Source organism: Myotis lucifugus, unplaced genomic scaffold, assembly GCF_000147115.1.
Source record: "Myotis lucifugus unplaced genomic scaffold, Myoluc2.0 scaffold_40, whole genome shotgun sequence".
In the NCBI taxonomy this organism is placed as follows: Eukaryota; Metazoa; Chordata; class Mammalia; order Chiroptera; family Vespertilionidae; genus Myotis; species Myotis lucifugus.
In genome coordinates, this window is record NW_005871088.1 from 5,025,298 (window position 1) to 5,097,386 (window position 72,089).

At 39.4% G+C, this 72,089-nt stretch overlaps 1 pseudogene; it reads right to left on the reverse strand.

The window, feature by feature from the left end:
• Positions 1-24,556: 24,556 nt before the first annotated feature.
• On the reverse strand, positions 24,557-54,798 carry LOC102437572 (annotated as a pseudogene).
• Positions 54,799-72,089: the final 17,291 nt, after the last annotated feature.

A 72,089-nucleotide genomic window follows, 5' to 3' on the forward strand; every position in this document is an offset into this window, starting at 1 on the left:
GTTGATTCTACCAATCAATGAACATGGTGTATTCTTCCATTTGTTAATATCTTCCTCTATATCTTTTTTCAGTGTTCTGTAATTTTCTGAGTACAGGTCTTTTACCTCCTTGGTTAAATTTATTCCTAGGTATCTTAAATTTTATTGTTGCAATAGTAAATGGGATTATCTTTTTAGTTTCTCTTTCTGTGAGTTCATTATCTACACTAATGAAAGAGAAACATGCAAATTGCTGTCACTCTGCTATGCCCACCAGCCAATCGAATGAGTATGCAAATTAACCCAACAAAGATGGCAGTTAATTTGCATACATAGGCACCCAGCAGTCTTGGGTTCCAGGAACATCATCAGCACCCAGGTCACTCCGAGGTAGGCCCCGTGTGGGCCCTGAGAAGCCTAGGAAGGGCCTGAGCCAGGGGGCTCCTGGGCAGGCCTAAAGCCTCTGGCCGAGGGGCGGAGCCAGCAATCGGAGGGAGCTTGGGGTCCCCTGCCTGGGCCAGAGGCTTTAGGCCTGGGCATGGGCCCAGCTGGCGATCGGTGTGAACTACAGAGGAAACACCTTTTCTGACCACTCATTGGCTAAGCTCCCTGTATGCCACTGATAATATTCTTAGTAACTTGGGTAATAAGAATCCAAAAAAGGGTTTTTCCACCACACTCCTGGAGAAAAAAACGAAGGTCCGCTGCTGGAGGGCTGAAAATTTCATATCCTGCTCTAGCTGGTTTGGCTCAGTGAATAATGCCTTGACCTGCCTACCTCAGGGTCTGGGTTCAATTCTGACCAAGGGCATATACCTAGGTTGCAGGCTCATCCCTGGCCGGGGCCCAGGTCAGGGCTCATGCAGGAGGCAACCAATCAAAGTGTTCCTCTCACTTTGATGTTTCTCTCTGTCTTTCCCTTTCTCTTCCACATTCTCTAAAAATCAGTCTTTCCCTTTCTCTTCCACATTCTCTAAAAATCAATGGAAACATATCCTCAGGTGAGGATAAAAAAAAGAAAGATATGTCATATCCTATGAAAGACACATCTTGAAAATGCCTAAAGAAAGTTGTCATTTTCTCATGGTGAAGGGACTGGAGTCCGTGTTGACGAAAACACCTTGGTGGCTGCGGTGACTGGCAGTGGCTTCAGCAGCGGGGTGATGGGGCTGGTGCCTTCCCCTGATCAGCTCGGTCACCTACCACAAAGGGAGGCAAGACTGCGGCTTAGGCCCACTCCCCAAGGGGAGTAGGGAACGGTCCTAAGCCGTCAGTAGTACATCCCCTGAGGGCCCCCAGTATGTGAGAGGGGGCAGGCTGGGCTAAGGGACACCCCCCCCCCAGTGCACGAATTTCGTGCACCGGGCCCCTAGTAGGTGTATAAAAAGCCATAGATTTCTGGGTGTTAATTTTGTATCCTGCTACATTGCTGAATTCATTTATTAAATCTAGTAGTTTTTTGATGGAGTCTTTAGGGTTGGATGCTTTTTATTTCTTCTTCTTGTCTGCTTGCTATGGCTAGCACTTCCAGTACTATGTTGAACAGGAGTGGTGAAAGTGGGCATCCCTGTCTTGTTCCTGTTCTTAGGGGAAACAGTTTTAGTTTTTGCCCATTGAGTATGATGTTGGCTGAAGGTTTTTCATATAAGACTCATTATGTTGAGGTGTGATCCCTCAATTCCCACTTTGCTGAGAGATTTTATCCAGAAAGGGTGTTGAGTTTTTGTCAAATGCCTTTTCTGCATCAATTGATATGATTATGTGATTTTTGTCTCTCAATTTGTTTTTGTGATGTATCACATTTATTGATTTGTGGATATTATGCCATCCTTGCATCCCTGGAATAAATCCCACTTGGTCATGGTGTCTGATCCTTCTAATGTAATGCTGGATCAGATTTGCTAGAATTTTGTTGAGGATTTTAGCATCTATGTTCATCAGGGATATTGGCCCGTGGTTCTCATTCTTTGTGGTGCCTTTTTCTGGTTTTGGAATTATAGAAAGCGCTTGGAAGTTTGCCTTCTTCCTGAATTTTTTTGGAATATTCTGAGAAGGATAGATTTTAGTTCTCTTTTGAATGTTTGGCAGAACTCCCCCTCTGAAGTCATCTGGCCCTGGGCTTTTGTTTGCTGGAAGTTGTTTTTTTGTTTTTTTGTTTGTTTGTTTTTGTTTTGTCTTGTTGGTTTTTTTTGACTCCTTCAATTTTCTCCTTAGTTATCAGCCTGTTGAGATTTTTTTATTCTTCTTGATTGAGTTTTGGAAGGTCATATTTTTATACGAATATATCCATTTCCTATAGGTTGTTTAGTTTGTTGGAATAGAGTTCTTCAAAGTATTTATTTATTTATTATTATTTTTTACATTCCTTTGTATTTCTGTGGGGTCTGTTGTTATTTCGCTTCTTTTATTTCTGATTTTGTTTATTTGGGCCTTCTATCTTTGTTTCTTGATAAGCTGGGCTAGAGGTTCATCAAACTTTTTTATCCTTTCAAAGAACCAGCTCTTGGTTTCATTGATCTTTTGTTTTTGTTGTTGTTGTTGTTTTGTTTTTTGGTTATTTGGTCTCTATGTCATTTACTTCTGCTCTGATTTTTATTATCTACTTCTTTCTGCTCACGCGGCTTTTCTTGTTGCTTTCTTGCTAATTCTTTAAGTTGTAGAGTTAGGTAATTTATTACTATTTTTTCTTGTTTTTTGAAGTAGGCCTGTAGAGCTATGAACTTCCCTCTCATAAATGCTTTCACTGCCCTATAGGTTTTGGATTGTTGTGTTTTCATTATACTTTTATTTTCTTCTTTGATCTCTTTGGTAACCCAATCTTTGTTTCATAGCTGTGAGAAAATGGCTGGACTCTCCATGATGCTAATACTTTACCATCATCAATTCATCCAGGACCCAAGAGCACAATAATAAGTTATCTATGGCATTATAACCAAATAACCAAAATGGAGAGCTATAAAAATTGGGATCACAGCCTATAACAACTTCGCTGTGATGTTTTATTTTCTTATCCATTCAGCTACTATATGTCTCTTGATTGGAGCATTAATACATTTATGTTTAAAGTTATTATTGATAGGTACTTGTTTGTAGTCATTTTTATTTTTTTGTGCCTGTGTTCCTTCTTCTCTTTTTCTTTTCCTTCTATTTACAACAGCCCCTTTAGTATTTCTTGCATTGCAGGCTGGGTAGTGATAAACTCCTTTAGCCTTTTTTTTTCTTTTCATCTGAGAAGCTCCTGATTTCCCCTTCAATTTTGTATGATAGCCTTGCTGGATGGAGTATTATTGGATTCAGTCCCTTGCTTTGTGTTTTGTTTTGTTATATATATATATATTTGATTTTTTTACAGACAGGAAGGGAGAAGGATAGAGAGTTAGAAACATCGATGTGAGAGAAACTTCCATCAGCTGCCTCCTGCACACCCCCTACTGGGGATGTGCCCACAACCAAGGTACATGCTCTTGACCGGAATCGAACCTGGAACCCTTCAGTCTGCAGGCCAATGCTCTATCCACTGAACCAACTGGTTAGGGCCAGTCCCTTGCTTTGTATTACTTTGTATACTTCATTCCATTCCCTTCTGGCCTAATGTGTTTCTGTTGAGAAATCATTTGACAATCTAATCAGAGATTCTTTGTAGGTAGCTCTCTGTCTCTCTCTTGCAGCCCTTAAGATTCTCTCTTTGTTGTTAACATTGTAATTACGACGTGTGTTGGGGTGTGTCTTTTGGAGTTCAACTTGTTTGGGCTCTCTGTACTTTTGTGACTTTTTTCTTCCCCATATCAGGGAAGTTTTCTGTCATTATTTCTTTAAATAGGTTCTCTAATCCTTGTTGCTCTTCTTGTCCTTATGGCACCCCTATTATACGTATGTTACTTTGTTTCATGTTGTCCCAAAGCTCCCTTAGGCTCTCCTCCTGCTTTTGAATTTTTTCTCCAGTTATTATTCAGATTGGGCTTGTTTCTCTACCCTATCAGCTAGTTCAATAATTTGGTCCTCTGCTTCTCTTAGTCTATTGCTGAAACCTTCCAACTTGTGTTTTATTATAGCTGTATCACTTTTGATTTCTTCAAGATTCTTACATAGGTTGTTGATTTTCTCATCCATCCAGTTTATAAACTATATGACCATTATTCTGAATTCTTTTTCTGACATATTGCTTGCCTCTCTTTCACTTAGTTCTTTTTTGGGGGGTGATTTCGCCTTTTCTTTCCTTTGAGGGTTGCTTTTTTGTCTCTCCATTTTTGCTGTCACTGAAGGGTCCAGTTGCTGAGTTGTGTGGGGCTTGAGCTCTGGCAGTGGGCTTGGTGGGAGTGTTGCACACCCCAACAGTTAAGGATGGGCTTGTAGTATTGGGAGGCGCAGCCGCTGCAGGCCGGCTGGAGCTCCACATGCGCCGAGAATTCGGGTCCAGCTCAGGTGCCCAGGAGACAAGGCTGCTGACAGTCAGGGGCTGGCTTGGGTGCCTGTGTGATGCGGCTGGCAGGAGCCATGCATGCAAAGAGTCAGGGGCCACCTCAGTTGCTTGGGATGTGTGGCCAGCAGGAGCCACATGCACCAACAGTTAGGTGTGGCTTGGGATGCATGGTACCTGTGCCGACATGGCAGGTAGGCAGGAGGAGAATGCCCTCCAGGACACATGGGAGCCTGGTGCTGAGGTGGCTTGAGACTCCATGTCCGTGGGTCTACAACTGTGATAGCAGGTTTTTGTCCAGAGTGGCTGTAGGGTCTTGGTTTTCGTCTGAGGCAATTCTGGGTGGTGGTGAGGCTGGGCTCCTATTTACAGTGGTTCTGCCCTTCAAGATGATGTGGTTTCTGTGCAAGTGCCACCTCCGGGAAGTGCTTGCAGTGGTACCTGTGGCTCCCTGTCTACGAGAGCCTGGTCCGCCAGCCCTGGAAAGTCTTGCAGGTTCTAACTGACACACACACACACACACACACACACACACACACACACACCACACACTCCCCTTTTGCTCCCTCACTTTCTCCCTCACTGCCATCCTGCCAGCCACCATCTTTTGTCTTTCAATTAAATAAAAAATTGAACTAATGTCTCCATTACCACCCCTTAATATTTAGTCATAAGCCTAGAAAATTCTAGAGAAGGGAAGGTGAGTTACAATAGGCCTCTGTGCTGTCTTTTCTGAGTCTGATCAGTTGAATAGATCACCACAGATACAAACCTGAGTCCCTGTATATAGTATCCCCCCAAAATAGTCAATTGATTGTGAGATATCAAAAAGGAGGGAAGACACCAAATGAAGAAATCCTACCTGCCGTATGCTTGACTGGATGGTCACAAGTGGACCAGCATATTTCTTCTGCTCTCTGTATGTGTGTACCACTGGGCCTGTGTGGCATTTGTGATTTCCAAGGGTTTTGGGTCTATGCCCTTTTTGAAGCCTTGGGTTTTATGTCCTTCTCTTCCTAGAATAACCCCAGAATGGAAATTAGGTTTTTAGCAAATTTTTTTGATAGACACAGTGTTGTGCTTATATTACACATCACAGCGAAGTTGTTATAGGCTGTGGTCCCAATTTTTATAGCTCTCCATTTGGGTGATTTGGTTATAATGCCATAGATAACTTATTATTGTGCTCTTGGGTCCTGGATGAATTGATGATGGTAAAGTATTAGCATCATGGAGAGTCCAGCCATTTTCTCACAGCTTAGGAGAAGCGATGACTTTTAGAGCTTCAAAGAGGAACAGAATGCTACAATCAACTCGAAATGCAGATACATACCTCTGCCAACTCCCCATTATAATTCTCTGTCTCTCAAATGGAGATTAAATGCAGTGTCAAAATGTATCATCTGGTGTTTCATTTTGTAATGTGGACAAATGCCGACAAAATTCATATGGAGGCTTAAAAATCTATTTATGAATTAAAATTAAACTTTACCGTGGGTAGACGCCTTACTTGCTAAAGCTAGATTCACTGGGCCATTATCAAAACAGCAGCATTTCCTTCCTGAAATCACTAATTAAGAAGGAGAAAGGAGAAATGCCCTTCTTTAAAGTCTATGGTGCATACCAGGCCTTGTGCTAGAGGATTTATGCATGCAATTTCTGTGGGTGCTGCATACAAGAGCTGATAAAAACGGGATGGATGATTTCAGACTGTCTACACTAGAGGCTATTGTTACATTTCACTCAATCTTACAAATACATTCACAATTTTGGCAGACACACATAACATATTTTGTCTGCAAAATGTGTGTGTGCCTCACCATGTTGGCCTAGATCAGTCTGTTTCTCCTGATCCATATAACTCCCCCCTCAAGAACTTTAGACTCTTAACCAGGAAGCAGAAGAAACCAAAATTTGCCTGTGCTCAATATATTTCAAGTTGGACTGTTATCACTATACTGAATAGTATGACAATAACCATTATATATCCCAAATTTCTACTGATTAAACTATCTGATACTCTTGGTTTGTTTTCAGATATAAGTATGAAATTATATCACATATGCATGAATATACAGTAGTTTCAATTAAGTGAATTAAGTACGCTAGTTGTAGTATTCAATTTATTTCACTGTCAATGGCTGTGTCTCTAATGGATCAGCTATATAGACAGCACTACCTCTCCACAGGAAGAATTTGGCTAGATAGACAAAGTAATCACTATTGGAAAGTTGTTTACAGAAAACAGGCTTACAATAACATGAGAAGATTGTAACTTGACATTTGACTTTTTGATCGTGTCCATTAATGCTTTTTAGAACCCTATATATTTTATGAAGCTTTTTCTACTTACCCCCCTCCCAAAGTAAGATATCTCTTCCTTGAATTACTTTGGTACTTTACTTATACAATTCATTTTTTCCACATTAACCTTTTATTAAACGGAATGCCCAGCATTTTGTTACAAGAATTTAGCCCTGCAACTGGTCATGTCAGGTATATTTGGTCAATCCTTGGGAAACACTTGGCACAGAAAAATAATGAAAACTCAAAAGCATCATATATTTCATCATTAGTATTATATCAAATATTGATTGGAGATCTTAATTTCATTTTTTGTGGACTTCCTATGTTCACAATGGCCAATTCCCACATTTTCTCAAGTTGCCAACTCTAGACACCATCCTCTTTTGACAAGCTCACACCCTAATTTACTGACGTGAGCTTCCTCAACTTTCTTCCCATTCATGCTAGAATTAAAGTAAAATCCTAGAATTTTACTCTTTAGAAGCAAGAGTTTCTAAACTTAGGAATAAATAGACAAGCTTCAGAGAGTTCCAGGAAACTTCTGTATGTTTATGCCAAATTGTATGTGCATCTGTGCATTCGTTTGGGTGAAAGAGTCCACAATGTTCATCAGATTTCAAAGACATCCTTGATCCTTCAGAAAATTTTAAAAACTGCTTGAGATTTCTCCTTGGGAAATTTCATCATCTTCCAAGGCTGAAATGATTGCCTTCCAAATCTCAATATGACATTCTTTTTATCTTAAATCCTTTAAATCTAGTTGACTCTTGGTGTTTCCTCCTGTAATATAGTAGTACTAAGCATTAGCAAATATACCATTTGTGAAACCTCAAAACAACCACTCACATCCTACTTCCAGCTCTACTTCTTCTATGAAATATTCTCTAACTATTCCAGTGCTCATTGACCTCACCTTCAAAATCCTGCAGCCCCTATGGTCTGTATCATACTGTTGGCTATAAGCACACCTTGGTATTTGATTCCTGGAGTCATGCCCTAGGACTATGATAATCAAAATGTGGTCCATGGATCAACAGCATGGGTATCACTTGGGAGGTTAGAAATACAGAATTGTATACCCCATCCACGACCAACCAAAAGAAGAATCTGCATTTAAACAAGATCTTCAGATGATTCTCACAAATGATAGATTTGGAGGCACTGCCCTACATTGTTTATTTGTGGTTGTTAAAATATCTTAATTCAAATTCCTGAATGTTCCTTATCTTTCATGACATTTGACTTTCTGATCATGCCTTCTCTGTCCATTAATGTTTTTAAGAATCCTACATATTATACTAGAGGCCTGATGCATGAAATTTGTGCAAGAGTAGGCCTTTCTTCCCCCGGCTGCCGGCACTGGCTTCCCTCTGGCACCCAGGACCCAGGCTTCTCTCCAGCACCTGGGACCTGGGCTTCCCTCGCAGCCCTGGCTTCATCCAGAAGGATGTCCAGTCTAAATAGCATATTATGCTTTTATTATTATAGATGAAGCTTTTTCTAATTACCTCTCCCATAAAAGTAAGATATATTTTCCATGAATTACTTTGGTACTTTACCTATATAACTCATTTTCAACATTTATCTTTCATTAAATGGTATTTTGTGTGCAAAGCTATTAACTCTTCCATTAGATTATAAGCTCTTTGAGGACCAGGAAGGATTTTGCTTATCTATGTGTCCTTGAAAGTTTCTGGAACAGTTTTTGACAACTAGTAATTAATAACAAATGCTTGTTGAATGAAGAAATGAATGGCCTATTTCATAATAAATCCATTTGAATTGTGGAGTTCACTTGAGAAAATGTGATAGACAATTGACCATGTGTCACACTGTTCATAATTGCAATTATTTTTACTTTTTTAAGCCAAATATTAATTACCTAAGCTAGTCATGTTGTTTCTTAATGACTTTTAAACCTGTACGACTACAAATACAAGGCTGTATGAATTTTTAACAATCTCTAAATACTTCATCATTAAATACCAAGTGATTCAACTCTTTGAGTAAATCGATGCCTTTGTTATAGTTTTATTTTCATCCCTGGAAAGACAACCAAGAAATTTTTAAAAAAGCTAACCAAACCACAGCAAAGTCTAAGAATCAAAAAGTACAAAATTGTATCTCACTACCAATTTTGGATATGGATAACTAGTAATGAAAGGGGAAAGTGTCAGTGGCCACTGAAGTTAACCATTACACTGACTCATCTACTCAACAAATTACAGATGAATCAGAGGCCTTGTTGTTTTAAAGTTTATGACTCATGTCTCTCAATCTCTGTGGACCTAATCATAGAAACTAAATGTCGGGGGAAAGCTAAAGGTCCAAATCCAACCTTTTAGCAATATAAGAATCAAAAGAGACTTTTTGAATGTGAAGAAGTCAGTTATCTTCTTTTAGATGCTTAGCAATTTAAAACTTATTACTTCAGTTACAAATGACCAGAACTAACAGAAGATATATCAGTTTGTAACCAGTTTCTGTTGCTGTCATAAACCACACTGAAGTTTCTTTTTGACATCAAAATTATGACACCTTAAGTTAGAAAGTTATTCTATTTATCAAGACTTTTTGAAAGTATTGCTTACTGACTACCACCATTTCACAAGATGATTTATCTGTAAGACTGAATTGTGAGAAGAAAACTAAAATACTTGGTTACAGAAACATAAAAGTCCTCTATATTTTATCCTATACATCTAATGCTCTGGCGTCTCTGTTGCTAATACACTAAGATTCCACGATTAGGCTGGTAATGAGGAAAGCCAATGTAACAAGAAGTATTTTGGGTAAGAACTGGACTTCATGAACTATAGGAAAGCAGTAGGGGAGAGTAACTAAACACCTGGTACTGAAATTAGACTGATATGAATGTAAATCCTGGTTTGCTCCCCTAATGTCTGGGCAACATTGCCTAAGTACCTCATCTGTGAAGTAGAGATGCTAATAATACCTGAAGGCTTAAGTGATGAAATGTGTAAAATGCTAATCAAAGTACCTAACCATGAGTTTTCTGAGAGGTTTCCTATTGATGTAGTAGCTATTTTTAAGGCTGTCTCTGACCCTGCCTTTCCCGTGCTTTCTGTCTGATTGTCATTCTGCCTTATCTATGTGTTCTTCCACCAACCACATCCTTTGGGTGTTCATTTTACTGTTAATTATCTGTACCTCTCTCTAGGATACCTTCTCCCTTCCTTCACTGTTGGCACTGTGTTTGTACCCACAGTTTGTATTGCTCTTGTTCCTTTAGATATCCGCCCCCCCGGCCACCACCCTTCCCAGCTTGGACTATCTTGCTGGTATGTGATCTTCAATATTATCCTAATGCTACTTCAGACATCTACCTAATTTACCTAACCACATTTCTAATCAAAACTCTTAACCTCAGGAAGATAAAGAACAGTATATGGACAGTAGCAAAGGTCATCTAGTGCAATGCTTCCCAAAGTGTGTTCTGAACAACACAAGTCATGCAAATTTTTATGCAAGAAAAGCTAGGTTTTTATGGACAAATAATTGTGGAAAATTTTGCATACCATTTGCTTACTAGAGATTCACAATGCATCTTTGTATTTAGAGACTTGGAAAAACAAAATTAAACAGAAAACTGCTTAACTCTTATCTGGAAGCTATTTTTGCTTACTGGCAACACAAGTGTAGTGGAAAGTGGGATGGTTAAGCAGGCTTGAATTTTAGTCAAGTTTATATTTATTACATTGTGTAGCAGTCAGGATGCCTACAATAACCTACAAACCCCAAATTCTAATAGTTCATACTATTATTAGTAGCAACTGTCCTGGGCATTGCCAGTTACTGTGGCAAAGAGAAAAGGCTCTGGGAGGTATGACATTAAGAACTAAATGCTCAGCCCAGAAGTAGTGTATGTCATTCCAATAAGCATTCATAGGTGATTTCCTGTTATTTAGCTCCACAAAACCAAAAAAGAAGCCAGAAAGTGCCATCCTAGCATTTGCATGGGAGGGGAGAGAAGTGAAAGAAAACATTTCATGAGCAATAATAATGACTACCACACTAAATTTCAATGTTCATATCTATAACATGGGTAGAAAAATAACCTCTTGGAATGATCAGATGAAATGAAAAAGAAAAGTCTTTGTAAAGTGCAAAACACTCTACACTTCTAAAGGATTATTATCAAGATGGCTCCTGAAGACTTTACTTTGTGATCAAGATGATAAAAATGAGCCACAAATGAACTGTGTGAAGGGATAAGTAGCTAGGATGATGACAAGCAGAATAGGATTAAGAAGGATGGGGGCCTAATAAGACAAAATTATGGATAATGACCAAACAAATGGCAGTGGCAAAAATTATCTATAAAGTCCTGAAGAAGAAATTTGCTAGACAAAAGTAAGCTTTAGTCCACTGTGTCTAAAAGATCATATATTGAAAATGAGAATATCTGAATTAATAATGTTTTACCATAATTGCTCATTGAATTAAACCACACAGGAAATCCTGTTTTCATTCAGAAGTATGATCTTCATGGACAATTTCTCCTCAGCAGACTCTATATGCTGTTCCCATTTACAAAAAGTATTAACTACCATCTATCTTTCTTTTTGCCTACATAGGAATTATACAACAAAAGCATTTTGAGAGGGAATACATTTGTGCCACCTACTTCTTTACATATTAGAGAAGATTTCAATAATCTGGATTCAGGAAATGCTATGGCTTCATTCCATTTGTCATCATTCATTCCTCCACTAACAAATATGATCTGTATCTACTTGAAAATGACTTATATTTAAGGTGCAATCCTTACTAAATACTGATTTGATATATTATAGACTAGAGGACCGGTGCATGAATTCATGCCCCAGTAGGGATCCCTCTGCCTGGCCTGCAGGATCGGGCCGAAACCAGTTCTCTGACATCACCTGAGGGGTCCTGGATTATGAGAGGGTGCAGGCCAGGCTGAGGGACCCCACTGTTGCATGATTGGGGCTGGGGAGGGACCGCAGGAGGACTCCGGGGCCTGTCTGGTCCATCTCGCTCAGTCCCAATCTGCCAAACCCCAGCAGCAAGCTAACCTACCAGTCGAATGTCTGCCTCCTGGTGGTCAGTGCACATTATAGTGAGCAGTTGAGTGGCCTTAGCATATCATTTGCATATTATGCCTTGATTGGTTGAACAGCTGACCAGATGACCGGACACTTAGCATATTAGGCTTTTATTATATAGGATGCCTCAGAAACAAGTAGAGTAAAATTCCTCTAGAAATTTAGAAAATTCTACTTATAATCATGTTCTTTGTGTTAATATATTCACACCCAGTTTTTATTTTTCAATGATATCCTAAATGTTCCCATTGAAAAGGATAGAGAACCTTAATCTCAAAGGAGATAAATATATTAATGCCAAAATGTGAAACAAAGGAACACTAGGAGTATTTTAGTTCAAAGGAGATTTCACAGGATAGTTTGTTGATAGTTGTTTCTATGAAAGCACCAAAATTCATACTAACACTAGTTATCTAGTATAAAAGGTGAAGGGTATCATAGCCTAGGCCACAAATTTAGCCCCATTGTTCCCGCCAAAAGCTGCAATGCAGTCAGTATAAAGTTCAAGAATATCTACAGGAAAACAAAAAATATATACAATACCCTACAAAGTAAAAAAAAGGTCTCAAAGTTTGGCATCCTAGCAAAAATTATCTGACATGAAAAGGAGAAAAATACTACCTATAATGGGAAGAAAGGTCAATCAATTAAAACTGACCCAGAATTAACACAAATGATAGATTTAGCAGTTAAGTACATTAAAACTGTATTCCAGCCCTGCCAGCAAGGCTCAGCAGAGGTAATGGTTCAATTCCAGGTCAGGGCATAGGCCTCAGTTGCAGGCTGATCTCCAGTGTAGAGTATGCAGGAAGCAGCTGATCAATGATTCTCTCTCATCATTGATGTTTCTATATCACTCTCTTCCCTTCCTCTCTGAAATCAATAAAAATATATTTAAAAAACTATTTCATATATTCAAGAAGCTAGAGAAAAGAGTTAGTATGTTAAATAGAGACATGGAAGATATAAAAAAGACTCAAATTAAAATTCTACACATGAAAATGATGAAGTCTGAAATGAAACAGATTCTGGATTAGGATTAGCATCAGATTCAACATTGCATGACCAAAGATTAACAAATTAGTTAGACAAAGAGATAGGAATTATAAAAAACAAAAGAAAAAAAAAACAACAACAAAAACATAGAGCAAAGAAGAAATCTACCTGCAAAATAAACAGAACATCAATGAACCTTGTGACAACTTCAAGCTGTATGTGTGTGTTTAATTGGAGTTTCCAAAGGAGAAGATTGGAAACAGAAAAAAATATTTGATGAAGTAATAATTTAAAATATTTCTAATTTTGATGAAAAGTATAAACCCATTGATGCAAGAAAGAAACCAGTTAGAATTGGTCAGATTTTGGACATGTTTTGAGGGTAAAAGCCAATACCATTCTTTGATGGTTTGGATTTGGAGTGTGAAAAGATCCAAGGATCACTACAAGGTTTTTAGCAAGAGGAACTGGAAGGCTGAAAAATGGCAAATGACTATTTTAAAGGGACCCAGAATGACCTGAGTTGACAATTTCTCAACTTTCTGATTTAGAAATGCATTTCTGTACTCATTTTTACTGATAGCCTTTGGTATCCAGAGCAACAATAAATAGTTCAGAGTAAAATTACTCACACTACCCTTCCAGGGATCTGCCAAGTTCAACTTCCAAAATGCTTCCTGATTGGGACTCTCTAGAACCTTTTTATCTAACCAGGCTGCAAGCCTACATACTGACAGGATGGGTTCTAGTCAAAGATATAGTTATCCGAGCATTCAAATGTTGTGGCTTGCCCTTTCATAATTATAATTTCTTTCTAAGAAACAGAGAAGAGAATAGAATCCATTTCAGCTGCTGGCAGCTTACCAGAATGCAGTGTCCAGGGCTTCTTTTGCTTCTCTTATTGGCTGTGGCATAATTTACAACCTTGGTACATTCTATGCTTCTAAGTCTTGCCTGGATTTTCTAGGAACTTATGTGTCACTAGCAGGAAAAGGGAAATGGCAGGAGCCATTTCTTTTATCAGATGAGTTGACTTCATAAATAAGATTTAGGGTAGAAAAATGATGCATTATGATATTTCATTAACAATTAACATGGATGCCATTTTTATCATCATTAAAGGAAAGTTTAAAAAATAGTAACTTAATATTTTTCAATAAATAAATGAAATGGAAATTTTAAAGAAAAAAAGTATAATTTTGTTATTTGGAAGCCTCCCTACTCAGGGCCTGTGCCTTGGGAAGTATTCATGGAAATTCAATATTAATCCACCATAAGAATGAGGGCCCAGACCACCTGTTAGTATATTACATTCTACCTTATAGCAAATGCAGGTTGGCCAGCGTACTAACATGGATATAAGATAATTTTTAACTCAATAAATTTCATGAAAACTTTTAAGGCACTGTGTCAGAAGCAGGGGGTGGATGGTGGGAGTGGAGTGGGGGTGATAATGGGAAGTTGGATGAGGAGAATAAAATATATTGATCAGAATCTTTGCCTTACAGAGGCTCACATGCTAGTGGATAAAATAGGCACACAAATAACTATAATAACGCCTTGGACGTTTTTCTTTGGGTTTTTTTGAAGTCTAAGGTTTATGCCAACAAGCCCACGACCACCCATGCCTTGAAGGAGGAAATTGAGAGCTGTATCAATGAAATTCAGCCACATTTATGCAAAACGGTCATGGAAAATTTCAACAAAAGAGTGCGTATGTGCCAGCAAAGCCGTGGAGGCCATTTACCTGATATGCTATTCCATACATAACCCTATTCTGCAGTGATGGCGAACCTTTTGAGCTCAGCATGTCAGCATTTTGAAAAACCCTAACTTAACTCTGGTGCTGTGTCACATATAGAAATTTTTTGATATTTGCAATCATAGTAAAACAAAGACTTATATTTTTTATATTTATTTTATATATTTAAATGCCATTTAACAAAGAAAAATCAACCAAAAAAATGAGTTCGCGTGTCACCTCTGACACGCGTGTCATAGGTTCGCCATCACTGCTATACTGCATACTTTATGAATCAATAAAAAATTTACAATTTTTAATTATAAACCTGTGTTTTCTATCAAAATTACTTCTTGCGTGAATTTTGGGACACCCTTTATAAGATAAACTGACTTGTGTCTGAAGTTCTTTTTAGGATACAGTTATTATCTCCTAGGGTTGCTTCAGGCCACAGAGTGTTTGCTCAGAGATCTATTTGAGTTTTAGGATAAGGGTAATGAACAGCAGAGGACCATCTCTACATGGAAATTTCCATTGCCTGACATTGTTAGAATTGCCAAAGTCTGCCTCAAGGAGGCCAGTAGGACATTTTAGCCAAGAAGTTAATAGTCAGAAAATAGGCATGGATCTGCTCATGTGGAAATCATATGGACTCCAACTCCAAACTGAAATGCAGACTGAAGTGAAACTTTTTGTGGGTCTGAAAGAGTTCCATAACCATCCTGAGGATGTGTTTCATTTTTATGCCCTCTTTGGATGTTTCATGGCTTCTTAGTTCTTCTAAAAGCTTCTTAGTTCTACTAAAAGCAGAAGTGCCAAAATATTTTAATGAAGTTTCTTCATATGGCACCAAAATGCCAGGTGTTAACAGTCAACAACATCGCAGGAAGAGGATGCAGACATTCCTGAGACTGGAACTTTCCTTAGAGTAGTGGCCACATTATCTAGCCATTGCCTTCATGTTTGCCTTTCTACACTATGCTTTAAATTTATGGGCAGACTCATTTGTGATCCTGAAGCACTCAGTAGGTAAGGAGACAGATAGATTTTCCATTTGTAAGTTAAGAAAGTTAAAATGCAGAGATATGCTCTGTCCTTAACAGAGCCACAAGGGACAATACCCTTGGTCCCCCATTTATTTACAAAATAGGGGAGCTTCCCTTTAAGGACAGGTCACTATTGCTTATATCACCTTCTGTAGAAACCTTTGTGTTCATTCATCAAACTATCACATATTCATTTGAAATTAATTTCAGAATAAGATGGCTAAATTAGGAGCTACAAGTATTTAGGGTATTATAAAGCCATTGGAATTCTCTTTCATTTTTTTACATTAACAAATAACTCCATCCTTCTATCCCCAGATTGAAAACTGAGGATGTAACAAAGGAAATTAGGAATGATTTGGCAGCTTTATCCCAAAGTAGCGAAATTAAGCTTTTAAGCTTATATTCCTCAGCTCTGGCCAACAGAAACAAGAGGGAAGGGTTGAGCTCCTAGGTGAGAAAGAGTCTGGTACATTTAAGGAACTACAACTCTGGTTGGACCATATGGGAGTGCTGGTGCTGGACGGTAGCTGAGACAGAAGACACACATTATAACCAGATCACAAAGTGCCTAATAGCCCACATAAAATGTATGAGCTTTCCCAAGAGCATAAAGGGAGTAGTTGAAAGGTTTTTAAAAAGGAGAGTTACATGGTTTTGTTTTGTTTTGTTTTGTTTTGTTTGGTTTGGTTTTGCTGCGGTATGGTGGATAGATTGAAGGTGGTATCACTAGAATCAGGAAGACCAGGTTGTGAAGTCTAGATGAATGAAGATAGAACCCTGAACATGGACAGTGAGAGTGTGGATGTATTCATTATCTAATAGACTAGAGGCCTGGTGCACAAAAATTTGTGCACTTGGGAGGGTCCCTCAGCCCGGCCTGTGCCTTCTCACAATCTGGACCCCTCGGGGGATGACCACCTGCTGGCTTAGGCCCGCTCCCCGGGGGATTGGGCCTAAGCTGGCAGTCAGACATCCCTCTGGCAGCCCAGGAGCCTTTCGGGGATGTCCACTTGCCAGCGGGAGCAGGCCTAGCTGCAGTCGGACATCCTTAGTGCTGCTGAGGAGGCAGGAGAGGCTCCCACCACACCGCTGTACTGGCAGCCATCAGCCTGGCTTGTGGCTGAGCAGAGCTCCCCTGTGGGAGCACCACTGACACAGGGGGCAGCTCCTGCATTGAGCGTCTGCCCCCTGGTGGTCAGTGTGTGTCATAGTGACCAGTGATTCCCAGTCACTCTGCTGTTAGGGTCAATTTGCATATTACCCTTTTATTATATAGGATACTATTTCCTGTCCATTATATATTGGTACTGGTCTTTATCCTGAGCAACACTGGTGAACAAGTGGGGAAATATCACTAGCTGCACAAAGTTTGAAATTTGGTGGGGGAATAAGTGAAGTAGGTGACTATGTTTTATCTTATATCATAGCGTGGGTTGAGTTTTGTGTGCAATACAACCTCGCAGACTGGACTGTGAGCACCTTGAGAGCAAGACAAATGTCTTGTTTACCTTTACACCTCTAATACTAGCTAGAATACTGGTGTGAACATAGTATGTGATCAATAAGTGTTGGCTATGAGATTACATATCATGCTATTATAAGAATTCATGAAATAATCTTTATAACAAGCCAGAAAATAGTTTCACTGTATAAAGGCACTATGCAAATCCAAGTCATTTTTCTATTGTTTCCCCATTCCAACCCTATAGAGTTCAACAATTTATATAGAAAAAGGCCCATTTTAAACTTCTTTGAACCTTCCTCTGTTATAGATGCATAAAGCAGCATGACCCCACCACCTTATTGCTGTTCACTATTGTAATTTTACATTTATTTGTGTTTATTTGAGTGACATTGCTTTTCTTCTTTAAGCCATTGAGTTCTTTGAGAGCAGGGACAATATTTGTTTTTGTTCAACACTATTCCCAGCAGCTAACACAAAGACTGGCACATATTAAATGTGTGACACTCAGTAAATATTTACAAAATGAATGAATAAATGAACAAAACAGATAGATGAAGTGTTGTTAGGAAAGACCAATTGTAATAATCCCCCTCTTACCCATGGCTTCACTTTCTGTGGTTTCAGTTACCTATGGTCATGCTGGGTCTGAAAATAATAAACGGAAATTCCTGAAATAAAATTATATATATATATATATATATATATATATATATATATATATATATTGATTTCTCTACAGAGAAGAAGGGAGAGGGACAGAGAGTCAGAAACATCGATGAGAGAGAAGCATCGATTGGCTGCTTCCTCCACACACCCCACTGGGGATGTGCCCGCAACCAAGGTACATGCCCTTGACTGGAATCGAACTCAGGACCCTTGAGTCTGCAGGCTGATGCTCTATCCACTGAGCCAAACCGGTTAGGGCAATATATATATATATATATTTTTAAAGTGTGCACCGCTCTGAGTCGCTTGATGAAATCCCATGTTGTCCTACTCCTTCCCACCCAGAACGTGAATTACCCATTCATCCAGTGTATCCACACTGTATAAGCTACCAACCTATTAGTCATTTAGTAGCTGTCTTGGTTATCAGGTCGATTGTCATAGTATCACAGTGCTATGCTTAAATAACCCTTATTTTACTTAATAATGGTGCCAAAGTGCAAGAGAAGTGATGCTGGAAATTTAGATATGGCAAAGGGGAGCCATAAAGTGCTTCCTTTAAGGGAAAAGGTGAACTCTAACTTATTAAGGAAAGAAAAAGAAAGTATGCCAACGGTTCTAAGATCTATGGTAAGAACAAATCCATCTGTGTAATTGTGAAGGAAAAGAAATTTGTGCTAGTTTTGTTGTTGCACCTCAAACTGCAAAAGGTTCAGCCACAGTGTATGATGAGTGCTTAGTTGAGATGAGGCGGGGGTGAAACCATTCAATTTGTGCATGGAAAACATGAAGCAAAAATGTGTTCCAACTGAGGGCAACATGTTGTGCCCAAACGCATTGAATCTATATAAATACTTCAGCAAGGGATCCTCTAAAACAAATTATAATGAGCCATTTACTGCAAATGAGGTATATTTACAATGAGATATTTTGAGAGACCACATTCACATAACTTTTATTAACATATCTATAATAATAAAAGGGTAATATGCTAATTAGACTAGTTAGACTGGATGTCTTCCAGACATCCTCCCAGACAAAGCCACGGTGGCAGGGGCAGAGGCAGTTAGGGGCGATCAGGCCGACAGGGGAGAGCAGTTAGGGGTGATCAGGCAAGCAGGCAAAGGCATTTAGGGGCAATCAGGAAGGCAGGCAGAGAGGTTAGGGGCAATCAGGCAGGCAGGGGAGCAGTAAGGAGCCAGTGGTCCCAGATTGCAAGGGGGATGTCCGACCGCCGGTTTAGGCCCGATCCCTGTGAGGGGTCCCAGATTTGAGAGGGTGCAAGCCGGGATTAGGGCCCCCCCCTCCCCCCATGCATGAATTTCATGCACCAGGCCTCTGGTATCATTATAATTGTTCTATTTTACCATTAGTTATTGTTGTTAATCTCTTACTGTGCCTAATTTTTAAATTAAACTTGATCATGTTATATACGTTTATGAAAAAACATAGTAAATATAGGGTTTGATATCATCTGTGGTTTCAGGTATCCACTGGGGTTCTTAGGATATATCCCCTATGGATAGGAGGGACTATTATAATCCCAACTGGAAAAGAGTCACAAAATTTTTCTGGGCATTTGAGCTGAGCCTTGAACAGAAGGAGGTTCTTCCAAAGTGGAATTGTGGTGTGGGTGGGAAGAGGGGTAGTGACATTCTTAAAAGAAAGACAAGAACAGGCAAAAGCCCCAAAGGGCAAAAACTGCACAGAAGGCTCAGGGAACAGTGAGTGTTTGCTGTGGTTGGTACACAGGATGTGTGCAGGCTGGGGATGGGCAATGAAACTGGAGAAGTAGAAACCAAACAGCAAAGGGACATAAAAGCAACAATACCAACTTCCATTTATAGATGAAGTAGCAGGGAGGCTCTTGACATGCATCGTCTCTAGTCCTCACAATAACCTGCAATAGTGGTTTGGCAAGTATGGTCCTGGGACCAACAGCATCACCATCATCTAGGAATTTATTAGAAATGTAGATTCTTCAGTCCATCCCAGACCTACAGAACTGGTAACTCTAAGGATGGGTCCCAGCACTTTGTGTTTTAACAAGCTTTTCAGGGGATTCTAATACACAGTAAAGTGTGAAAACTACTACTCTATAAGTTAAGAATTCTTATCTTGTGTTTTACAAGTATAGAAACTAAATCCAGAGAGGTGCAACAACCTGCATTAAGGTCATACAGCCAGTTAGTGGTCAAATTAATTTGTCTAACCTCCAAACCCCTAATCTTTTTCCAATATCATGCTGCCTTACTCCTGGTTGGGGATATTGGTTCTGAAGACACTAGAGAGTCACACAACATATTAAATGAGGGGCATGACTTGATCATTTGTATTTTTAGAAATATCATGTTGACAAAACAGAGGGTAGAATGGAAGAGAACTCTCAGGCAATGAAATCAATTAGGAGCCTGTTGGTACAGGCCAGGAAAGAGATTAAGGGGGCAAAATAGTTATCATTTCACACGTGAGAAAACTAAGGCACAACATATTTTTATTGCCTATTTACTGGTTGAAGGATACCATCTCCCCATACAAATCAATGTATTATTTATCTCCAGAGTTAAAAGATAAAAACCTTGGTGGGGTGGCCATGAAATGGGAAGGGAGAATATAGTCCTAAACAATAGCAGAGAAACTTATCATTGAGTTATCTCATTGTTTTAATTTATATTTCTCATATCACTAGTGAGTTTGAGCATATCTTCAAGGGCTTTCTCACTTTTTGATCTCTGTTTCCACATTTTCTACCTATGAAAATTACTTTATTATGCTGATGACTCCCAACTTTATATTTTTAGCTCTGGCCTTTTCCTGCATTTCATGCTAACATATCCAAATATATTATTGAATTTCTCATAGAAAATTTCAACTAAAGCATATCTAATTTAGTGATTTTAGTTCCTCGGCCTATCACCAAAATATCATATGCCTTATCTGTTTCATATGACTAAATGGCACCACCATCCACTCTGTTGCTCAAGATAGAAATCTAGGAATCAGCTTTCATTACTTCTGGTCTTTCATCCCCCCACATCCAATCCATCAGCAAGTCTATATGGTTACACTTCCAAAATATATCTTGAATCCATCCACTTATTATATATGCTACCCCTTAGAAACAGTACCATACCACTGCTTGCATTGAGTTTATGAATTACATAATATGTATTTGTCTTATACCTTCATTTTCCTATTTATTACATGTATCCTCCATTACACTGCCAGTCACAAGAGGGTAAAACTATGTCTGTCTTGGTTAATATTATGTCCCTAGCACCAAGCACAGTGCCTGGTGCTCATTAAATATTTGAAGAATAAATTATTTCTTTCCTTTTAACTCAACTCTCTAGGAAGCTGATCAGCCAAATGCCAATCAGAATGTGAAAATACAGACCACATATAAGAACTCACCCTTAGTATTTTTTAGCCCCTTATTACCTATCATAGTATCCAGCATATAAAGCATGCATGATAAATAGTATTGGAATTAATGCAAATATACAGTATTTAAAAAATGTTGAAAATGGATTCTATATGGCTATAAACATACACAGAACTTCCTTTTTCCATGGTGTGATTGTTGCCTACATCATAATTAATGTTCATTTAGAGTTTTATGGTACAGCTAAAATTATGAAAGCTTCTAGAGACCACAATCCTTAAGATACCTGGGTTCTTCAATTAGTGAAGAATATCCCCAAGAAAGAGCAATAGAAGTGGCTATAGAAATGATGGGTTTTCTTGGTCACTGAGCTCTGTCCTTGGCAAGTAAATCTGCTTTGCATGTTAGAGTTGGCTTCACAGACTAGTAAGAGCCATTCAGAAAGAGAAGGCAGTCTGCTCTGTATGGGTAAAGGAAGAAGAGACAAAGTGGATACACTGAGGGTGTAGTTAGAACTTATGGCAGTGTCCACAGAGCTACTAGAGCTCTCAAATATTGGTGTGCTTTAGACTCACTTAGGGTAAACATATTAACATGCAGTTTCCATTATTATTATTATTATTATTATTATTATTATTATTATTATTAGAAGCCCAGTGCATGAAATTCGTGCACGGGGATGGGGAGAGGGTTTGGGTCCCTCAGCCCGGCCTGCACCCTCTCACAATTTGGGACCCCTCGGGGGATGTCTGACTGCTGGCAGTTGGACATCCCTCTTACAATCTGGGACCGCTGACTCCTAATCACTCACCTGCCTGCCTGATCGCCCCTAACCCCCTCTGCCTCGGCCCCTGCTGCAGCTTCATTTGGAAGGATGTCCAGAATGATGTCTGAAAGGTCGCTCAGCTGTCCAGTCTAATTAGCATATAATGCTTTTATTATCATAGATGGTGTCTGGAGAGCTGAATGTATTCCAATTCTAGACTCAGAAGCGGGAGTGTGCACGCTGCCATTGTTTTTTACTTTAATCCAGTGGCAGCTCGTGGGGTGTCTTGGAGGGAGCACATGGAGTGTCCCTGTGGGAATGTGGGGTGTCTGGCAGGAGGAGCACATGGGGTGTCCCTGTGGGAGTGTGGGGTGTCCCAGCAGGAGTGTGTTTTAGATTAAACATAGTTTGCATCTGGTTGCGACACCCTGTGGGCTCCAGAAATGTTTCTTGAGGGGGTCAATGGAAGGGCGCTGAGAACATTTTACCTAACTCCATGCAGACAGCAGCATCCGAAAGGGAGCGCAGGTTTAAAAGGATGCTTTTCTGGGGATACAGTGACTATTTGTTTGTTTAGTTTAGTTTGGGTTGCTTTCCTTTTCCACTGAGTGAACCTCTAAAGCTCTTAATAGATATTAGGCAAATGAATGCAATGCTGGGAGAGCCAGGAGATCAGCTCGGCTCTCGTGGGTGCCAGTCTCTGGGTGTTGGGTGCCTGTCTCTGGGTGGCAGGTGCCAATCTTTGAGTATTGGTTGCCTGTCTCCGGGTGGCGGGTGCCAGTCTCTAGGACTTGGTGGGAGTTTGAAGAGCTCAGCTGTGAGCACAGCTACCCTCTGGTCTCAGTTCAGTGCGTGGCTGAGGAGTGAGGACCAGGCTGGCCCTAGCAGTGGTTTGAATGTGGTCCTGAATGAGGAGAAGGGCGCTCTCCCTGCCACGTGGGAGCTGCTCTCAGTGCCCGTCATCCGGCATTGCTACCTGATTGTGCAGGTAAGTCAGTGAGGCACAGAGTGGACTGGCCTACCCCAGCCAGTGGTTGGTGCCCGCTGGGATTCAGAGCAGGCGGTCTCCCTGGAGCCAGGCACCAGTGAGGTAGGGCCTCAGGAACTTAGAGGGGGCAGCACATGGTGTGGGGAGGACGAGTGTTTGTGCTGTTCGCTCGGGTACATGGGCTCCATGTGTTCCATTCCCAGCAAGAAACATTCGTTGTTCTGGATTCTTTGCATCCCTTATTTCTAACCTTTCTCACAACTTGCAAGACTGGCATCATTATTCCAGGTTTAGGGTCAAACAAATGGGGACTCTGAGGGGCTGGATCTGGGGCCCCGAAGGCGGCAGCTAGGGATGAAAGGCCATTGGTTCACATCTTGTCCGCTTCACTTCCCAGCCCTGCATACACCGGGTAGGCGGCTGAGCGCTGCTGTGTGTGGCTCTTCACCCAGAGGTGCGGGCATCCCAGATTGCTGCTCTCAGGGGTGCTGAGCCTGGACTCTCAGTCACGTTGCCCGGTCCTTGGGGTGGAGGGAGGCCCCGAGCTCGCCTCCCTGCATCTAGGTGGGCCAGTGCGAAGTGGTGCCTGGAGCTGATTTCCTGGTCAATGGCCTCTGGCAGGCCACCCCTCCCATGTCACCCAGCACAGTGAGTGTTTACAATCCTGGGGACACTCCTTAAGCTTCCCATGAGCACCTGGTTCTGCACCAGGGAAGTCCTGAGGGTGCCTGGTGGGCGGAGTGCGAGGGCGCTGGCAGGTGGGGCTGCTCCCCTTTCTCCTGGGCCACTTCTCTGTCTCCTCATGGCTTAGTTTTTCCAGTTATAAAATGGAGATAAAGATATCATTTAAAACCAGAGATGCCCCCTTGCTCCTGCCCCGCCCTCCCTCCCTCCATCCCTGCACTGGCCCAGCCACCTGGTTTGGCCCCTCCCCCATCCCAGAGCCACTCATCTCAGGCTCTGGCCCTGCACATCCCGCAGGGAGGAGCATGTGCACTTTCTTCAGACAGGGAAGCAGCTGTGGAGTAGGGAGGTGGTGGTTTTTCCCGAGGAGGGTGTTTGTGCTTTAAAGCTGATGCTCTCTGTCCACCTCCCAGCAGTGAAGGCTGAGGGATGCTGCAGGTGCCGAAGTCCTTGTTGAAGTCTCTGCTCTGGAGCCTCTCACAGCAGTGAGTCCACATCCTGGGAGGCTGTGCAGTGAAGGCGCCACATTCCTTTCAGGAGAAACTGAGGATTGACTGGAGCCTGCCAGCTGGGGGGAGGGACCAGGAGGTCTTCCTTGTGCCCGCTCAACAGTCCCCAGTCCTGCTCCACTGCCACCCAGCCTGGTTCCCCTTGGTTCCCTGTTGGCCATCCAGTGATGGGAGCCTGGGGGCGGGGGGTGGAGGGGGGAAAGGGATCTAAAGGTGCTCCATGCACTTCCTGGTGTTCAGTCGTAACGACCCTAGGCTATTATTAATATAGATTATTATTATTATTATTATTATTCCCAATCATAACTTCATTGAGTTAACTCACTGTTAAGACACATTTTAATAGAAAAACAAATGGCCGATGTTTTATACGTTGCATTTTTTCCCCAGAAAATCTAGAACAAGGGGTCACTTCATATTTTCATGCTAGTCTAGCATTGCAGATTGAAAACAACCTTTTAGAAAACAGCCGAACTTTCCTTCGCGCGACGCCGACTTCCGTTTGGTGGCAGACTCAGGCCTTCTCAGCTGTCAAGAGGACTCAAAAGCGGAGGGCAGAACTTTGCAGATGGCTTGTGCTTGTTCCAGGCTGCTGCACTTGTACACCCACAGGCTAAACTCTTCATTGCTGGCATAGGTGGTCTTCAGAGCCAGTAGTCTTTTCCCTGCCCCCAGGCCATGGTCATAGCACACCATCTAGATGATCAGGTAGAGGGCTTGCCTGTGCAACACATCATATTGATCTGATGTGGATACATTTATATCGCACTAGGAAATTCCCATAATAAATTCTTTCTCCAGGGGAATGAAAGGCAACTTTCCACCTTGCTGGGCAGCATCTATATAATTTATCAGGTCCAGTGGCCCTTCAAGACTTTTTCCTTCAGAGAGTTTCAGTTTCTCAATGGCACTGACATATCTTATTCGAAATTCCACACAGGTGTCTGAGTTGTTGTTGTTTTGTCCTAAGCTTTTGGTGGAATCCATATCGAGGCTGGCCACAGCGCTGGACCGACAAAGGCCTCCGATGCTGGAGTCTACAGACTCACAGCCACTGGCCCATCCCTGGAGTCATCTGTGATTGGACACCCACCACCTAGCAGAGCGCGCGCGGGGGCAGCCACTCTTGCATATTATTTTGGAAGGTCCAGAATCAGGCTTAGGAATCTGCATTTTATCAAATACCCTAGGGGACTCAGCCACATTTTAAGAAAATTCACACAAGAGATACTAAACCAAACCATAGTCTAGAACAGTGATTTTCAAACTGTGTGCCATGGCACACTGGTGTGCTGCAAGAATTTTTTAAACAGGCAATACCTACTGGTATTTAGTCAGGGGCACTTACCTCTTTTCCCGTAGATTGTCAAATGAAAAAAAAATGACAGCCAACACAACAATAGCCATCTGGTGTGAATGAATCAAAATTATACTTATATTTTTGTCAGATCAGCTATATATATATATATATATATATATATATATATATATATATATATATATTGCCCTACCTAGTTCTGTCAAGAGGCACGGGGGCTAGAACCAGAAGATCTTCATGAGCCTTCCAGCCCTCTAGATTTTTTAAAGGATATTCTTGGTTAGCTCTATGTAAAGCAGAAATATTTTTGCAAGAAAAATGAATTATTTGTTTACATCATTTTCTCCTCCTCCTCTAACCTCACTTCTCTTGTTCTGCAGAGGCCCCTTTGAAGACCATTAGAGCTCTTGAGATGTACAGAAGATGGGCAACAGGAGAATTAGCTAAGAATACTTAAATTCTGTGAACTCTTTAGGTGCCCTCCCCCTCTTTATAAAGCCTGTTCTATCATTTATTTTTTCTCAATTAAATTCTAAAAATTTACTGAGTGCCTATTATTGGTTGAGAATACATAATTTTCTATTGCATTAAAAAATATTAGCATCTTCCAGACAATTTGTCTCCAAACATTAAGCATTAGTTAATGTGGCGCTATTTCTGAAATTTCAATCCTACCATTATGCAGTTGTTTCATTTTTTTCTCAAGGCCAACCTCAGAATTTTCAAGGCTTTGTGACAGCCACTGATAGTGTGAGAAGCAACGTTTTTCCTGTGCCAAGAGAGTTATCTGCTGTGAACCCCCACCCACCCATCTATGAGTTAGAAAGGCTTTCCCTCAAACCTTGAATGTATTCAGCCTTCTGTGTTGCCATGAACTAGAGCTGCCACAGAAATAATGCCTCGGTGTGGAGCCTTTCGTATGACTGAACTCCTCCAAAAGACCATCAAGTCTCTCTAGTTATCAATTTAACCAAACCATAGGGATTCTGAAAGACATCCATGGGCTCTGCAGGACTAGAACTGAGGAGGGTAATTTGGTTGAAAGCCACAGTTTGATACCCTGGTTTTTTTCCACCTAAAATGATTTTATTAAGTAGGTGTGCTGGGCTCTCTCTCTCTCTTTTATTAATATATTTTTATTGATTTCAGAAAGGAAGGGAGAGAGAGTTAGAAACATCAATGGTGAGAGAGAATCGTCAATTGGCTGCCTCCTGCAGGCCCCACACTGGGGATCGAACCTGCAACCCAGGCATGAGCCCCTACCGGGAATTGAACTGTGACCTCCTGGCTCATAGGTCAATGCTCAACCACTGAACCAAGCCTAACCAGGCTGCTCTCTCGCTCTCTCTCGCTCTCTTTTAAAATATATTTTTATTGATTTCAGAGAGGAAGGGAGAGGGAGAGAGAGATAGAAACATCAATGATGAGAGAGAATCATTGATCAGCCGGCATGCCTCCTACTGGAGATTGAGCCCGCAACCCAGGCATGTGCCCTTGACTGGAATCGAACCTGGGACCCCTCAGTCCGCAGGCCGACGCTCTGTCCACTGAGCCAAACCAGCTAGGGCTGGGCTCTCTCTTTATAGTATAGTTATGCACCTCATAATGTCATTTTGGTCAATGATGGAGCACATATACAATGGTGGTCCCTTAAGATTATATATACAACCTAGGTGTATAGTCAGATATACCATCTAGATTTGTGTAAGTGCACTCTATGATACTCAATCAATGATGAAATCGCTTAATGACACATTTCTCAGAAAGTATCCCCATCATGAAGTGGAACATGACTGTATTTTTGTTTAATAGAATGTTAATTAATATTTAAAAGGCATTTAGAATCATCCCCTGCATCCAAAGTATGACATGTAAGTTACACTAGGACAAGGACTGTCTATACCACCCACCTCTAACTCTCTAGGGGGTTGTCTGGTACATTGATTCAATGACACAGCACATGGTGCATGGATTAACAATGAGTATTGCGTATAACAAAGAAGTTATAGAGAACTGGAAGAACCCTTAGGAAAAGGTCATTACAACAGTTTTTTTAAAAAATAAACTTATCTGACAATTAGAGTTACCTCTCCATTTGTTAAATATATAGATTATTCAGTACCCACCTCTGACTTTCTGATTGCCGGACTATAAGGGAGAGGACTGGAATCCATATTTTCAACAAGCTACTCTGGTGATTCTTTTATTTTAAAGTGTATAATTCAGTGGCTTTTAATAGTATATTCACAAAGTCATGCAACCATTACTACCATCCAATTCCAGAACATTGTCATCATCCCCAAAAGGGAACCTGTACTTGCCAACCTCCTCACCAGCTCCTACTGACCACTAATCTACTTTGCCCCTATTAATTTTACTATTCTGTCCATTTAATATAAATGGGATGATATAATATGTGGTCTTTGTGTATCTCTTCTTAGAGTTAGCATGATGTAGTCAAGCTTCATCCATGTTGTTCCATTGTGTGGGAATACTGCATTTTGTTTATCCATTCACCAATTGATGAGCATTTGGGTTATTTCCATTTTTGCACTATTATGAATAATGCAACTATGAGCAATTGTGTGAACTTGTTATTAGACCTCTTGCTGTTTGTAGAGGTAAATGGCAAAGTTTAGAGTCCTAAAGAGGGAGAAACAGAGACAGGATTTTGGAAGGACCATGTTCGAGCTCACATAAGGAGTTGATGGCAGAGATTTTCCCAGAGCCCAGACCTCTTGAATTCCCAGCCAGGGTTTTGTCCCTTTCCCACAATGGTCAGAGGTCTGTGTGAACCTTTGAAAATATTTCTTCCCAGGGGTTTGAAGTAGTACATAGGGGGAGTTGCCATATCTGAATAATCCATTATTGGCGAGGTCCTGTCAGCAGCTGTGCTGATGAACTGCTTCTTCCAAACAGTTAAAACCTATTGGAAGAGAATAGATAGCTTCTTGGGGACCCTCACTCTTTTAGTATGAGTTGAACAGTAGATAATATAACCATTGACTCATCTACCTGAAGGAAGTTAAAATCACTTCCATCTCTCTGTCAGATACCCTAGAGTAGCATTGAATGCTAATTTTCTTAGAAACATTCTCCACTTGTCCAACAGATATCATTGCTTAACTTGAACATTTGAAGGAGAAACAGTCTACAGACAGGCACCAGTTTTTCAGTGCAGCATGACTTGTAGGGGCAAATGTCCATTGGGAACTTTTTTCTAGGCACCAAATACTGATTGAAGGTGCAGTTAACTATGTATGAAATTTTAGCTTCCTCGTTTAATTGGAGGCACTAAATTATGGCTGTTCCAAGGAGCAGAAAAGAATTTATGAAAATTGAACCTGTTAAAGGGAATACTCCCAGGTTAGGAGCAATAAAACAGAGCAGCCTGCAATAATGATGACCTTTAGCAAGAACAGCTAACTTCCCTGTCAGTGGAACAGGTATAAAAAAGCTGGCAAACGGCCAATCCAGTTAGGTTACCAACTATTAGTCCTACCATAAAATTGGACTGAGTTTGGTTGATTAATCAGCATTCACAATATTAACTACTTTACTCTTTAATTCTTTTTTTAAAAAAAGATATCTCACAATAAATATATTTTCTGTACTGATCAGCAGCTTCTCCTTTTGAAAGCAATTAATCTGTATATTAAACAACATTTAGTACAGAAAAAGTACTCAATATGTGCTTTCAATGAATGAATTGATAATGGAGATTACTAAGGAAATAGATACTATCCTTCAAATCTTTCAATGGGTGTAAATGAAATTCTAGAAAGTTTACAAAGTGACCATACTTGAGATGATATCGATGGGACAGAAAAGAAGAAGAAACAGAATCAGAATTTCCAAGGAAACACATTAAAACATCAGAATGGGGTCAGGGTAAAAAAAAAATTTCTTAAAATATATTGGTCTTGAGCTGAATTTCAGAGTAATAATGTTAAAGTCAGAATCTTATATAAATGAATATAAAAAGTAATCATATATTACCTATTTAATAATAGCAGTAATAATAATAATAATAATAATAATGGAAGTAATAGATGAAATTGACATAAAGAAGAAAAAGAAGAGCAAAAGTAAATGTATAGGAATAAATAGAAATGAATGTGACCATGCCAAGGAGGTTGGAATAGTTCAGTCATACATTTTAATCCCATCATTCTCTGTTGTCAGAAGCTACCTGGCTCCCCGCCATTAGTTTGTAAACTTTCCCACAGTCAAGTCAGTTTCCACTTGGGGGTTCCATCCTGCCAACACTTGGAGCCTACTTCTGGCCTTAGACAGGATGCACAGCCTCTTTCTTACAACAATATTGACTCAAATTTTGCTGCTACTCCAAACCTGCTGCTCAGACCCCATAGTTCTGTGCTTAGGATCCATATTCTGGGTATGTGAATTGGTGACTTCTGTTCATGAGTTCATCTGGGCCTGTGTATTAGCTTCCTGTTGCCAGCTACCCTGAGCCAAAGTTCTAATTGCCAGTATCCAGCTTCTATGTACACCAGGACTGTTTCCCTACCAGGGTGCTTGCTCAGGCCTCTGGAACTTATCCTTTCTTCCCTGCATTGGCTTCCTCCTTGGGAAAGTTGCCACTTCATGATGCTGAGTTTTTCTCTGCATTATATCCCTGGGCCTCAAGACTTCACCTTTTCATCTGGACCAATGGTAGCTGGCAGAACAAATCCTATACAAATCTACCTCCTAGAGTCCTTTACTGCCTAGTGAACTTGGCTAGTTTCCTTTCTGCTCTTATACCTTCCACCACCCACTCTGCCACTACAGCTCTCTGAATTCTTTCCTCCCTTATATCTAAAAATATGATCACCTACGTATACTTCCAGAAGATTCATTCATTGATTAAATATTTATTAAGCACTTACTATGTGTCAGGTACTAGGATATGGGGACAAACATAGAACATTCAGTCTAAGGCAAATATAGATGTTAAAAATCATTCAAATCATTTCATAGGTAACCTCAAGAACAGCACATTGTTATCCCATCAGCATGTCCAGTCCAGGCAGTTACTTAGACTAGAGGATACTAGAGCCTCAATTTGGACCCCCTTGGGCCCATTGAAATTACAGCTGAGCGCCCTGTCCAGCAAAGTGACCACACTCAAAAAGGCAAGACAAAGAAAACTCATTTTAGAGCTTCTGCCAGGTGTTTGTGTAGCTAAGTGGTGGCCATTAAGAGGTAAGTTGCCTGGTAATGGAAATTTCTTATGCACCTACAGGCCCCCAGGGCACAGTCTTAAAAGCACTAAAATGAACAAAGAGGGACTGACACAGCTTTGCATAATAGAATAAAATGTTACCTCCAGAGGAGTCCTGAGCTGAGCTGATCACTGTGTTGTCAGGAATTGTTTTTCTTCTTTAATAAAGATTTAGGAAACTCTGTTTGGAGAATCTGTATGTGTTATTTGGGGGTATGCCTATGTCTGTATGTATGCTGATGTCTCTTTCCAAGTACAATTGGATCACCTGGAAGGAGGAGGCATGTTAGTTAGCCCTTCACTCCAGCAGGGAGATGTCAAAGAGAATGGAAGGGGAGTGCTGAAGCCTATCTGGAGTTCCTGATGAAGTGCTCGATCTAAGAAGCAGGATTTATTATAAACTGGACCCACGTTTGAGACATAGGTGATGGGAAATAATTGTGGCCCAGGAGGGAAGGCATGGATTTTACTGAAGGCCTGCCTAGTCCCTCTAGGTATGGTGGACCCTCCCTAAAGCTGCTGGGGAATACACAGAGGAGGTCTGAAGGTGGGGGTGCTCTCTGTGGAGATGGGAACTGTGCAGGGCTCCAGTCCAAGGACAATAAAACATTCCTAAGTATTGGAGTGAACCCATAAGTGGATTTCTTGTGGAAACATGTATGTGTGTGCTCATCCCTTGGACTATGGAAATGGTCCTATGGGAATTGCAGGCTGTTGAATGAGGTAGAAATTGGAGGAGTGAGAAGGAGCAAGCAAGACAGAGAAGCCCTGGCTTTGGCTCACTCCTTCCTTCCCAAATATGCTAAAAAATGTTCTGTTTAACAGGGCAAGATGCATGTGCTATTGACTATAATGCTATCTCTGTGAAATACTATGTTTAGTGGTGTGTGGTGCATGCACTACTTTCTTTAGTGACCTATGTTGAAATGGTGTTTAACACAATTAGATACATGAATGACTCACTACAGTGACATCTGTGTGAAACACTATTTAGCAACACAGCTACATGTACATTTCTTTTTTTTTCTTTCTTTTTTTTTCATTTTAAAATATATTTTATTGATTTTTTTTACAGAGAGGAAGGGAGAGGGATGGAGAGTTAGAAACATTAATGAGAGAGAAACATCGACCAGCTGCCTCCTGCACATCTCCTACTGGGGATGTGACCTCAACCAAGGTACATGCCCTTAACCGGTCGAACCTGGGAACTTTCAGTCCGCAGGCCGACGCTCTATCCACTGAGCCAAACCGGTTAGGGCCAGCCCCAGGCATTTTTTTTATTGCTTAAAGCATTACAAAGGGTATTACATATGTGTCCTTTTTTTTTTCCCCCCCGCCCTTGACAATACCCCGGCTTCCCCTACCCCCCAGTGTCTTATGTCCATTGGTTATGCTCATATGCATGCATACAAGCCCTTCAGTTGATCTCTTAACCCCCTCCCTCCTGCCCCCCAACCCTCCCCGGCCTTCCCGCTGCAGTTTGACAATCTGTGTGAGGCAGCTCTGCCTCTGTATCTATTATTGTTCAAAAGTTTATAATGGTCTCTATTATCCATGAATGAGTGAGATCATGTGGTATTTTTCCTTCATTGACTGGCTTATTTCACTTAGCATAATGCTCTCCAGCTCCATCCATGCCGTTGCAAATGGTAAGAGTACCTTCTTTCTTACAGCAGCATAGTATTCCATCGTGTAGATGTACCACAGTTTTCTAATCCATTCATCTACTGATGGGCATTTAGGCTGTTTCCAGATCTTAGCTATGGTGAATTGTGCTGCTATGAACATATAGGTGCATGTATCCTTTCTGATTGGTGTTTCTGGTTTCTTGGGATAAATTCCTAGAAGTGGGATCACAGGGTCAAATGGGAGTTTCATTTCCAGTTTTTTGAGGAAACTCCATACTGTCTTCCATAGTGGCTGCACCAGTCTACATTCCCAGCAGCAGTGCACAAGTGTTCCTTTTTCTCCACATCCTCTCCAGCACTTGTTGTTTGTTGATTTGTTGATGATAGCCATTCTGACAGGTGTGAGATGGTACCTCATTGTTGTTTTGATTTGCATTTCTCGGATGATTAGTGACTTTGAGCATGTTTTCATATGTCTCTTGGCTTTCTGAATGTCCTCTTTTGAAAGGTGTCTATTTAGATCCTTTGCCCATTTTTTGATTGGATTGTTTATCTTCTTTTTCTTAAGTTGTAAGAGTTCCCTATAAATTTTGGAGATCAGGCCCTTATCAGATATGACATTGGCAAATATGTTTTCCCACGCAGTGGGTTTTCTTGTTGTTTTGTTGATGGTTTCTTTTGTTGTGCAGAAGTTTTTTATTTTGATGTAGTCCCATTTGTTCATTTTCTCTTTAGTTTCAAGTGCCCTAGGAGCTGTATCAGTGAAGAAATTGCTTCGGCATATGTCTGAGATTTTGTTGCCCTTGGATTCTTCTAAAATTTTTATGGTTTCCTGTCGTACATTTAAGTCCTTTATCCATTTTGAGTTTATTTTTGTGTATGGTGTAAGTTACATTTCTTTAAGAATGTATGTTGAAGCTACTTTTCCCAGAGGTAGGTGTCTGAATGACTCACTGTAGTATTATATCTGTGAAACCCTTTGTTTAACAGGGAATTACTTTTTTACCTGCACTACTTTCTTTAATGACTGAGGTTGAAACTGTTAACAGAGTTAGGAGCAGATTTAGTGATGATCCTTCTCCAGAACACTGTGTTTAATGCTGTGTAGCACATGTAGTACTTCATTTTGTGGTATATGTTGAACCAATGTGTTTAACTGCCAGAGGCAGCAGACCCAGGAATGGAGTAACTCTAACTTTAGGGTCACCCAAAAGTACAACTGTGATCAAGGAAATGAAGATATATAGAGTGGACCATGGGCACAACTACTAGGGAAAGCTAAATTAGGTCTGGGGCAGTCAGCATCAAGAGGATGGGGCACTGAAATTGGACCCAGAGAACACATTTAATCCTCACAAAAGTATTTATCTTCATTGAATAAGTTCAACCAACTTAAATACACAGTAATTTTGTAAACAACAGACAAGTCTGCAGGAGAGAGTTTGTATCTGTTCAAGGAATTGAAAGAAGGCCAGTATGACACAAGCAGAATGCACCAGAGAAGAACCATCTGAGATATGAGATAAAGCTTGAGAGGACAGCAGTGGTTCGGTCAACTGAAACCTTGTGGGTCATGGGAAAGGGTTTGGATTTATCTTTGAGCATGGGAAAGTTCTTGAATAGTTTTGAGCAAGGGAATGGCATGATCATTTCTGTGACAAGTGGTGGGATTCAAGGACTATTTTGACTTTGAAATAAATTGTAACTTGTTGATTGGATATCTTCTTTCAGGGAGGAGCTACAGATTGAAGAGGAGAATGTGGGAAGCTTGTGAGCTTAGTTTCAAGCATGCTTGGTTTGATGTGCCTGTTACACATCCAGTCCCTTGGATTTATATTCTCAATAAGTCAGTGGCTCCCACCTTGTGAACATCTGTTAGTTTAAGTTTAATTTGTCCAAAAATCCATAACTTGAATCCTCACTCAATATTTAAACCTGCTTCTCCCTGTCATTCCCATCTCAGTAAATGGTATTGCCATCTATTTGGGTGCTCCAGCTGAAAATGTAGGAATCTCACTAGATCCTTCCTTTTCTCTTACTCCTTATACCTAGTCTATTAGAGGATTTGGCAGCTCTATTTTCAAAATATAAGCACAGTCCAACTACTTCTTTTCACTATCCATACTGTGACCACCCCAGTACAAGTTGATGTCCTCTTTCCTTTGAACAACTACCACAGTCTTCTATTGAGCTCCCTAATTCTACTCCCACTCTGCTAGAGATGACTATCAACAGAGCAGCCAGAATATTCTTTAAAATATGTATATCAGATCATGCCACCCTGATTCTCAAACCGCTTCAGAGGCTTGCCACTATGTTCAGATTATAATCCAAATTCCTGAGCAGAGCCAACAAATCTTTCCATGACCTGACCTTGCCTGCTTCTCCAACCTCAGTTCCTACCACTCTGCCCCTAACTCACTTTTCTCAGTCACATTGACATTTTTGCTCTTACTAGGACATGTCACACTCATTCCGGCCTCACCTCAGAACCTCTATATTTGCTCTTCTTTCTGCCTGGAACACTCTTTATTGCAGATATTCTCATAAATAGCTTTCACATTTCATTTAGGTCTCTGTTCAAATACCACCTCTTCAGAGAGCCAGCCCATTGCTGATTATCTTGTCAAGAGTGTCACTCCTTACCACTCTTTATCCCATTTATCTCATTTTATTGTGTAATATTTATGATCACATCAAATTATATTGTTTATTTTATTATATTAGTTTTATTCCAGAAGAATATAGCTCCTTCCTTAAAGGCAGGGGCTCTGTCATACTGTGTTCAGTAATGTATGTCTAGTGTCCAGAATAGGATCATGAATATGGTAAGCATCCATTAACTATTTGCTCAGTCTATAACAATTTTTTTTTTAAATTTGACATCTACTCTTTTGTTTATTTCTGAACTTCCCTTAATTTCTAGGAATTGCCTACCCCACTTCCTACCTCTTGCTGATCACTAACTTGGTTGTTGACCTCTGGAAACAATAAATTAGCCAGGGAGCTGACACATACCCCAATCTGGACAATAAGCACTCCTTGCTAGCATTTGGAACACAGTACTGATGAAGAGGAGTCATACCTTCTTCTGCTGGCCAAAACAGAGGACTTTGAAACCCAGGGGCTGGCAGTTATCTTCTTCTGCTATGATGACTGAAGGCAGAAACATTCAGGTAGAAGCAAAAGGAAATCATGAATTAGACACATACAGAAAAAGGAATCTAAGCAGTAACTGCACATAGTTCTTCTTGGGTTCTAGTTTCCTTGGTTCCAGTTCATTTCTGGAAGATGTTGCAGACTCTAGATTGTTAAAGGCAGTCTAATAATCTTTCAAATTATTTAATCTCCATAATTCATCTGAGTTAAATTTCTATCACTTGTAACCAGGAGTTTCAACTTAAACAGATTTGGAGGTCAGAAGACAGGTCTAATCTAGACATACCATTTGGTGAGTTATTGGCATATAGATACTACAGTAGAAATTTACAGAACTCACCATATGCAGTTCTTTTCTTCTTTCTAGGCACATAATATGACTTTAAAATTTCCTTTGCATTTGGGTTGGGTAATATGCATAGTTTTGGCTGTGGAAGTGACTTCTGTCACTGTAAAGTTGGAGGCACTTAAGGGAGAGTGGAAATTCTCCATGTTCTATCTTCCCTAATCTGGTGGTCACTGATGCCATTTTATGAGATAGTGACAAAACAAGGCATCAGCTCGGTCTTTTCACTGGCCATGAGTGAAAAATAAATCATTCTTGTGTGTGAAATCCCTTATATTTCAGGACTAATTTGTGACCATAGCATAACATAACCCAGTGATGGCGAACCTTTTGAGCTCAGCATGTCAGCATTTTGAAAAACCCTAACTTAACTCTGGTGCTGTGTCACATATAGAATTTTTTGATATTTGCAACCATAGTAAAACAAAGACTTATATTTTTGTATTTATTTTATATATTTAAATGCCATTTAACAAAGAAAAATCAACCAAAAAAATGAGTTCGCATGTCACCTCTGACACACGTGTCATAGGTTTGCCATCACTGATAACCTGTAGTGACTAATGCAGATGGTAATCCAAGTCATGAGAAGGATAGAGACATTAGAACACAATAGTAAAAGTTTGGGTAGAGAAGAATTGAGCAGCAAAGGTTGTGCAGGTTCTTCTAGAATGTTAGGAGAACTAAGATCAAGAGCATCCTGAAATAAAAAGCAGTTATGAGGGCATGCTCAGAAGCCATGGAAATTTTGCAGAAAGTTTAAATAAGGACAGAAGAGCATCTGTTGTATCTTGCAACATTTCAGTCATTGGTGACCTTGACAAGATTGGAAGAATTTGAAGAATGAATGAGAGGGGAGAGGAGGACCTGAGTACAAGATACACAGAATATTTGTTCATTTCTTAAGTTGTGGCAATTAAATGAGGCAATAGTTGGAGTAGTTTGTGGGACCCACAAGGATTTTTATGTTTTAGATGGAAGACACTTGAGAATATTTCAATACTGATGAAAAGACTCAAGAAGTTATAGATTAATACACATACTGGGCACTGGCTAAGCACTTTTCAAGTATGATATCATTGAAGGCTCACAGAACCCAATAAGATAGTGCTTATTCAGAAATGAGGACAGTTTATAGCTGGGTACATGGTAGTGCTGACAGGTTAGGACACTTACCCAGGTTCCCACATCTGGTAAGTGATAAAGCCAGTGTGTGAATCCAGGCACTAAGAGTCCTTGTAATTACTCCCTCTGCTCTAGAAGTAAAGAGTTTAAAGAGATAGGTAATGGGTTGACCTCAAATTTCCTGAAGGTTCAGAGTAGGCAGGAAGTGGTGGTCTCTAGGGTATCAATCTTTAGTTTATCATACCTCTCCATGCTAATAGCAGGTGAGGAGGAGATTATTGGCCAGATACAGTCAAACACCAAACATGCGGACTAGGTCGGTGGCAAACTATTGTCTAATGGCATCTATTTTCTCTGTAATGCAAGATGCTAGGTCATGAGAGTGAAAGAAGGAAGGAAGGAAGAGAAAGCAAGGAAAGAAGGAATGGATGTATCCATACCTAGTTAGTATTCTCCAATCTGAAGAATGGTCCTTTGCCTTGCTAATCCTCTAATAGCAAATGGCTGCTGTCACTAGCACTAGTAATAAAGTCTATAATCATTGTCTCCAGGTAATTCAATAATTTTTCTTAAAAAGGAGAGGGGAAAAAATGTGGCCTTAACACCCAGGGCTTGAGGGAGCCAATATAGGCTTTTTTAGAAAGCAATTATTGACGTAGGAAATTAAGTATGAAACTGGCCAAAGATGGAGAGTGGGCTGTTGGAGAACATTTCTGAAAGTGTCAAGGACACTGGATAACTTCAGAGAGGAAACAATTCAGGGAGTAAAAAGAACAGGGCAATCTCTGATGATATTCTGTTCAGGGAAATGTCAGAATGTGGTGACAGATGGGATGTGAGGAACAAAGCCTATTTAGCAGATAAAAGTTGCTCTCCAGAGAAAATGTGTTTGTTTTCCCCACTAAGAGGTCTATCTTCTTTAACTGGTAGATAGCTTATAATTTTGTTCTCAGATGGAAACATGACAATGTAACTTTTGGGCTTGCACATTCAGTCTCCAGGCTGACCTTGCTGACAGAATGAAACCAGTGTTTCACTAGCCTTGAGTGAAGCAGAGAAATGTCTGCAATGGCAGTGCCTCAGCATAGCAATCTAAAGATACAAGGAGAATATGTGTAGTGAAATGGGCTCCATTCTGTGAGGGCACATAGTTGGGAGTATAAAACATAATGTAAGTGAAGACTCATTGTCAGCCTCATTCATTGTTAATGTCACACTTTATTTATGTATACAATTCAACAAATATTTATTCAGCATCTACAATGAGCTAAATAGTATTTTGGGTTTTATAGATACCACATCAGACAAGATAAAATTTTGTGTAACTTATATTTAGAAAGACAAAAACAACCAAGTAAATAAAAAATGTAATTTTAGGGAATAGGTGCTTAGAGGAAAATATGTAATAGGAACTCCAACTCAAAATGGTTTAAAGAGTAAGGTACTTTACTATCTCATTTAACAGGAAGTCCAGAATTAAGCAAGTTGGCTTATCAATGCCTTAACAATAGCATCAAGGATCCAAGTATTCTCAATCTCTGCTCTATCATCTTAAGATTGGCTTCAAACTCTGTACTTACTGGAATACATATAGAAAAATTTTTCTGTGAAATTAAATACATACTTAATTTTAATTATGCAAACATGTCTACATAAGTAAAAACAAGTAAACTCATTTGTCAATTTTTTAAACATATGCATTCAGAAAACCTACTTTATTATATAATGGACTTTTAGCTTTAACAAACACCCCCTCCTTTGAATTACCCTTTTCTATTGAGGTCTTACTGTATCACCAAGAGATACAATCATATCTAGAAGAGAGAGAGATTTTTTTCTCTTGGGCCTCTGGAAAGAACAAAAGAAGCTTTATTCTTGTGTTAAGTGAAATTAAGCTTCAGAGTCCATCAAGGGCACAAACTATTTCCAAAGCTCTAGGAAGGGCCTGGTAATGTGTTGACATGTTCCTAGGTTTTAATAAATTTTGCAAAAATAAGATATTTTAACCCTTCATTTAAGGCCTGTGTCTCTTTTCACTGGAATCTCTTCTGTCACACTTCTGCTTATGTCAAGTGGCACTGAAATGACCATGGGGATTTTTTAAAAATATATTTTAGTGATTTTTTACAGAGAGGAAGGGAGAGGGATAGAGAGTTAGAAACACCGATGAGAGAGGAACATCAATCAGCCGCCTCCTGCACACCCCCTACTGGGGATGTGCCCGCAAGGTACATGCCCTGGACCGGAATCGAACCCAGGACCCTTCAGTCCGCAGGCCAACGCTCTATCCACTGAGCCAAACTAGTCAGGGCAACCATGGGGATTTTAGGGATTCAGCTAAGGGAGAGAACTGAGTTGTGGATATATTTAGTATGGATCTAGTGATGTATTTTCCTTTTTTCCCCATCACTTCTACATATACTTAATTTATCCCTAGCCATTCCAGTGTAGGAATGGCTTCCAGGAATATTCCCATTGCCCATAGTGGTGACTTGCCTTGTATCATGAAATGAAGATGCTAGACAGAAAGCATATTATAGCATTTTATGTCCTACCATGTTCAACCCCAGAATATGTGGATTTTGAAGAAGAAGCAAAGTTTCAAACATTTAAAGCCAGAAGCAAGTCTGTGGAAGATTCTTCCATCCATCAAACATGTAAAATTATAATAGGAAAACTTGGTTTTCATTTACACTTATCAAAATGATAGTTCACTCTTATCAACATGATCATTAATTATAAATATCCAATGAAAAGCCTTGGATTGTTGGATATTCCACTTAATGAAGAGGGGTGAATCAAATAAACATATAGGAAATATTAAAAGTTCTCTCTGATTTGCCATGAAATGATGATACTGACAATGAAAATATAAAATTTACCATTAGTAGGAGGATATTCCAGAAATTGCTTCATGAGTATAAATAACTGGGAGTGATCTCTACACCAGAAAACCTGAAAAGCCTTTCTTTCATCATAGTTGAAATAAACTTTATATAGATTTTTTTCCCCAAATTTGACAATTCTAAACATTTATTTGTTGTTACTAATAGCAAGTTGTGGTTCTGAAAGTATTGTTTCTAAATAATCAATGATAAAAAAATAATTATATTACCGAAACTAGTGGCCCAGTGCACGAAATTCATGCGGGGGGGGGGGCGTCTCCCTCAGCCCAGCCTGCACCCTTTCCAATCTCTGACCCCTTGGGGGATGTCCGACTGCATGGTTTAGGATCCGGCCTAAACCAGCAGACAAACATCCCTCTCACAATCCGGGACCACTGGCTCCTAACCGCTCACCTGCCTGCCTTCCTGATCACCCCTAACCACTCTGCATACTGGTATGATCACCCCCAACATCCCCCCTTCTGGCCTGATCACCCCCAACTGGCCCCCCATGTCAGTCTGCTCACCCGCAACTGCACCCCTGTGCCAGCCTACTTGCCCCCAACTCCCCCACCTGCCAGCCTGCTCACCCCCAACTGCTGCCCCTGCCAGCCTGATCGCCCCCAATTGCCCCCCTCCTGCTGACCTGCTTGCCCCAACAGCCGCCCCCCCTTGCCAGCCTGCTTGCTCCCAACTGCCCTCCCCTGCCTGCCTGATCACCCCTAACCGCCTCTGCCTCGGCCCTGCCACCATGGCTTTGTCCAGAAGGATGTCTGGAAGGTCTCCTGTTCTAACTAGCACACTACCCTTTTATTAGTATAGATAACTAATTTACCTTTCTATAAAAAATGTTCTACAATCATTTTAATTAAAAGAGGCGATCAAAGAGTGTTTAGCCAAAAACTAGGGAAGAAACATTATAGTGGTCTGTCAGGCAGTTAATGAAAATAATGTGTCATTTTGCTGTACCTGTGGGGTCAAGTTTCTAAAAGTCATATATTGTGATTTATTTTTCATTTTCAATATAAAGTTTTATAAATAATTTTATATTTTCAATTTGTATTATTTTTTTTCTCAAAGAATGCCTCCCCTCAAACTATAAAAGCTATAGTTCCTACACAATTGGGATCTACTCCAACTCAAATTAGAGGAATGTTTTTCCAAAAATCCTGCAGTGGGCTTCTCCTCATGTCTCATTATATTCATCTTCACTCTTTTTAAAAATATATATATATTTTACTTTATTTTTTACAGAGAGGAAGGGAGAGGGATAGAGAGTCAGAAACATCAATGAGAGAGAAACATTGATCAGCTGCCTCCTGCACACCCCCCACTGGGGATGTGCCCACAACCAAGGTACATGCCCTTGACCAGAATCGAACCTGGGACCTTTCAGTCTGCAGGCTGACACTCTAGCCACTGAGCCAAACCAGTTAGGGCTCATCTTCACTCTTAATCACACTCTACCTATTCAGTTGAATGTCCAAGTAGCAAAGCTTATAGCCATAGTGACTGGCCTTACTTGAAATTACTGGTTGTTATCTTAGGTGAACTCTTTTTTTTATATTTTTTATTGACTTCAGAGAGGAAGGAAGAGGGAGAGAGAGAGATAGAAGCATCCATGATGAGAGAGAATCATGGATCGGCTGCTTCCTGCAAGCCCCCCAACGGGGATCGAGCCCACAACCCAGGCATGTGCCTTTGACCGGAATCAAACCTGGGACCTTTCAGTTCGCAGGCCAACGCTCTATCCAGTGAGCCAAACCGGCTAGGGCTCTTAGGTGAACTCTTAATGCTACCTTGCAATCATATTTTCTTAGTTGGTTTTCTCCTGCACTGATCTGGAAAATTCACATTTTCCTCTTTTTTTTCTTATACCTCTAACATTTCCAAAACTCCCTCTCAACTAGTAACCTTGTTTCCTATTTTGGTGACAAAATATAAGAGAACTCCCACAAACTCCCACCTACTTGCATTTGCATACAGATACTATAGATGAACTGCGTAGTAGACTCCATCCCCTCACTGAAACAAGAACTTTGTTCCAATTAATCCCCCCACTGTTCTACATCTCAAGTTCCCCTTCAAGAACATAAAAATATGCTGTTATTTTTCCCATCTTGACCAAAAATTTAAAAACTAAAACTTCTTTTGACTCTTATTTCCCTTCTGGTAACTACCAAATTTGTCTCCTTCCTTTTTCAGCAAAACTCCTGAAAGAATAGTCTATGCTCCCAGTCTTCAATTTTTCTTCTTCTTCAAGGCCTGCTGTCATGAATGTAATGGATATTTTCACTATACAGATTGACCCAGGCCATTCCTCAAAGCTAGACTTACACTCCTGTCTAAATTGAAAGAAAATACATTCTGAAGATATTTCTTATGATTCCTCTTTAGTTACAAAATCCCTCAAAGCAGCCTCCAAAAGCATCTGCTCCTGAGAATCACATTCAAACATGGGTCCTATTTTAGCTTTTGCAATATCCAGATGCACATTATGAAAGACGCAAATAAATACCTAAAGATATTTTCCAAAAATATCCTATCATAGAAACCACCCTTCCCCTTGGGAACAAAAAGGTTTTAGTATCACTCAAAGAAGAGAGGTCACTTATTTGAGAAAACATTTCCCCACACAAAAAAATATGCTCAGAAAGTGTAGTAAAAGTACCAACCCACCAGCCATCTGTGATACAGATTACAATCACCAAACAATATACTACTGCTTAAGTTATTTTTGTCATTATCTATATATGTTTTTTATTGTTCATGTGAGAACATATTATGGTCTTTAGTATAATATGTCAAATTACACCCCAGAAAAAGAAAGCCATGGTTCATTCCTGTTATGGATTGAACTGTGTCTCCCCAAAACATTGAAGTCCTAACCCCCAGTTTTTTAGAGTGTTATCTTATTTGTAATTAGCATTGTTGTATTTAGATGAGGTCATAGAGTGAGCCCTCATCCAATATGATTGGTATCCGTATGAGAAGAGAGAAATGTGGACACAGAAACAGACACACAATGAGAGGACCATGTAGCAATGGAGGTAGAGATTGGAACAATGCAGTTGTAAGTCAAGGAATGCCAAGGACTGCCAGTAACCACCAAAATGTAAGCAGGAGAAAGAAAATATTCACTCTTAGAGCCTTCTAAGGAATATGGCCTTGCTGGACCCTTGATTTTGGATTTCTAGCTTCTAGAACTTGGAGAAAATAAATATTTATTGTTGTAACTACCAAGTTTGTGGTACTTTGTTACAGCAACTACAGGAAACTAATACAGTTCTTCATGACATTGTAAAGCTGTAGAAAGGAAACAAAGAAGAATTGAATCATGGTGTAGTACATCTGGAAGAGCCATGGTTAGGCATTCAGATGACCTGGGTTTGAGTCTGGCTCTGTTGCTAATGTCTGAGCCTGCGTAATCCTGAACTGATGTAAAACTCAGCTTCCTTATGTGTAAAATGAGAAGATAATATTGCCTGGCATGCTTCCTTAAACACTGTTATTAATTCCCTATCTATCTATCTATCATCTATCTATCATCTATCTCTCTCTACCCCTCTTCCTTCATTTATTTAAATAAATCCTCAATTGATATCAGTGAACTCGGCTTGTTAAAAATAACATTAAAATAAACAAACTTGGGGAATGTAGGTCTACTATGAAATATAGGAGCTCCAGTGTTCTGATTAAGATGAAGAAGTAGTATTTAATTGGTCCCAGGTGTATGTGCATGTCAGCCTACTGAAGTATTTCTTGTTTTTTGTTCTTTTGTTAGCAATTCAGGATATGAAAAATTAAGTCCATTCATTTTTTAAATATCTGAAATAAGTTTTTCACCCCCTTGACATTGTTAGCAGAGAGTGAATTACTACTACTTATAAGAGTTTCTTTTTTCTATAAAATATTTGTTTTTCTATTTTTAAGTGACACTCTTACACAAATCTTTGATTTTTAGTGAGTCACTTCTGCTATTAAGAAAACATATATAAAATCCCATTTGTATAAATTTTTAAATCTAAGAACATAACACAATAAACAGAAATGAGTTATAATTGACTAAAGATGACCCTTAGATACTTCCAAAATGGAAAGTTGAATCATTTTTTTAAATGACAAAGAAGGAAGAGATTTAGCAGATTTCCATCCTCAAGCTCCTTTCCTTCAACAACCAGCACTCATCCCATATTCATACAAAAGAGAGAAGGAAAAAACCCTTTGATGTAGGGACTAAAAATAGATAACAACTACTTCAGGACCTGAAGACACTACCTGTTCCCTGTGAGATCAGGAGGCTTCATATTTTTCAGGATAAAGAACTTTTAGGGACTTTCTATATACAGTATGTTGTATATCCTCTCATTTCTATAACTCAAGACTATTCAACATTTAATTAATAACAGATAACAAACAGAAGATACCTGTTTGAATAAAATAAACATCAAATAAATATTTGTTTATGCTAGTGACACCAAAACTGACAAAGCAAAGATGTGTAATGCATATTCCAGAAATCATCATCTCCCTGCTTGCGTCACCGTTCATAATATAATGATGATGGCGATGCTTAGGAGGAGGAAGATGATGAGGAAGAGGATTATGATAACAATAATGTTAACAATTGCTAAGGGCCAATTATGTTTCATAAATTGGACTAGGTATTTCATGTGAGCTTTACATTGACTTTAATTCAATTTAAGAAGTTTAACACTCAGAGTCCCACTGAGGCTCTGAAACCTTATGTGACTTCATCACTCTCACACAAGCCAAGACTCCATCACAGGTCAGCGTGCATATTGAAACCACCGTGCTTTCAACCAGATAACTTCTGGGCCAGCTTTGCTTTTTACAATATTTCTTTAACACAATATGAAAAAAGTCCACAGCTTTTGTGTATGTTTATTTCTACTTGTTCATGCTCATGCTCATGCAATGGTATCTTCTTCATTTTACCAATGAAAGAATGGAAGCTCAGAAAGATGAAATAACTAAGCTCACACCACAGGCCTAAAAAGTGGTGAAGTTGGATCTGTCTGTTTCCAATGTCTATATTTTTATTGACTTATCTCTTAAAAATACACAGTGAACTGTTTGTTCTCACCCCTCCCTCACCCTCTCCCTCTCTTTCACTTTCTCCCTCTCTCCCTCATCTCTTCCTTTATCAGAGCAGAGACTCAAGCTTCACAAACAAAAGGAACATCAGTGGCCAGAAATGGTCACCACTCTAGTTTAGGCCTGCCTTGATTCTAGAAATCAGAACATCAGGATATATATTCCACTGGAATTAAGATACCAGTCAAACACTCAGGAAGGCCTTACAGGAAGATACATGAAAGCAAAAAGTGCACCAATAAGGGCCTCAGACCATAAAGAAGATTGTGGAGCTCTTTCCCATTCTCATGGCATAGAAGTTTCCAAAGACAAAAGTCATATACAGTCTTCAGGAGAAAGTGGTACAAAGTAATTAAAGGGGTTTGGTTTCTGATGTTGGAAACAAAGTTATCAGATAGAGGGCTGGCAGAAATTATATCATGAAGCAGAGCTTTGGGATCCATTTTCCTTTTTTTCTATTTTTTCATTGATTTCAGAGAGAAAGGGAGAGGGAGAAAGAGATAGAAACATCAATGATTAAAGAGAATCACTGATCAGCTGCCTCCTATATGATCAGGGATCGAGCCCACAACCCAGGCATGTGCCCTGATCAGGAATCAAACTGTGACCTCCTGGTTCATTGGTTGATTCTCAACCACTGAGCCACCAAGGCTGGACAGGATCCATTTTCTATACCTGACTCAGAAGGAATAAACAGACAGTTTCATGCCTCTGAATTGTCAAAACCCTGAACAGCTAGTGAAATAAGATACTAAGATACTTCTCACTTCAAACTTCACTGGTATTCATATCTATGGTGGCTCCACATCTGGCCTTCCCCCCATTACTTATCATTATTGACTCCATTTTTACCTCAGTCTGTTAGGCCAACTTGATCTCTGGCATAGGAGAAGTGAGGGTTCCCAGGTACAATATCACATGTAACTCCCAATGGAAACCTTTAACATTCCCTCTTGCCACTTCCATTGCCTTAACTCTAACTCAAATCTCCTTTAAAATGCCATTGTGTAGCAATACACTTCAGTGGAAGCTGCTCATTTTCCCATAGCCCTCATACAATCAGGTCCAATGCTTTGCAGTGTAATTTCTCTAAACCTTCTCCATGCTTTGCAGTGTAATTTCCCTAAACCTTCTTTAGCAGCTCCTCTGTCTCTGATCTCCATAGAAGGCAAACACTGTGGTAAGTAGGAGAAATTTATGGAATTTATGGAATTTAAAGGCCACACCATCTTCTTAGTCTACCCTCTTTTCATCTTCTGCATTGCTAATTAAAATAGATACTGAACATCTACTCTGTGCCTGTCACTAAGCTGTGTACATTGCACACATTGTCCTAAGTAATCCTCACAATTGCTCTGCAGAGTGTAATATGTCCTTCTCATAGTCACACAAATAGCAAATGATTGTGTTGGGTATGAACTCAGGTTTGTCTGATTCTGAACTCCATCTTAATCACTAACCCTTGCAGAAAAACAAGGACAATCTTGCATGGTGATTGTAATAATGGGAGTGCGCAAATGGTGCAGTATGGGGACAGAAAAAAAGGCAAGGAGAAGCGGCCTGGGATACTCAAGAAGGCTTCAGAGAAGAGCTGAGGATCTGAGACCTGAAGGGTAGTTCTTGAGGCAGTATTCCAGGCAGTATTGGAGTACATTATGCAATAAATGCCAAGGCATGAGTGTTCATACTGAATTATGAGAAATATGAATGGTCGCTCTGTCTAGAATGTTGGACCCATGTGGGCGAGCAACAATACATACTATTGGAAAGGTAGATATCCCAGGGAAGGCGCCAGGCAAACTTGGATACCTTATGAAGGGGGAGGGGGTACAAATGTCTCCTGAAGGCAGTAGAGATGGATCTACCTAAGATTTTAAAGCAAGGGACATGAAATTTGCACATTTAAAAGCTCACTGTGGCAACAGAGTAAAGGACAGATTTTAGGGGGCAAGCCAGGAGGCAAGGAGGCTAGTTAGAAGGCTGTTTGGTCATCCAGGTGAGAGAGAATGGTGAACTTGTGATGGAGAGGAGGGAACAAATTGAAAAATACTCAGAGAAAATGTAAAATTTTCATCAATTCTACTCCCCAACCTTGCCACATCAGATTTACTTTATTCAACATTCTGGGCTTTCATAGCCCATTCCTTGTACATATTTTCATGTATTAATTACTTCATTCTGTATGGAGTTGTAATTATGATTTGCTGCTCCTTCCCACTTGGATCCAAGCTCCTTATGAATTGGAATCATCCCTCTGTTAAAATTTATTCTTTCTCCTACTTACCACAGTGTTTGCCTTCTATGGAGATCAGTGCATGTTTACTGAAGTCAAACTTAACAAGACCATTTGAAATTATAGATTCCAAAATTCTCCACCAATCAGTAGATGAATGGATAAAAAAACTGAGACATTTACACAATGGAATACTGTGCAGCTGTAAAAAAGAGGGGTTTCTTACCCTTTGGGAACGGCATGGATGGACCTGGAAAATATTATTCTAAGTGAAATAATTCAAGAAATACAAGTATAACATGATCTCACTTATTTATGGAATTTAATGAGCAGAATGAATTGACCAACAAAATAAAACCTGAAGCAGGGAGGCATGGAGCAGACTTGACATACTTCGATGTGGGGTTGGGGGGATGAGAAGAGATAAACCAAAGAACTTATATATTTATAGGCATAGCCCATGAACACAGGCAATAGGGATAGTGAAGACATGAGAGGGTGGATAGGGGCTGGGAGGATGGGGGTACAGAGGGGGAAAGGAAAGATACATGTAATACTATCAACAATAAAAATATTATTTTTTTTAAAATAAGTAAAAAAGAAATGTCATGTATGTTTTCTGCTTTTGAGAAGATGGAATTCCCCTTCAGAAACCCAGCTGAAAGTGAATCTGTCTTTCTAGATAGATCTGTATCCCCCTGGGCTCTGTCACAAAGTATAAACGATATGCCATATATCAGCCAGAGTCTCTATATCAGACTATTGTGTGGAAAGCAGAGGTTGCAAGAGATTGTGAAGAAGCTCTTGGTTGGCCTTGTAGAAGGAGAAATTCTTTTCAGTATTTATTGGGTTCTGAGTAAGCTTAAGCCCTAAATATAGAGAGATGTTTGTAAATATTAACTTCTGTTTAGGAGATTATTTACTTTCTATATTGCCCCTATCTAAAAAGGTTATTCTCCCACAAAATTATATCATATTATGCTCTTCCTTGAAAGTCAATGAATTAAGGTAATGTTTGGTCATTTAGAAAACAATCTATACAAACAATTGAATCAACTGTTGGGACTTTCACATTAATCAATAAGATCTAGACAAATGTTTAGCACAATTATACATAGAGTAAGCAAATGTAGATATTTGGTAGTGAAAAGAAGATGGAGTTCAAGATCAAAGAGACATGAGTTTGATTCTGAACTCTCACTTTTATCTGTATGACCTTAGACCAATCACTTAGGCTATTGAGTCCTTGTTCTTTCCTCATCTGTAAAATGGAAATAGACAAATACCCACCTTGCAGTATTGTAATAATGAGCAAATGACATAGAGTTCATAGACGTGGTTCATAAAGTCTTCTACAAACCTTAGCTATCACTTTTGAAGCAGAAAGGCATTTAGAAAGTATTTAGTACAACATCCTCCTTTCATCTTTCAGCAATGAAGATACTCAGATTTAGAAAAGGAAAGTGGTCACACAACTAAGTGGTAGATCTGGGTCTACAATGCAGTTCTCCTGACTCCTACACTCTTTCTTCCTCCTATATAAGAAAAGCAAATGAGCTATGTGTCTCACAGAACTTTGGAGAAAATGGATTATGTGCTTTGGGGCATTGATTCAGTAACTCATCCTAGAGAGAAACATAATTTTTTTTAGTACATACACTTCTTTCTTAAGATCACTTCTCTAGACTTCCAGGACAACACGTTTATTCTAGTGAGTCACTCTTGCCTTGAAGCTCAATGTGTCAGAAGCTTATCTATCCCCATCAGAAGTTCGATTTGTTGTCAGGAATAAGATAAAATGAAAAAGAGACACAGATGAACTAAAAGACCATCACTTGCTTATTCTTGGGGCATAAAGCAATTTGAATAGAGGAACATTAAAGAGGGACACAATCATTAATTTTACTGCAGTATTGGTGCTCACCATGGAAATAAAATGGTAAACAAGCATACAGAGTATCATTAAATGGTGCATAGTAGCCAAGAATTAGTATTTGTGAAATGCAGTGTTACCTTAAACCTGTCTTTTAACCTCAAGGAACATGTATTCTTACCTTTAAATTAAAAAAATAATACTAGCTCTGCCAGCCTCAAAAGGCTGAGTAAGGATCAAATGCAACACAAGTATGATGTAGGGATTTGATGAGATAAGGAATCTAAAGCCCCCATGGAGTGCCAGATAGTCAGTTTTGCTCAATAAATATGACCAACTACTCTTTTTGTTGTTGTAATTAGGTTGCCATTGTCTAGCACTTTTTTATATGACTATTTATAGTGACTAGAAATAAAGCTTTTGCACAAAAAGGGACTGTAGGTTAGTGAGAGATGGGGGTAAAACAGGCAGAAAGAGAAGGCAAAGAGAGGCCACAAAGCATGGTAGTAAAGAGCTCCTGGCCACTTGAGTCAGAGTTAGAAGTAGGGCTATATTTCCTAACTACATCAGCAGGCACAAGGCACTTACCCAAGCCAAGCCTAAGTCTGCTCATTTACCAACTGAGATCACAAGCCCTACTGCATGGGGCTGTTGTGGGGGCTTAATGAAATAGAGTATATAGTGCGTCAAATGTCTGGCATAGATGAACTGTTGGGTAACTTGTTCAAGTGAGACAGTGTACATCAAAGCCTGTTGCAAACTCTAAAGTGATATAAACATGTAAGCAATTATTATAACACTAGAGGCCCGGTGCATGACATTTTTGCACTGGGGGTGTGGGGGTCCCTCAGCCCAACCTGCACCCTCTCCAATATGGGAGCCCTCAGGGGAGCCCTCCCCAATCCGGGAGTTTCTGTCTGTCTTTGCAATCATATGAGCAAATTGTCTGAGACCCCAACTCAGCTTGGTTTGTTGCTCACAGAATAATAGAGGCATTTTTTTTTCTTTGCTTCATTGGTGGAGATTTCCTGGAAGTTTTAGGATATCTTCCCTTTAATTTTTCCTAGACACTCTGATTTTACTTATGTCTCTCACATTTGCTTTCCCTCCATCCCCCACCGCAACAGTAACTTGCTCCAGGCTCACTTTGCTCCAGTGCAGTGGTTCTCAACCTTCCTAATGCCACGACCCTTTAATACAGCTCCTCATGTTGTGGTGACCCCCAATAATAAAATTATTTTCGTTGCTACTTCATAACTGTAATTTTGCTACTGTTATGAATCATAATGTAAATATCTGATATGCAGGATGTATTTTCATTGTTACAAATTGAACATAATTAAAGCATAGTGATTAATCACAAAAACAATATGTAATTATATATGTGTTTTCCGGTGGTCATAGGCGACCCCTATGAAAGGGTCATTCGACCCCCAAAGGGGTCGCAACCCACAGGTTGGTGACCCACAGGTTGAGAACCGCTGCTCTAGTGTCTAGGAGATCCATATGCCACCAGAACTACGATTCCCAGCATTCCTGGTGCTCCCCGCGCTCTGGGCTTCCACATTAGGTCCTGGGGCTGCCACCAGAACTACTATTCCCAGAATTCCTGGTGTTCCCTGCGCTCTTGGTTTTCCCTTCCTGCTCTGTCTCTGTCTCATGGCCTCCCACTCTGCCAAGTCCTCCAAGCCGCCAGCTCTCTCACTCTGCTCTCCATCTGGCGGCTTGGGGAGCCAATTTCCCCAAGCCTCTCCACTCTCCGCTGGCTCTCCCACTCTGCTCTCCACTCGGCAGTTTGAGGGGCGTGGCTCCCTCAGTCACTGGGAGAGACCAAGGGAGCCACATCCCCCCAAGCTGCTGCTCTCCGACCGGCACCTGTGTATGCAAATTAACCCGCCATCTTTCTCGTGTTAATTTGCATACTCACTCCTGATTGGCTGGTGAGCATAGCAGAGGGGCGGTCAATTTACATGTTTCTCTTTTATTATATAGGGTGGACAAAATTCTATGCAAAATGCTAATCCTTAGCTAATTGTTTAAGTGTTATGGGAAAATTCATTATACTGTCCAGATATAAAACATGTTCATTTACAGCAGTTTCCCTTACAGCTGTGCTAATGATGAGGTAGTGGATATTTGAAGGTTTCTTTAAACACAGCTGTTTTATGTATTGTCAACTTTTTCCATTATTTTCAATTTAATCCTTTGCACCATCTCTTATGTTTCTAAAATGGCCAGAATAGAAGACATTTGGTGAAGGTAACTTGTAAATGTGGAAATGAGTAATCCAAAGTGAATTAGAATCCACATGAATTCCTCTTCTCAAAAAGCCCATGGTTTGTCCCAAATAAATGTTTTGAAATCAGTACTCTTAATATATGGAATATTCCAGAAAAGATAGTTAATTTGCCTTCAGAAGTTATTTTGGGTATATATTTTTAAAAATAGGTACTGTTATAAAAATAGGGAATAAAATATTATGATGATATTTTGGAGGAAACAGGAATCTAGATAACCAAGTATCTTTTTTTTTCTAGGAAATGTCTGTTGAATCAATGAGTAAATAAGTCAATGAGTGAGTGAGCAAGTGAATGAATTTAACATCAACACCGAGTAAGTACAGCCCTTTCAGATTCCTCCCAATTCTTCCAACTCTAACTTGAGGAAACCGTGACTTGCTATTTGAGACCATTTTTCATTCTGTGTCCTTGTGGCAATCTCTCAGAGACACTAAAGTCAGCACCAGTGGTGGAAAGCAGTTCCACACATACAGCCTAAGGGAGCACGTCTGGTTCTCCACTAAAGCCCAAAGATGGGTGGATTGAAGATGTCCATCCACAGGCACTGCGGCTGTGGCTCCCAGGCCAGAGAAATGGCACCAAGACTTTCTCTTCCTGCAGGAAAGCCCTAGGTCAGATTTGGGGAAGGAGTGTGTTTGTGTGTGGGGGGGGGCGGGGGGGGGTAACCAAGTATCTTAACAGTTGTAATATTGTACCACTGAAATCTCGGTGAAACACACACACACACACACACACACACACACACACACATGCACAGTTAAACTTGAATAATTTCAAGGTCTTTTTGGTTCAAACTTACTGTAGATCTTAGAATTAAAGAATTTATAATTAAATGCACCCAGAAGATAACATTACTATAAACTCTTATCCAAATCAGAAATTCCACAACCTCCCAAGCAGATGCTCTCTCCTGCTTATAGTACTTTCCAGTAACAAAAGGAGTCTGTTCCAGTGGCATTGTTAGAAATGGTTGCCTTAAGCCAGTGGTCAGCAAACCGTGGCTCGCGAGCCACATGGGGCTCTTTGGCCCCTTAAGTGTGGCTCTTCCCACAAAATACCACGTGCAGGCGTGTATGTACAGTGCGATTGAAACTTCGTGGCCCATGCGCAGAAGTTGGTTTTCGGCCTGGGCGAGTCTATTTTGAAGAAGTGGCCTTAGAAGAAGTGGGGGGTGTTGGTCGGTCGGGCAATGGGAGACGCGGCACAGGCGTACCCTAATTAAGTTAATAACAATGTACCTACCTATATAGTTTAAGTTTAAAAATTTTGGCTCTCAAAAGAAATTTCAATTGTTGTACTGTTATTTGGCTCTGTTGACTAATGAGTTTGCCGACCAGTGCCTTAAGCCAATAATGTTCAACTTTTTCAACTCATGGCACACATAAACTAATTACTAAATTCTGCTGCCCAACCAAAAATATATTTTTGCCAATCTGACAAAAAATATAGGTATAATTTTTATTCATTTGCACTGGATAGCTAGTGTTGTGTTGCCTGTTGTCATTTTTTTTTATTTGACAATCTACGGGAAAAGAGGTCAGTGCCCCTGACTAAATAGGTATTGCATGTTTTATTTTACATTTTTTTCTTTAGTGATTAAGGTATTGCATGTTTTAAAAATTCTTGTGGCACATTGGTTGAAAATCTCTGCCTTAAGCAATGCTGCCAAAAGTGGCTCAAGCACTTCTATAGAGCAGGGACTTGAAGGTTACAAACTGCTGGAAAGAGGAATTAGAAGAACTGTCTTAAATTTGCTGTGTAATCACATAAAAGTCCTGTCCAAACCATACATTGCTACCTCTGCTGCTCCCAGAAAGTCCCATTTTCCCAGTTCTGTCCTCAGGCAGGATGCCACACATATTTGTGAAAGTGCAGATAATTTTTGTTTGTTAAAACAAGATTATACAAATAAACTATTTTCAAAATAATCACAATTTCAATAGAGCAGTTGTGCTGAGGAGATTCCAAAGTGGGGGAGGGTAGATTCAAGCAGCAAGAGATATTGTCAATCAAAATTAACCAAGAAATTATATATCAATCAATATTCTTCTAAAAAGTCTTGTAATGACCTCTGTTACTCTGTTTAATCATACGTAAGATAATCAACCATGTTACCTATCTGAAGATTAGATTTTTTTTCAATTAACTTGACTTAATTAACTTGCTAAGGTATTGAACTTTAGATGCCTTGGACACTGAATTTTATTTATTTATTATATCTTTTTATTGATTTCAGAGAGGAAAGAAGAGGGAGAGAGAGATAGAAATATCAATGATGAAAGATAATCATTGGTTGGCTGCCTCCTACACGCCCCCAACGGGGGATCGAATCTGCAACCCAGGCATGTGCCCTTGACCGGAATCGAACCCGGGACCTTTCAGTCCACAGGTTGATGCTCTATCCACTGAGCCAAACCAGCTAGGGCAACACTACATTTTAAGATTATTACAATTGGAGCACTCACTAAATTTACTGTTATTTTATTATTATATTTACTCATTACCCAAGCGAAATTCAAAATTGAAATATGTGTGTGTGTGGGGGGAGGTGATGAGGATTTATAAGATAAAAAAAATATGAGCCCAATATAAATATTTGAAATAAATTAAAATGAAAAAAAACTTGAGACCAGTTTTTGTTCTCCCATTATGAATTATAGGAAAGAAGTCTTAGCTTCCGGTAACCTCATGGAGCTATTCCAAGTGCCTAGCTTTAATCATTCTATGCATTGCCCTTGCTTTCCATTTCATGGAGACAATGAGAGTAAATGGAAATATTCCCAACTTTATCTCCACATCTCCTACCTTGGCATCCCTACTTCCTGCCTTCCATTGAGGGGAGGCATAGACTGCCTTCTATTTAAGCCTCACCCTTTTATCTTTTCTCTGGCTCCTATCAGCATCTCCTCCACAAGGTTCTTGCTCTATCAGACAGCCAATGTCTCTCTGTATCCACAACCCCTACCTCTCATTGGCTCCTTCTCCTCAGTTAATAATATAAAGGCTCAGGTCTCCCTCCTAACCCACCACACACACACATTTTACAGCGAATAAACAACACCCTCCTTAAACCCTCCAACTCTAACCCTATTTTTCCACGTTTTGAAAGATTTCTCTATATTCCTTGCAACCCCTTTCTTAATACTTAGTCATGCCTCAATTGACTGGAGTCTGGCTTCTACTCCTACCACATTACTGATGCTGCTCTCATACAAGTCTTAATGACTTCTTAATCCATTGACCACTTCTCAACCCTAATCTTATTTTTTATTGAGATAACACTCACATTAACATAAAATAACCATTTAAATTATACAAGTCAGTGACATTTAGTACATTTACATGTTGTGCAAACATCACCTTTTGGCTAGTCCTCATCTTATTTGACCATTCAGAAGCACACGACACTGCTCACCTCCATCATAAATCCTTTCTTGCCTTGTCTACCGAAATAGACCACATTTCCAACTTCTCTGACTGCTCTCTTCGCATTCTTTCTCTTATGGGCCCCCTTCAATGTAGAGTTTCCCATAAGTTCAGCCATGGTCCTCTTCTCATTCTCTTCACTGTGCTTAGGTGAGTATCCCTATTCTACAGTACCAACTATCAATGGTCCTTACTTAGTCTATTTCTAGTACCGATAAAAGTGTACTATTCCCAAGATGTGAAGAAAAGGAAAACATGAGTATCTTGGATCCCAATATGTAAACAATGTTTGGTATGGCTGCAAAACAGTTTATACTGACTCCTGATCTCTTACAATCCAGGAAAAGCTAAACAATGAGAACAAGAGAAGGATCTGTACCCAAATGGATCTTATAATACCCTCCCCTCCACTGGCCCATTTTCTACCCTTAAGAACACATATCCACAATATAAATTCAGTGGGAAAAGAAGTAAAATAATATGTGTTATGTGGACAGAACAATTGGTTGATTCAATTTTTTTTTATCTATTGCTTTGTTGTCAGACATAGCTCTAGTGCAAAGTTTTAGCAGTGGGGGAAGGTTCCATTTAACCAAAATAATTCATGCTTCTGTTATTTTCTCCTTCTCAAACTGACTCACCTTTGGCTAAAATAAATATACCATCAGCAAATATTGACTAAAAGGGCTATGAGACTTACATCTTAATGCAGACTAATGTCTCATTGCAATTCTCTGGGGAACTACCTATCTTGGCACATTTTTGTCTTTTGCTTTCAGTTTAACTCTAGTTTTACTTTGTAATTTTAACATATAACAAAGATCAATGTTTCAGGTTTTGCAAGGTAGAGCTGGGCAGTGTTACAACACCAAGATCTCTTTAGTTTCCAGTTCTTCCCCAGGGAATGAAAAGGATGAGTCATTAGGACGTTGTTAATGTTTCAAGAGTAGTATTTCTGTTGTTATTAATAAAACTAACTTGAAATTATTCGCTAAACATTTAACAGGCATTTATTGAGTGTCTACCATGTGTTCCCATAGCTCTCTTGGCATGCATCCCAAGTATTGCAATTAACATATTGAACAGATATTCTGGTAACTTTTCTATTTCTCCTCCTAATAGAAATAGGATCATGTCTTGTTGATTACTGTATCTCTTGGTCTGGAAAATAATAAGTCTTCATTCACTCAAGAAATCAATAGTTACTGAGTGCCCACCTTATGCTTGTCATTGTTCTATACACTGTGGATTCAGCAATGATTAAAACAGATAAAAGTCCCTGATTCTTCTACTGTTTATAGAATATGTGTGTAGAAGATAAATAAGAAAGTAAAATATGTAGTATGTTAAACTATGGCAAGTACTATGGATAAAAGTAAAACAAGGAAGAGAGTATGGAGTATGGGGAGAGGAAGGTTATAGTTTTAAATAGAGTGGTCAGGGAAGGTCTTACTGTGAACATGATATATGAGAGGCAGAAGGAGCAAACCATGTGAATATCAGTGAAGAAAGTATTCCAGGAAGAAGGAATAAACATAAAGATCTTGTAGGTGATTATAGAAACTTGACTCACTCTAAAGGAGATAGGAAGCCATTGGAGGGAGCCATCTGAGGAAGGGAATGATAGGATCTGATTTATATTCCAGCACAACCACTCTGGCCGCTATGAACAGGCCATAGAGGGCAAGGGTAAAGGCATATAGGTATTTTATAAGGCTATATTAATGCTAATACAGACAAGAGATGATGTTGGTTTGGACCAACATGAGAGCAGTAGAGGTCAGAGAAATTATCAGGTTCTACATATATTTTGAAGGTAATGTTGAAAGGATTTTCTAGAGGATAGGATTTTGGGTAAGAGAAAGAGAGGATGACTTGAGGATTTTTTACTGGAAACTGGAAAAATGGGATTGCCATTTCCTGAGGTGGATAATACTCCAGAAAAAGATAATTTGGAGAATGAAGGATCCCCTGAGAAGAAATGGTTAGTAAAGGAAGAGGAAAATCAGGAGAATCTAGTGTCCCAGTTATGATTCAAAGAGAAGGAATTGATAAACAGTCAAATGCTTCTGACAGGTCATGCAAAATAAGGACTTGGGGGTTGATCATTGGGTTTAACAGAGTGAAGGTCATAAGTGAGCTTGAAAAAAGCTATTCCAGTGGAAGGGAATAGCTGATATGAGTGGGTTCCAGAGAGAATGCGAGGAGAAAAAGTGACTATTCAGGAGGAGAGAAAGTGGAAACAATTAGTATAGGCAACTTTTTTCAGGAATTTTTACTGTAAAAAACAGGGTGGTAGCTAGAGAGGAATATGGGGTCAAGAGGGTCTTTTCTTAATTGGAAGAAATTGTGACATGGTGTGTATGTTGATGAAAAATAAATCAGTACAGGAAAGAAAACTGATGATGCAGAGGGAGAGATGAGAGTGATTATGGTAAGGCTCTTGACTAGTAGATGAGAAGGGATGAGTATTGCACATTAATGAATAACTCTGACTGAGGTCTTCCAATTAGAACTTTCCTACTAGTTGTTTGCATTTCTGAGATAGAACTAGTGAAACTCCCCAAAATGTAAATTCCATAGGGCAGAGGTATTTCTGTGGTTCATCCTCTATAATCCTAGTGCCTAGAACAGGGTCTGGAACATATGGTAAGAAGTTAAAGATATTTGTTGACTGAGTGACTAATTTGCTTCTAATTATTTGATGATGATAGGCCTCAATGCTTCAAGATGGGCAGAACAGTGCTATAAATTTGACAATTAAATGGAATGATCCTGACATCAACACTTAGGTCTTCAAATACATGCCATGTGTTTTAAATATATGTTGTTACTTTTATACACAATGTCAAAGTGCCAGGAAAGTGGACATTTAGGAGACCTGTAGGTAGCACCCTGAACATTGTCATAAATGTGCCTTAAATCTATATTCAAAACCTAGAAAATTATATTTTTGGAGACCACAGCCATTCCTGGAGAACTGTTGAGGAAGTGTTATGTACACATCTGTTAAAGCAAAGTTTCAGCTTAAAACTTTTGGGAGAAGGTGGACATTTCATTCTTTGAGCAGAGTGGAAATTCACCTACTTCTAATTAAAGACAACTAGTGCTGGAACATTTTCAATTCTGAGCACAGGATGTTTTATAATGGCTTTTCTTCTGAATTAATTCTAAAAGCCAGTGGCTGAAATAGGAGGGCATTATCAGCAGCTGAGACTGCTCTCAGAAGATCCTGAAAAGAAGCTCCTCAGAGAAAGAGGCTTCAAAACATGAAAGAGGCATTCCAAACAAAATGTATATTCAACTCAATAAATAATTTGCTCCCAAATGATTCTTTTACATTTTTATGTTTTGTCCCAGGAATGGTGATACATCAATGAATAATGTGCAGGCCTCTGCCTTGAAGGAGCCCATGGTCTAATAGTGAAGACTATGTAGGAAACAGATTATTAAGGAGAGCATTTAAGAGATAATAGCATTGTTAATGAGTATATTGGAAGGACACCTCAGTTTGGGGAGGGAGTTCAAAGAAGTTTTGTTTATTTTTTATAGAAAAATTTACAATGTACCCCAAAGCAGTGGTTCTCAACCTTCTGGCCCTTTAAATACAGTTCCTCATGTTATGACCCAACCATAAAATTATTTTCGTTGCTAACTTCATAATTGTAATGTTGCTACTGTTATGAATTGTAATGTAAATATCTGATATGCAGGATGGTCTTAGGCGACCCCTGTGAAAGGGTCGTTCGACCGCCAAAGGGGTCGCGACCCACAGGTTGAGAACCGCTGCCCCAAAGTAAAGGGAAATGTATATTAAAACACTGTGTACCTATATCCTGGCTTTGACAGTTATCAGTATCTTACCAACATTCTTTCATTCATTCAATTTCCCTCATTTTCTCCTGAAGTATTTCAAAGTTAATCACAGGTATTATGTCATTCCACATATAAGAATTTTATTATGCTTCTTTAATTTGTTTAAAACATAACTGATATCACAGTTAACACAATTAATAATAAGAAAGACTGTAAAGAAGGTGACCTCTGACTGCACACCAAAGAACATGCAGAATGAGCCAGAGAGGTAAAAGGCATAGAGGTTGTGCTTCTGACTGACTAAAGAGGGCTATAAGAACTTCAGATTGGCAAGAAAGAGCCTGGCTTTTGTGGAAATCCACAGGTAGTACAGTGACTGGAGCATGGTTTTGACACTGGCTCTGGGCCAAGCCCTCCATTTATACTATCTTGCTTAATCTTTACAACAATGGTACTACAATAGGTACATATAATTAACTCCAGACAAGGGAAGGAGGCTTCAAAATGTTAGATAATTGGCCTACCTGTGATCCTGCAGTTAAATGAATAGAAGAGTTAGATTGTGAAGCCAGGGTTGTCTGATTCCTGGGTGCCTAATCATTGCACCATCCTACCTGTTCAGAAGTTTGTGATAATCCCCATCTTCGGGTGTTTGTTCTTTCAATCTTATTCTATACAATTATGTACTTTAACAATTAATGGTCAATTGATTTGTTTCTTAAAGTGCTAAAATGAGGGTTTAGTAGAAATTCACAGCAAAATGCTTGCTTATAATATATGAATCTTTGTAGTTCAAGCAAAATAAATTTAACTGAATCATCTATTGTCACTGTTTAGTAGCCTATTCTAATTGCAAAAAAAAGGTCTCTAGAAGGATAAAACAATCTCCTGAGTGCTGAATTTGCAAAGCTACAGTGGCAAAGCTATGGGAAGTATCACAGACATAAGAACCCCCTTATTTCCTTCAAGAAATTCCAGTATTTGCTGATGCTGATATCCTAAGGTAAGAAAAGGCTAATTATTATGTTTTTATGAGAACTGAACTTTGTGTTTAGTTAACAGATTAAGTTACTCCCTGTTGCTAACAGGCTGTGCTCTAAATGAAACCAAATATGACAATTGCCAAGTTTATTAGATAGTATATTGTATGAATACTAAAAGTCTATTTTACAGAATTTTTCTCCTTATTAGTTTCTGCCTCAAGTCCAGGTTTTAGGTATCCCAAGTTCCCTGCCATTTTAGTTTGGCACTTCCATAATTCTCATGGTATGCATTTAGTTTCGGGTTTCTCCTTTATAAAATGATGCTCCAAAGCTTTGAATCTACAACTGTAGGTTGCATTTGGGGAATCTCCCCTGCACTTATGATCATAACATCATGACAAGAGGGAAGGCAGAGAATGGTGAGACCCTTCCTCTCTCCACCAAGCACCAGCAGGAAGGACATGGTGGCTGAGGACATGGACTTCAGCACCAAACAGACAGGGTTCTTGTTCCAGTCCCACCACAAACCAGTTACAGAAGTAACTGTGATTGTGGCATGGTGATTACGTGTCTACAATTTTTCCAAGGCTACCTTTTAAAAAATTATTTTTTATTTATTTTATTTTTCCCATCACCATTTATCCCTTCTATGCACTCTTCCAACCCCACTCCTCCGCAATCAACACACTGTTGTCCCTGTCCATGAGTTTTCTCATACCAGGTAAGAGAGTGCAGGCAGAGGCCCAGAATCACATAGGAGCAGCATGCTAAACCACTGGTGACCTCCACCTAAGGCTCCCCTCACCTCCCACCCCTGAGAAGGGCCTGGGTTGGAGTCACACACGAGGAACTTTATGGTGGGGCAAAAAAGTAACACACGAGGAACTTTATGGTGGGGCAAAAAAGTAAGGGCATATGTACCTGGGTTTTGTCAAATTTTGTAATATCTCCATGCCTTAACTTTCTCAGATGTAGAATAGGGATGATAATCATAGCATTACCACATGGAGTTGTGATGGGAAGGACTTTGCACTTGGCAAATATACTCTTCATTTCCCAATGTCCCAGATTAGAGGGAAGGGAGTATTTTGTAATTGTTAAAAATATAAAAGGCTACAAACATCTGCTGTGCAAATTATGAGACAAGTCAGAACTCTATTTGCTCAGTGAGAGGGAGAACAGCAAGTTGTCCACAGTAGTAGCCCCAACAAGGCTGTGAGGGCTAGCTGTGGAGATACCCCTCATGACTATGTCCATGTGGCTCCTAAGGTGGAAAGGCCCTTAAAGATTCCAGTCCAAGTAATGTCTATGCTCTTGGAGTTACAGCATCTTGGTTTCACAGAAAAATCCCATACAATCAGCATCTCTCTTTAACCCTGTAAAAGCCCTGGGTGGAGGCAGAAGGCATTGAGATTTGGGAGACTACTGACTGCTGATAAGATGTCAGTGTCCTCATGAAAGAGTCCCTGAGTGCTAGATTAAAAATGTTGCTATTGAAGTATCTTTAGGGTATCTCATCATACTCTAGTAATATTAAAAGCCTCCTGAATATATGTTAAATTTTGATTTGAAATAAAAATCTGCTTTTCCTACAAGCACAGAGGTCAATAGCCTCATTAGAGTCAAATGACATCTGAACATTAAACAGAGCCCAAAGGGAACTTACCTATTCCTAATTTAGGTTGAGGTGATAGGGAAGAAGAGGGGTAAGAAAAAGAAAGAAAAAAATGATGAGAAAGATGAGTAGTGGAGGAGAAGAAATAGAAATGTATACGGAAGAAGCCTGGGAAAGAACCTGGACACAGAAATGGATGGATCTAAGAAGCCACACTGGGATAGCAGTGGTATAGTGTATTGGGAAGCATCTCAACTTTAGAGCAAGAAATCTTCCTAGATTACATTTAGTCAAACCTGTTTATATTAGAGATGTGGAAATGAGGACAGCCTGCTCATGATCACACAGGTAGTTGGTGTAAGAGCTAGTTCTGGAACCCTGGATGCCTGCCTCCCTAACTTGGGCTCTTGACATTGTTACCCTTTCCTTGGTGCAAGTTTTGGTTGGAAATGAGAACTATTTTAATCCTGGAATATTCATCTACAACTGTACATTCCATTTCCCGCCCTAGAGGTCAAGCCTTCATCGCACATTATGCTTCATAAGTAAACTACAGTTCCCTGGTATTGATTAGGTTCTTTGTGAGGCCAGGAGTTGGACAGGGCTCCAATGAAGCCCCGAAAATAAAAGTCAAGAACCGCTACTGACCTGAGAGAAGGAAAGAAAGCCCTGAATCTTCTGCAACTTTATCAGAACATATTACAAATGAAAATTGTGATTTCTTCTAAGAAACTATTTTAGTGTTTTCTAGTTTTATCAAAAAGCAACTTTCTCTTTACTGATACACATGCTGGTGCCATGGAGTGATGATTTGTCCCATTAATATTCACTGACCTGGGATAAAAAAAAAAAGAAAACATTCTTTCCAAAGTGGCCTGGAAGGATTCCCTTGAGATGCAGATGGAAGCCAGTGATTTTCAAAATTATTCAGAATTATTTCACAATGTAAGCAAAAACAAATATATTCTTCTACTTATTGTAAATGCTCATACCTTCATTGCTCCCATGAATACATTTCTCCAATGAGTTTACTGACCAGTCATCTTGTCTCTAAATTCGCTTTCTACACTAATGAACAACGCAGACACACAGAGACTACCTCTTTCATTTGGTCCAGGCCTTTGTCTCTACAAATTTAGTTTATGAATTTCAGTACTATCTTGTAGTAAAAACAAGATAACTATCAATTTTTTGATGTCCCCTGCAAGCAGCTATAGGACATTATAAAATTCTCTCCCAAGACCTTTCCCATCTCTGTCTAAAAGATATAAACAGAGTTATTCTAAACCATTTGCTGTGTTTTGACATTCTTTTCAGAATAATTACTCAAACACATCCATAAGAGCAAAGGTGAACATATAAGATAAGACTTCCAGGGGTTAAGTCAAAGATAGTTAAAATATCCAGCACTTGTCAAAAGTAATACTTAGAAAAAAGAATTTCCAGAAAATCGTTCTATGTTGATTTTCACTAGACTGTAGAGGTCAATGGATCAGAACCCATGTTGAGCAGTAAGTTCCAAATGAGAGCTAGAAATACGATTGTATATGAATGAAATAATATATGCATGAAGTACTATATTTTGATGAAATAATAATAAAGTGTCCCAAACTCACTGTTGTGGCAGTGAGTTTGACACCACATGACAGAATTCACTAAACAACTTCACTGTAAGAAACTCAACTCATGAAATTTAACCAGCCCCTCCAATGTACCTAGTTGTTGGTACTGAGGGGTAGAGCTAGTTAGCAAGTAGGGGGTCTGTACTTTGAACCTAAACAATCAGACCCTAGAGCTTGTGCTCTTAACCAAAGACAGTGTGAGAAATGAGGATCAGATGAAGCTCAGGGATAGGTCACACAAGATACTACTCACCCTCTCCACTAACCCTAAGGAGTATAGGGCAGCAAAGGGATTCTCAAAGTGAGGAGAGAGTATTCCAGTACTTGGTTTTGCCCTTTGTTAATTTCTCATCTAAGTTTCTAAAATCTCTCCTGCAGATATACCATATTTGAAGTTCATTTGGTTGACATCTCTTTCTTTAATAGAGTTTTTTTAAAAAATATAGTGCTTTTATAGGATACTAACTGTAGATTGAACTGTCTCCCCAAAAGGTATGTTGGAATCCTAATCCTCAGTACCTATGAATATAACCTTATTTAGAAATAGTCTTTGCAGATGTAATCAATTTAAGATGAGGTCATACTGGATTAGTGTGGGCTCTAATCCAATGACTGGTGCCCTTATAAGAAGAAGGAAATGTGGACACACACACAGAGAGGAGAAGGCCATGTAAAGATGGAGGCAGAGATTGGAATGATGTATCAACAAGCCAATAAATTCCAAGGATTCCTGGCAACACCAGAAGCTAGAAGAAGCAGGAAGAATCCTCACCTTAAAGCCTTCAAAGGAGCATGGCCCTGCTAACACCTTGAGTTCAGACTTCTAGCGTCTAGAACTGTGAGTCAAATTTCTGTTGTTTTAAGCCACCAAAGTTGAGGCAATTTGTTATGGCAATTTTAGGCAATTAATTCAGACACTATTGGTTTGACTTGATTTTTAGAACAAAGTTAGTCTCCCATCGAGCAAAAATTATTTTGATTATTCTTCTTATTTTAAGAATAAAGTGCTACTACTAACCCATTCTAAATGATACCCCAATTGGGTAAACATACAATTTTTAAAAAAAGAGTGAAATTTTAATTATGTTATATTCTTTATTAATAATAAACTATCTTATCTCTAACCATTGGACTGTACATTCAAGCTAAAGTATTTGTGATTTCTACATTTCTCCCTTTACTCACTTTGAAACAATATGAGAAAAATAATAGAAGACAGTTCTCCATATGGAGTCAATTGCAAAAATAACTTTTAACTTTCTGAAACAAATCTTCGGTGATAAAAAAAATTTCAAACTCCTATTATTCTCTTTAAAAAGTTCTCTATTAACATTAAGTAATTTTTTAAAATATATTTTATTGATTTTTTATAGAGAGGAAGGGAGAGGGATAGAGAATTAGAAGCATCAATGAGAGAGAAACATCAATCAGCTGCCTCCTGTACACCCCCCACTGGGGATGTTCCCGCAACCAAGGTACATGCCCCTAACCAGAATCGAACCTGGGACCCTTCAGTCCACAGGCTGACACTCTATCCACTGAGCCAAACTGGTTAGGGCAACATTAAGTAATTCTTATTGCTTTTCCAATAGATTTTCATTTCGTATTGCTGTTGATAAAAGTATGTGCTTATCTATTTGACATTACAACTGAAAATTAGAAAGCAATATTTAGTATATCACTATATAGCCAATAGACCCTAGAATTTTGTGATAGTCACCTGGTTATCTTGTTATCTGAAATGTATTTACACACACACACACACACACACACACACACACACCTTACACCTTTTATTTTTCAACCAAGGAGCTAGCACAATTATTCAGTATAACTTCTTGTGCTGGGAAAACAAAGAAGCTAGTGGCTTTATCATAGATGAAAACATTGCCCAAACTCTGCACATGTAGAGCATGTTCTCATGCAAAGTGGATGCAATATCCAAATTCTTAACTGGTGACCATCATGCATCTATAGCAGCGGTTCTCAACCTGTGGGTCATGACCCCTTTGGCGGTCGAATGACCCTTTCACAGGGGTCGCCTAAGACCATCCTGCATATCAGATATTTACATTAGGATTCATAACAGTAGCAACATTACAGTTATGAAGTAGCAACGAAAATAATTTTATGGTTGGGTCACAACATGAGGAACTGTATTTAAAGGGCCAGAAAGTTGAGACCCACTGATCTATACAATTAGCTCAACAAAGAGCTTCAATCAGTGGAAGCTCCCAAGATCATATCTGATTCAACATATCTTCTCCATCTACTTGCTGGGGAGGTTCCTTGACCTAAAACCCTACCATTTTAGTCATTGTTGAAGTTTAGATATCTAACACAGAGGCAATTATCCAGGAGTCTCCCATTAAATAAGAACATATTACTAGATAGGGGAAGGAAGATTCTGAGTTATATGTGCTCTAGGCTTCTCTTATTCACAGGATAAATTTCTTTACCCTACCTTATATTTTACATTTTGGAATCCAGAGAGAACTTGTTTTGTAGGTTGAGATCCAGGAATGGGTGGTAGGAGTGGAAAGGATATCTCAGTAGGTCCTAGATAATGATACATGGGGTGAAAACAAATGGATAGCTAATAATTAACTGATAACATCTCTGCTAGAATATCTTACCCACCAGAACGCGCCACCTCTATCCTTGCCACAGGCTTGCATGATAAGCTTTAAGCCTGATGTTACAACTACAGAGCTATATTCTGTAGACTACTATAGAAATAATGTAAAGATTAAGCGCTTGGGTTTTTACAGTGATACAGATTAAAATTTGAATCCTGTCTCCACTATTTACTGGCTGTGTGACTCAGGACAAGTCACTAAGCACCTCTGAACATTTCTTTTATCTGTAAAATGTGGATGATGAAACTTCTCTGATAAATTTGTTATGAGGATTAAATGACCTAATCCTTAACACATTTTCTTATACATAATAAGCAATGAATGAATATTAGCTATTATTAATGAACCCAAACCAAGCAAATTAGCATTTGTTCCTGATGGTCAGTCACTGAACAGCAGAACCAATGGTTGATTAATTGGTCCAATTTAGTCCCTGAAAAGTCGGAGGTAGCCTTACCCTAACTCAGCAATTTTCAACTGGTGTGCTGTGACACACTGGTGTACCGTGGCACATTGGTGTGCCACAAGAGTCAATCAATACCTGACTACTTAGTCAGGGAACTGACCTCTTTCCCCTTACATTGTCAAATAAAAAAATCTCAACAGCTAACACAATAATAGCCGTCCAGTGTGAATGAAATAAAAGTTATACCTATTTTTTGTGAGATTGGCAAAAAAATATAATTTGTTGGTGTGCTGCAGAATTTTAGTAATTGGTTTATGTGTGCCATGAGATGAAAAACACTGCCCTATTTGTGGGCAGGTTGTATCACCTTACTAATAAAATAGGGCATGAGTGGTCTAATTCACTACTATCAAATGTAACTGCTAGCAATTAGTCAGCTGTAGTATGGGGAGTCAGAATAGACTGACAGGTTTTAGAAGATTCCAGCAAACATATTTGGCTAATTATATTTGGGGAGTGGGGCTGTGTAGGGAGAATCAAATATTTTACTATATTGACATCCTTTGTCTCCTGTCCATACGTGAAGAGTAGTATCCGGAATGATTTTGAGCTAGCTTGTTTTCCAGATGGTTGGGCTCCCTCCCTTTCTATCCCTGACAGACACAGAAACATTATGGAGATTTCTTCATATTAAAGTAAATGGACTTTTGAGGCAGAAACCTCAGGAATCTCCAGGAAAGATTAAACTGAGATACCAAAGTGTTTGGTATTCAAAACCAAGGATGTCAATAGTGAGAAGGTAAACTTGAAATGCAGGCAGATAGGGCAGGGGTCTAATGGAAAACAAAGGCAGGTGAAACATAGGCAAGGACAGAAATGGCAGTTTGAGCCAGCCTAACCACAGGAACCAACAAAGCAGAAATAATAAAATGTTTCTGGACTGGTGAGGATGCAGAGAAAAAGGAATCTTCATGCACTGCTGGTGGGAATGCAGACTGGTGCAGCCACTGTGGAGAACAGTATGGAGTTTCCTCAAAAAACTAAAAACGGAACTCCCATTTGACCCAGTGATCCTATTTTTAGGAATATATCCCAAGAAACTAGAAATACTAATCAGAAAAGATATATTCACCCCTATGTTCATAGAAGCACAATTCACCATAGCTAAGATTTGAAAACAGCCTAAGTGCCCATCAGCAGATGAGTGGATTAAAAAACTGTGGTACATCTACACAATGGAATACTACACTGCTGTAAAAAGGAAGGAACTCTTACCATTTGCAACAGCATGGATGGACCTGGAGAGCATTATACTAAGCGAAATAAGTCAGTTGGAGAAAGATATTACATGATCTCACTCATTTGTGGAATATAATGAACAACATAAACTGATGAACAAAAACAGATCCAGAGACAGAGAATCATCAATCAGACCATCAAACCTCAGAGGGAAGGCAGGGGAGGGTGGAAGGAAGGAGAAGAGATCAACCAAAGGATTTGTATGCATGCATATAAGCATAACCAATGTACACAGACATTAGGGGGATGAGAGCATGAGTGGGGGGGCAATGTGGGGGATAAGAACACATATGTAATACCTTAATCAATAAAGAGAGAAAAAAGATATGGTTCTAACTAAAATTCAAATTACTTAATTCCTTGGCCTGTTCTCTTTCTATACATAAACACACAAGGACACATATGTTTGCTATGTATGAAGGAAATTGGTTTCCTCTGGAAACTTTAAAGAAAAAATAAATTAAAGCTCTCATTAAAAAAAAAAGAAAAAGAAAAAGCAGGAGGCATGGGAAACCAAGGGAGGGCCTGCAGTAAACAAAATGTACAAACACATAGGAACAGAAAAAGTTCAGCATAGGGACAGAGAAAGAACACATAGAAACAGGGAAAGTTCAGGTCCGTTGCTGGGCAAAAACAATTGAGGCAATCAATTAGGTGGTGTCACAGGTAGGCATAGAGCAGGCTTGTAGCAAATATATACCCCTGGACTACAAGGTTTTAACAGGCAGTCCATTTTTGGGTCCCCCTCCTCTTGCGGGGAGTCTGAATCTGCTTGTAATAAATTTTCCACACTTTTGCTTAAATCTTCTGGCATTGTGAGACATGACCCCGGGAAAACACCTCTGCTCACCATTCAGGTTATCAATAGTTAGGAGGAAACTTTAACATATACACTTCTAGAGAAAAGTAATCAGCTTGGAGAAAGGTCTGAAGGGCAGGGATATTGGGCTGCAAGTATTTAAAGGGTTTTCAAATGGAAGAGCAAATAGGCCAACTCTGATTTATTCCAGTGGGGCCAATAGGTATAAGAGCTTGGGAAGTCTATTTGATAAGATTGAGTTGTTCTAATATGCAGTGATTTCCTCTTGATGAAGATGTTTGAGTAGAGGCTTGATGACCAATTTTTAGGGAGGCTAGGGAAAGAATTCATTTATTTTCCCCTCTCTCTTAATCTTTTAAATTTATCTTTATTATTGAAAGTATTACAGATGTCCCCATTTTCTCCCATTGCCCCCCTGCTCCCCACTCTAGGATATGGTAAGTAGGACAATATCCTAGAGTGGTAAGTGTCCTACTTCTAAGATGATGTTACCCAATAGCTCTATAACAAACTAGAGAATTCATATTTATTATTTCAGGAGGCTTCCATTAAGTTTTGAGTCCCCTTATGGATAATTTCATGCCCCAAAAATGATAAAGTAGTCAAAGAAATAACTTCAACATCTTTTACTTCTATTAAGGCATAGATATTCGTTCCAGTTGAAATTACTTTTTAAAACAAGTAAATAGTCTATAACTAGTACTGGGATTATACAGAATACATGCTATTTATAGATATGCACTAGTATAGTAGGAGGAAGAAAATTTGCACAAATAAAATTACAGCTTGTAAGTTTCAATATTAAAACCCTGATTTAATTTTATAATCCATCCTTATAAAGTCATTGAAGATTTGTAAGCCTTTGCCTAATGAGGATCTATATTATAATGGCCAAAGTACTCTGAGGATAGAGGGGCAATGTACCTCAAAAACATCCAAAAATCCATTTAATTATATCAAGCACCATGAATGCATGTATCAAAAACTAGAGGTCTGATCTGGGATCGCATATCATCATGGGCTGAGTAGCAGAAAAGAATAAGTACCCTAAAGACTCCATCAAAAAATTATTAGACTTAATAAATGAATTCAGCAATGTAGCAGGATACAAAATTAACGCCAAGAAATCTATGGCTTTTCTACACACCAATAATGAACTTACAGAAAGAGAGACTAAAAAAGCAATCCCATTTATCATCGCACCAAAAAAATTAAGATACCTAGGAATAAACTTGACTAAGGAGGTAAAAGACCTATACGCAGAAAACTACAGGACACTGAAAAAGGAGATAGAGGAAGACATAAACAGATGAAAGAACATACCATGTTCATGGATTGGTAAAATCATCATCATAGAGATGTCCATATTAACCAAAGCAATCTATAGATTCAATGCACTCCCCATTAAAATACCAACGGCATATTTCACAGACCTAGAACAAACTTTCCAAAAATTCATCTGGAGTAAAAAAAGACCTCGAATAGCTGCAGCAATCCCGAGAAAGAAGAACAAAGTAGGTGGGATCTCAATACCAGATATCAAGCTATATTAAAAAGCCACTGTTCTCAAAAATGCCTGGTACTGGCACAAGAACAGACATATAGATCAATGGAATAGAATAGAGAACCCAGAAATTGACCCAAACCACTATGCTCAATTAATATTCGACAAAGGAGTCATGAACATACAATGGAGTCAAGAGAGCCTCGTCAATAAATGGTGTTGGGAAAATTGGACAGATACATGGAGAAAAATGAAACTAGACCACTAACTTACACCATACACAAAAATAAACTCAAAATGGATAAAGGACTTAAACATAAGACGGGAAACCATAAAAATACTAGAGGAATCCATAGGCAGCAAAATCTCAGACATATGCCGAAGCAATTTCTTCACTGATACTGCTCCTAGGACAATGGAAACCAAAGAGAAAATAAACAAATGGGACTACATCAAAATAAAAAGCTTCTGCACAGCAAAGGAAGCCATCAACAAAACAACAAGAAAGCCCACTGCATGGGAGAACATATTTGCAAATGTTATCACCTATAAGGGTTTAATCTCTAACATTTACAGGGAACTCATACAATTTAACAAAAGGAAGATAAACAACCCAATCAAAAAATGGGTAACAGACCTAAATAGATACTTTTCGAAAGAAGACAGAAGAAAGGCCAAAGGAAAGATGAAAACATGCTCAAAGTCACTAATTATACGAGAGATGCAAATTAAAACAACAATGCGGTACCATCTCTCTCCTGTCAGAATGGCTATCATCAACAAATGAACAAACGACAAGTGCTGGAGAGGATGTGGAGAAAAAGGAACACTCGTGCACTGCTGGTGGGAATGCAGACTGGTGCAGCCACTGTGGAGAACATTATGGAGTTTCCTCAAAAAACTAAAAATGGAACTCCCATTTGACCCAGTGATCCCACTTCTAGGAATATATCCCAAGAAAACAGAAACACCAATTAGAAAGGATATATGCACCCCTATGTTCATAGCGGCACAATTCACCATAGCTAAGATTTGGAAATAGCCTAAGTGCCCATCAGTAGATGAGTGGATTAAAAAACAGTGGTACATCTACACAATGGAATACTAAGTGGCATTAAAAAAGGAGTTCTTACTATTTGGAACAGCATGGATGGAACTGGAGAGCATTATGCTAAGCAAAATAAGCCAGTCAGAGAAAGATAAATATCACATAATCTCACTCATTTATGGAATATAATGAACAACATAAACTGATGAACAAAAACAGATTCAGAGACAGAGAAGCATCAATCAGACCGTCAAACCTGAGAGGGAAGGTAGGGGAGGGTGGGAGTAAGGGCGAGAGATCAACCAAAGGTCTTATATGCATGCATATAGGCCTAACCAATGGACACAGACAACAGGGGGGTGAGGGCATGAGTGGGGCAATGTGGGGGGAATGTGGGGATAAGGACATATATGTAATAACTTAACCAATATTAAAAAAAAGAATGGAGATACAATACTTAAATGCCAAAAAAAGAGAATAAGTAAAATTCTGCTCTTCTCAAATTAATGGGATTGACTCGGTTTTGTGTTTCTCAAGGATTAAACCTATGGTGCAGTACTAGCTCAGCTAAATCAATTCCCTAATACTGAATCAATTCCTAATATTGAGTCTTTATAACTTTGGAAAATCTAGTAGATTTGCCATACTTATTTCTGTGGAGACCCATTGCAGACAATAGAGACTCTGATGGTCATCCAAGTAAAGAGGATGGGTCTAGCCCTGACCGGTTTGGCTCGGTGGATAGAGCGTCGGCCTGTGGACTCAAGGGTCCCAGGTTCGATTCCGGTCAAGGGCATGTGCCTTGGTTGCGGGCACATACCTAGTAGGGAGTGTGCAGGAGGCTGCTGATCGATGTTTCTCTCTCATCGATGTTTCTAACTCTCTATCCCTCTCCCTTCCTCTCTAAAAAATCAATAAAATATATTTTAAAAAAAGAGGATGGGTCTGACAGCATCCTAGGCTTCCCATACACTGCTGTTTGCACTTTGGGTGTTAGAAACTGAATACTAATTAGGTTTTAATACTTGTAATTATATGGTTATTCATGCCACTGTAATGTATTTTTCTTCCCAAATTTTGTTTCACAGTTGTCACTCTCCAGATCATTGCCTGAGTTTGGGTGGTATCATTGATAACTTTCTACAGCCTCCACCATTGATCAATGTGTATTTGTTAAATGAACAAACTTTTAGAATCCAATCACTTCTGGTTTATGGCAATAGCCTCCTAAAATGCTCACTTCTTTCTCCCTGATCACTTACAGTCTATTCTCAGAGGGAGTCTCCCAAAATCAAAGTCCAATAATGGCCCTCCTCTCCACAGATGCCTCCAGTAGCTAACCATTTTACTCAGGATAAAAGCCAAAGTCTTGTGTAAGGCCTGATGTAAAAGGTACTATACAGATTTGGCCCTTCATTCTTTCTCTGAATGCCTCTCCTACTACTCTACCTTTCATTTGCTTCATCTTCATGATTCAACTAGTCTCTTTACTATTCCAGTGCCTAGAATGTTCATGCCTTAGACCTTCTGCAGTGGTAAAGCTTTTGCACTGGTAAAGCTTTTGCACTACTAGTTATGTTCTTCTCACAGATACCAGCATGACAAACCTCCTCATGTCTTTCAGGTTTTTTCTCAAATCTGACTTTGACTACCCTAC